This window comes from Schistocerca cancellata, chromosome 5, assembly GCF_023864275.1.
Source record: "Schistocerca cancellata isolate TAMUIC-IGC-003103 chromosome 5, iqSchCanc2.1, whole genome shotgun sequence".
Lineage (NCBI taxonomy): Eukaryota > Metazoa > Arthropoda > Insecta > Orthoptera > Acrididae > Schistocerca > Schistocerca cancellata.
This window is the reverse complement of record NC_064630.1, coordinates 830,358,627-830,430,715: the sequence shown is the minus strand read 5'-3', so window position 1 is coordinate 830,430,715 and position 72,089 is coordinate 830,358,627. Positions and strand designations below refer to the sequence as shown.

General features: G+C 39.7%; 1 long non-coding RNA gene across 4 annotated transcripts; it reads left to right on the top strand.

The window, feature by feature from the left end:
- Positions 1 to 15,417: 15,417 nt before the first annotated feature.
- LOC126187570 (uncharacterized) lies at positions 15,418 to 46,012 on the top strand. Of its 4 annotated transcripts, XR_007537759.1 has the most exons (6): positions 15,601 to 16,198; positions 20,117 to 20,289; positions 34,743 to 36,863; positions 36,939 to 37,049; positions 38,742 to 38,925; positions 45,299 to 46,012. It is a non-coding gene; the product is annotated as an uncharacterized LOC126187570 (long non-coding RNA). The 4 variants fall into 4 exon arrangements; XR_007537761.1 differs by lacking the exon at positions 15,601 to 16,198 and adding an exon at positions 15,418 to 15,538 and having other exon boundaries at positions 34,743 to 37,049; XR_007537760.1 differs by lacking the exon at positions 34,743 to 36,863.
- Positions 46,013 to 72,089: the final 26,077 nt, after the last annotated feature.

Below are 72,089 nucleotides of genomic sequence, written 5' to 3'. Positions count from 1 at the left end.
TCAAAGGCAGCCACTATGCACTTATTCATCCCACAATTCCAAGAGTACCACGGTGTAATGAGAACAAACGTCAAGGAGAGGAGATTCACGACTCTTATAGTACGGACGAAATTTAATCATTGGAAGTTCAACAAACATCTACAAATGATAGAGCACAGCAATCAGTTGTCCCTTTCTTGCAGGTTTTATTCGGAAAATCTAGGTTTCGGATCAATGCACCATTTCGTAGTATGGATGCATGTTTTAGTATGCCAATCTCCTGCTGTTCGGGCTTCTGTCACAGTTCTTTCGAGAAGACAGCCAACACCATCATGGAGCAGCCACAGCTTATTCAGTGCCTTGTTTACAATTTGGGTTCACGGCTTCGTGGACTCTGAGCCACACTCGAGCCCTTCCACCAGCTCTTAGCAAATGAAATTGGGACCCGTCTGATTAGGCCACTGTTTTCCAGTTGTCTAGGATACAAAGGGTATATTCGCAAGCCCAGGAGAGGCATTGCAGTTGATGTGCTGTTAGCAAAGGCAGTCCCGTCGGTCGTTTCCTGCCTTCCCAATTAACCCCAAATTTTGCCACACTGTTCTGACGGATACGTTCCTTGTACGTCCCATATTGATTTCTGCTGTTATTTCACACAGTTTTGCTTGTCTGTTAGCACTGACAACTTTACACAAATGCTGGTGCTCTCGGTCATTAAGTGACGGTCGTCGGCCACTGCATTGTCCGTCGCGAGAGATAATGCCTGAAATTTGGCATTCTCAGCACACTGTTAACGCTGTGGATCTGAGAATACTGAGTTCCCTAACGAATTACCGGAACGGAATGTCCCAAATACCATTCTCCGTTCTGTTAATTCCCGTCGTGCGGCCACAATCACGTCCGAAACCTCTTCACGTGAGTTACAGCTCCGCCAATGCACTGCCATTTAATATCTTGTGTACGCAATACTACCGCCACCTGTGTATACGAATATCGCTATCCCATGACTTCTGTCACCTCAGTGAACTTGTCAAGCGTGTAGGGCCTACACCAAATGAGACTAGTTTTGGATACTGAACACACACACAAAGAAGACCAGTACAGAGAGCACCACGGAAATGCTGGATTACTTCAATTGCCAGACACTTGTAGAATTGCAACGCAAGTACCACTCAAATGTGTAACGAGCTGCTGTTTCACTTTGTCTACTAGGATGGCCGACGGCGTCTAGGACCACAACAGCCTGGCGCCAGAGACAGCTACCATTGCCACTGGCAGTGAAGCGTCCACAGCCTGTCTCTGGCAGCCAGAACCCTCCGAACTGGAAGCGACGCTGTTGTTCACTCGTCGAGCCACAAGGGGCAGCAGGAGCCGGCCTCGGCCGCCAGCCTGGTTGCACTGCTACAGAAAATGTGAGCAACTCCGTCGGACATTTGTTACACTGGATTTTCACTGTAATAAAGGCGCAATGCAATCTGACTTTCAGAAATCCCTACAAAGGAATGGCCCTGACTAACATTAACCTGTACCTTTCTCAAATCACTTACCTCACAAAAATCTTCGTTACTCAAGCTACTGCAATACTGCGAGCGCCACTACTGCCAGCTACATAAAAGATTCAAACTACGGAAGGCACTAACTACTGATAGGCATAGTTAGCAAATGAAAGATTTTAATAGAGAACAAATATATTTACCTTAATAGTGTTGAAAAATCATAATATACATAGCAGTTCATGAGATCCAGTCTTACAAATTTCCAAACTCCGTCATCTCTCTCCCCACATCCACCACTGCTGGCGGCTCACCTCCAACTGCGCAACGCTACGCGCTGTTCACATCCAGCTGCCGCTGCCCAACACTACAATGGCAGACAACAATGCAAACTAGCCACAGACTGCACACAGCACAGCCAGTGATTTTCATATAGAGCGCTACGTAACGTTGCCAATAAGAAAACATAAACAGCCTACTTACATAAAGAAAACATAAACAGCCTACTTACACAGCTACACTTGTGTTTTGTTGTTTCCTAGGTTTTATAGTTGCTGGGGACTTAATTAATTAATTGTGTCAACGGAAGTTTTCCTTCATTCTTTGTTGTTATTCAGCGCAGTCAGATTGCGTACTAATACTAGTCAGGACCAACCGGTTACGAGACTGCGTAACCACACAGACAGCGACTAAAAATAAAATATTTGCGTAATAAAAGATAATTAAGCCCCCATGCAATGTGCCTCCACGTAAAGACAAATAGACCACCTAGAAGACTCCATCTCCTACTTGAAAGTTCTAACGACGATGTTGGCAAGCATAAAGGTTCAGAAATGGGAATAGCAGGGGAAGCAGGATCTGGACAGTACGGAGGAAAGCCCCACCTTCGCACCAGATACGCGTTGCCAGACCCCCTAGATAGCTCCTCCTCACCGAAGCTTCTGTTTGCAGATACCGGCGGTGACACTATACGCATAAAGTGTAAGAAAGCCAAAAAACTCGTGGAACCGATACCACTAAATCTATATGTGGACAACAAGAAGGTACGGCTTGCTGTCTGACCAGTTCGAGGCACCTGCGCCTCACAGTTAACTTGTACTCACGCCGTCTTCTGTTTATAGATTCCGATGCCGTCGTCGTGGTGCGCGATGCCACAGAAAGCACAGAAGATGCGAGACATGGTGATGTCGAAGCTCTGTGTGACTGATTCAGAGGTATGTCTCACTGTCTCACCACGTACAGGGCTCTCGCTGTCTATTAAACAAGTGTTTGATCTATCTCGTCTTCGCAGATACCGTCGGCGTCGCCGCCATGCATAAAGAGGAAGGAAACGCAAAACCCGAGGGAGTCAGCTCCTTCGAAGTCGTATGTGAACGAAATAAAGATATACCACAATTTCTGGACTTCCAGGCCCAAATAATAATATAATAATAAAGTTATTCATTTTTTGCTCATTTTGTATAATGATATGTATAAGTCATTTCGAAAGGGTATGGTTTCACCGCTGGAGATCGCGGTATGGATGCTCGTTCAGTCATCGCAAGAACACTGACATGTCTGAATGAATTTAGATTGCAGAATAAATTTAAAAAAAAGTTCGCGAGCTCCAAAACCAGAGAAAGTTAAAATTGGTAAAGTACTGTAATGACTGAAATCAAGCAAATATTGGGCAAGAATGATAATGCAGCATCTCAACAAAATGGACTCGCGCGAGCTTACATGTAGAAACCTCGTATGTCTAAACTATCTTTCCAACTACAAGCTCGCATATCGCTACAGATATATTTTGGGTCTATCTCGTGTTTCGGGATTCCATCATTACTACCTTCATGCTTAAAAGGCAGGAAACGCAAAGACTATGGTAACAGCTAGCTGCTTTGAAGGTAGAAGGTACGCCATGAAAACCTGAGATTTACAGGCTCAAAAGGGTCTCAGTAAACTTGTGCTCGGCCCTGCTCTTGTTTGCAGAGTACAGTGACGTCTCTGCCGTGCGTTGTACTGAGGGAACTGCACGGCACGGGGAGCGCGACGGCGCCGATTCCGTGCGTGAACGACGCGACGCCCCGTTTGCAAATTCTGATGCAGCACCCACTACGCGTAGTGTGTCAGGAGGCACAACAGCTGAAGATATGCCGTTACAGCCCGTCGCTTGCTAACTAGTCGGCTGCCAGTGCTCTTATCTTAACGTCTCCTCTGCTTACAGATACGCCAGGCCTGCCTCAGAGCCGCCGAGCTTAAGAAGCAGAGGCGGGGCTGCACCGTGTCTGAAATCCACAGCAGGCGTCGCCCGCAACAAACGCAGCGACTGTGGAACTCCAGGCTCACCTATCACGATGCACAAGTGGTGTATAGATATGGGTCCAAATACAGTGACGGCGCTGGTAGCGGCTATAGCATACCCCTAAGTAAGCGGCAACACCTCCACAAGCTGGATTCACACTCCGCTATTATGATAGCCGAGCTGATTGCCATTTTGGAAGCTCTGCTGGTCGCATAGCCTACACAGCAGTCATCGTCTCTGACAGGATGTCAGCTCTGAAACTGATTAGACACCTTCGTAACATTTGTATCAACTCCCACAGTTGCAGCGATTGTGGACGTCGTGTTTCAGGTGCAGCAGAATCGTCTCAACATATTGATGGTACGCATGAAAGGCCACTCTGAGACAGCTGGAAATGAACAAGCAGAAGTACTAGCAAAGCAAGCGTTTCTACACGGAGTTACTAAATATGATAAAACTTCTTCTCAGAGATATGATACCCGTGCTTAGAAGGCGGCTGTCACCGGACCATCAGGAGGAATGATCGAGGAGACTTCAAATCAAAGGCAGCCACTATGCACTTATTCATCCCACAATTCCAAGAGTACCACGGTGTAATGAGAACAAACGTCAAGGAGAGGAGATTCACGACTCTTATAGTACGGACGAAATTTAATCATTGGAAGTTCAACAAACATCTACAAATGATAGAGCACAGCAATCAGTTGTCCCTTTCTTGCAGGTTTTATTCGGAAAATCTAGGTTTCGGATCAATGCACCATTTCGTAGTATGGATGCACGTTTTAGAATGCCAATCTCCTGCTGTTCGGGCTTCTGTCACAGTTCTTTCGAGAAGACAGCCAACACCATTATGGAGCAGCCACAGCTTATTCAGTGCCTTGTTTACAATTTGGGTTCACGGCTTCGTGGACTCTGAGCCACACTCGAGCCCTTCCACCAGCTCTTAGCAAATGAAATTGGGACCCATCTGACTAGGCCACTGTTTTCCAGTTGTCTAGGATCCAAAGGGTATATTCGCAAGCCCAGGAGAGGCACTGCAGTTGATGTGCTGTTAGCAAAGGCAGTCCCGTCGGTCGTTTCCTGCCTTCCCAATTAACCCCAAATTTTGCCACACTGTTCTGACGGATACGGTCCTTGTACGTCTCATATTGATTTCTGCTGTTATTTCACACAGTTTTGCTTGTCTGTTAGCACTGACAACTTTACACAAATGCTGGTGCTCTCGGTCATTAAGTGACGGTCGTCGGCCACTGCATTGTCCGTCGCGAGAGATAATGCCTGAAACTTGGCATTCTCAGCACACTGTTAACGCTGTGGATCTGAGAATACTGAGTTCCCTAACGAATTACAGGAACGGAATGTCCCAAATACCATTCTCCGTTCTGTTAATTCCCGTCGTGCGGCCACAATCACGTCCGAAACCTCTTCACGTGACTCACCTAAGTACGAGTTACAGCTCCGCCAATGCACTGCCATTTAATATCTTGTGTACGCAATACTACCGCCACCTGTGTATACGAATATCGCTATCCCATGACTTCTGTCACCTCAGTGAAATTGTCAAGAGTGTAGGGCCTACACCAAATGAGACTAGTTTTGGATACTGAACATACACACAAAGAAGACCAGTACAGAGAGCACCACAGAAATGCTGGATTACTTCAATTGCCAGACACTTGTAGAATTGCAACGCAAGTACCACTCAAATGTGTAACGAGCTGCTGTTTCACTTTGTCTACTAGGATGGCCGACGGCGTCTAGGACCACAATAGCCTGGCGGCAGAGACAGCTACCATTGCCATTGGCAGTGGAGCGTCCACAGCCTGTCTCTGGCAGCCAGAACCCTCCGAAACAGAAGCGACGCTGTTGTTCACTCGCCGAGCCACAAGGGGCAGGAGGAGCCGGCCTCGGCCGCCAGCCTGTTTGCGCTGCTACAGAAAATGTGAGCAACTCCGTCGGGCACTTGTTACACTAGATTTCCGCTGTAATAAAGGCGCTACGCAATCTGACTTTCAGAAATCCCTACAAAGGAATGGCCCTGACTAACATTAACCTGTACCTTTCACAAATCACTTACCTCACAAAAATCTTCGTTACTCAAACTACTGCAATACTGCGAGCGCCACTACTGCCAGCTAAATAAAAGATTCAAACTACGGAAGGCACTAACTACTGATAGGCATAGTTAGCAAATGAAAGATTTTAATAGAGAACAAACAATGTATTTACCTTAATAGTGTTGAAAAATCATAATATACATGTTCATGACATACAGTCTTACAAATTTCCAAACTCCGTCATCTCTCTCCCCACATCCACCACTGCTAGCGGCTCACCTCCAACTGCGCTGGTGCTCTCGTTCATTAAGTGATGGTCGTCGGCCACTGCATTGTCCGTCGCGAGAGATAATGCCTGAAACTTGGCATTCTCAGCACACTGTTAACGCTGTGGATCTGAGAATACTGAGTTCCCTAACGAATTACAGGAACGGAATGTCCCAAATACCATTCTCCGTTCTGTTAATTCCCGTCGTGCGGCCACAATCACGTCCGAAACCTCTTCACGTGACTCACCTAAGTACGAGTTACAGCTCCGCCAATGCACTGCCATTTAATATCTTGTGTACGCAATACTACCGCCACCTGTGTATACGAATATCGCTATCCCATGACTTCTGTCACCTCAGTGAAATTGTCAAGAGTGTAGGGCCTACACCAAATGAGACTAGTTTTGGATACTGAACATACACACAAAGAAGACCAGTACAGAGAGCACCACAGAAATGCTGGATTACTTCAATTGCCAGACACTTGTAGAATTGCAACGCAAGTACCACTCAAATGTGTAACGAGCTGCTGTTTCACTTTGTCTACTAGGATGGCCGACGGCGTCTAGGACCACAATAGCCTGGCGGCAGAGACAGCTACCATTGCCATTGGCAGTGGAGCGTCCACAGCCTGTCTCTGGCAGCCAGAACCCTCCGAAACAGAAGCGACGCTGTTGTTCACTCGCCGAGCCACAAGGGGCAGGAGGAGCCGGCCTCGGCCGCCAGCCTGTTTGCGCTGCTACAGAAAATGTGAGCAACTCCGTCGGGCACTTGTTACACTAGATTTCCGCTGTAATAAAGGCGCTACGCAATCTGACTTTCAGAAATCCCTACAAAGGAATGGCCCTGACTAACATTAACCTGTACCTTTCACAAATCACTTACCTCACAAAAATCTTCGTTACTCAAACTACTGCAATACTGCGAGCGCCACTACTGCCAGCTAAATAAAAGATTCAAACTACGGAAGGCACTAACTACTGATAGGCATAGTTAGCAAATGAAAGATTTTAATAGAGAACAAACAATGTATTTACCTTAATAGTGTTGAAAAATCATAATATACATGTTCATGACATACAGTCTTACAAATTTCCAAACTCCGTCATCTCTCTCCCCACATCCACCACTGCTAGCGGCTCACCTCCAACTGCGCAACGCTGCGCGCTGTTCACATCCAGCTGCCGCTGCCCAACACTACAATGGCAGACAACAATGCAAACTAGCCACAGACTGCACACAGCACAGCCAGTGATTTTCATATAGAGCGCTACGTAACGTTGCCAATAAGAAAACATAAACAACCTACTTACACAGCTACACTTGTGTTTTGTTGTGTCCTAGGTTTTATAGTTGCTGGGGACTTAATTAATTAATTGTGTTAACGGAACTTTTCCTTCATTCTTTGTTGTTATTCAGTGCAGTCAGATTGCGTACTAATACTAGTCAGGGCCAACCGGTTACGAGACTGCGTAACCGCACAGACAGCGACTAAAAGTAAAATATTTGCATAATAAAAGATAATTAAGCCCCCGTGCAATGTGCCTCCACGTAAAGACAAATAGACCACCTAGAAGACTCCATCTCCTACTTGAAAGTTCTAACGACGACGTTGGCAAGCATAAAGGTTCAGAAATGGGAATAGCTGGGGAAGCAGGATCTGGACAGTACGGAGGAAAGCCCCACCTTCGCACCAGATACGCGTTGCCAGGCCCCCTAGATAGCTCCTCCTCACCGAAGCTTCTGTTTGCAGATACCGGCGGTGACACTATACGCATAAAGTGTAAGAAAGCCAAAAAACTCGTGGAACCGATACCACTAAATCTGTATGTGGACAACAAGAAGGTACGGCTTGCCGTCTGACCAGTTCGAGGCACCTGCGCCTCACAGTTAACTTGTACTCACGCCGTCTTCTGTTTATAGATTCCGATGCCGTCGTCGTGGTGCGCGATGCCACAGAAAGCACAGAAGATGCGAGACATGGTGATATCGAAGCTCTGTGTGACTGATTCAGAGGTATGTCTCACTGTCTCACCACGTACAGGGCTCTCGCTGTCTATTAAACAAGTGTTTGATCTATCTCGTCTTCGCAGATACCGTCGGCGTCGCCGCCATGCATAAAGAGGAAGGAAACGCAAAACCCGAGGGAGTCAGCTCCTTCGAAGTCGTATGTGAACGAAATAAAGATATACCACAATTTCTGGACTCCCAGGCCCAAATAATAATATAATAATAAAGTTATTCATTTTTTGCTCATTTTGTATAATGATATGTATAAGTCATTTCGAAAGGGTATGGTTTCACCGCCGGAGATCGCGGTATGGATGCTCGTTCAGTCATCGCAAGAACACTGACATGTCTGAATGAATTTAGATTGCAGAATAAATTTAAAAAAAAGTTCGCGAGCTCCAAAACCAGAGAAAGTTAAATTTGGTAAAGTACTGTAATGACTGAAATCAAGCAAATATTGGGCAAGAATGATAATGCAGCATCTCAACAAAATGGACTCGCGCGAGCTTACATGTAGAAACCTCGTATGTCTAAACTATCTTTCCAACTACAGGCTCGCATATCGCTACAGATATATTTTGGGTCTATCTCGTGTTTCGGGATTCCATCATTACTACCTTCATGCTTAAAAGGCAGGAAACGCAAAGACTATGGTAACAGCTAGCTGCTTTGAAGGTAGAAGGTACGCCATGAAAACCTGAGATTTACAGGCTCAAAAGGGTCTCAGTACACTTGTGCTCGGCCCTGCTCTTGTTTGCAGAGTACAGTGACGTCTCTGCCGTGCGTTGTACTGAGGGAACTGCACGGCACGGGGAGCACGACGGCGCCGATTCCGTGCGTGAAGGACGCGACGCCCCGTTTGCAAATTCTGATGCAGCACCCACTACGCGTAGTGTGTCAGGAGGCACAACAGCTGAAGATATGCTATTACAGCTCGTCGCTTGCTAACTAGTCGGCTGCCAGTGCTCTTATCTTAACGTCTCCTCTGCTTACAGATACGCCAGGCCTGCCTCAGAGCCGCCGAGCTTAAGCAGCAGAGGCGGGGCGGCACCGTGTCTGAAAGCCACAGCAGGCGTCGCCCGCAACAAACGCAGCGACTGTGGAACTCCAGGCTCACCTATCACGATGCACGAGTGGTGTATAGATATGGGTCCAAATACAGTGACGGCGCTGGTAGCGGCTATAGCAGACCCCTAAGTAAGCGACAACACCTCCACAAGCTGGATTCACACTCCGCTATTATGATAGCCGAGCTGATTGCCATTTTGGAAGCTCTGCTGGTCGCACAGCCTACACAGCCGTCATCGTTTCTGATAGGATGTCAGCTCTGAAACTGATTAGGCACCTTCATAACATTTGTGTCAACTCCCACAGTTGCAGCGATTGTGGACGTTGTGGTTCAGGTGCAGCAGAATCGTCTCAACATATTGATGGTACGGATGAAAGGCCACTCTGAGACAGCTGGAAATGAACAAGCAGAAGTACTAGCAAAGCAAGCGTCTCTACACGGAGTTACTAAATATGATAAAACTTCTTCTCAGAGATATGATACCCGTGCTTAGAAGGCGGCTGTCACCGGACCATCAGGAGGAATGATCGAGGAGACTTCAAATCAAAGGCAGCCACTATGCACTTATTCATCCCACAATTCCAAGAGTACCACGGTGTAATGAGAACAAACGTCAAGGAGAGGAGATTCACGACTCTTATAGTACAGACGAAATTTAATCATTGGAAGTTCAACAAACATCTACAAATGATAGAGCACAGCAATCAGTTGTCCCTTTCTTGCAGGTTTTATTCGGAAAATCTAGGTTTCGGATCAATGCACCATTTCGTAGTATGGATGCACGTTTTAGAATGCCAATCTCCTGCTGTTCGGGCTTCTGTCACAGTTCTTTCGAGAAGACAGCCAACACCATTATGGAGCAGCCACAGCTTATTCAGTGCCTTGTTTACAATTTGGGTTCACGGCTTCGTGGACTCTGAGCCACACTCGAGCCCTTCCACCAGCTCTTAGCAAATGAAATTGGGACCCATCTGACTAGGCCACTGTTTTCCAGTTGTCTAGGATCCAAAGGGTATATTCGCAAGCCCAGGAGAGGCACTGCAGTTGATGTGCTGTTAGCAAAGGCAGTCCCGTCGGTCGTTTCCTGCCTTCCCAATTAACCCTAAATTTTGCCACACTGTTCTGACGGATACGTTCCTTGTACGTCTCATATTGATTTCTGCTGTTATTTCACATAGTTTTGCTTGTCTGTTAGCACTGACAACTTTACACAAATGCTGGTGCTCTCGGTCATTAAGTGACGGTCGTCGGCCACTGCATTGTCCGTCGCGAGAGATAATGCCTGAAACTTGGCATTCTCAGCACACTGTTAACGCTGTGGATCTGAGAATACTGAGTTCCCTAACGAATTACAGGAACGGAATGTCCCAAATACCATTCTCCGTTCTGTTAATTCCCGTCGTGCGGCCACAATCACGTCCGAAACCTCTTCACGTGACTCACCTAAGTACGAGTTACAGCTCCGCCAATGCACTGCCATTTAATATCTTGTGTACGCAATACTACCGCCACCTGTGTATACGAATATCGCTATCCCATGACTTCTGTCACCTCAGTGAAATTGTCAAGAGTGTAGGGCCTACACCAAATGAGACTAGTTTTGGATACTGAACATACACACAAAGAAGACCAGTACAGAGAGCACCACGGAAATGCTGGATTACTTCAATTGCCAGACACTTGTAGAATTGCAACGCAAGTACCACTCAAATGTGTAACGAGCTGCTGTTTCACTTTGTCTACTAGGATGGCCGACGGCGTCTAGGACCACAATAGCCTGGCGGCAGAGACAGCTACCATTGCCATTGGCAGTGGAGCGTCCACAGCCTGTCTCTGGCAGCCAGAACCCTCCGAAACAGAAGCGACGCTGTTGTTCACTCGCCGAGCCACAAGGGGCAGGAGGAGCCGGCCTCGGCCGCCAGCCTGTTTGCGCTGTTACAGAAAATGTGAGCAACTCCGTCGGGCACTTGTTACACTAGATTTCCGCTGTAATAAAGGCGCTACGCAATCTGACTTTCAGAAATCCCTACAAAGGAATGGCCCTGACTAACATTAACCTGTACCTTTCACAAATCACTTACCTCACAAAAATCTTCGTTACTCAAGCTACTGCAATACTGCGAGCGCCACTACTGCCAGCTAAATAAAAGATTCAAACTACGGAAGGCACTAACTACTGATAGGCATAGTTAGCAAATGAAAGATTTTAATAGAGAACAAACAATGTATTTACCTTAATAGTGTTGAAAAATCATAATATACATGTTCATGACATACAGTCTTACAAATTTCCAAACTCCGTCATCTCTCTCCCCACATCCACCACTGCTAGCGGCTCACCTCCAACTGCGCAACGCTGCGCGCTGTTCACATCCAGCTGCCGCTGCCCAACACTACAATGGCAGACAACAATGCAAACTAGCCACAGACTGCACACAGCACAGCCAGTGATTTTCATATAGAGCGCTACGTAACGTTGCCAATAAGAAAACATAAACAACCTACTTACACAGCTACACTTGTGTTTTGTTGTTTCCTAGGTTTTATAGTTGCTGGGGACTTAATTAATTAATTGTGTTAACGGAAGTTTTCCTTCATTCTTTGTTGTTATTCAGTGCAGTCAGATTGCGTACTAATACTAGTCAGGGCCAACCGGTTACGAGACTGCGTAACCGCACAGACAGCGACTAAAAGTAAAATATTTGCATAATAAAAGATAATTAAGCCCCCGTGCAATGTGCCTCCACGTAAAGACAAATAGACCACCTAGAAGACTCCATCTCCTACTTGAAAGTTCTAACGACGACGTTGGCAAGCATAAAGGTTCAGAAATGGGAATAGCTGGGGAAGTAGGATCTGGACAGTACGGAGGAAAGCCCCACCTTCGCACCAGATACGCGTTGCCAGGCCCCCTAGATAGCTCCTCCTCACCGAAGCTTCTGTTTGCAGATACCGGCGGTGACACTATACGCATAAAGTGTAAGAAAGCCAAAAAACTCGTGGAACCGATACCACTAAATCTGTATGTGGACAACAAGAAGGTACGGCTTGCCGTCTGACCAGTTCGAGGCACCTGCGCCTCACAGTTAACTTGTACTCACGCCGTGTTCTGTTTATAGATTCCGGTGCCGTCGTCGTGGTGCGCGATGCCACAGAAAGCACAGAAGATGCGAGACATGGTGATGTCGAAGCTCTGTGTGACTGATTCAGAGGTATGTCTCACTGTCTCACCACGTACAGGGCTCTCGCTGTCTATTAAACAAGTGTTTGATCTGTCTCGTCTTCGCAGATACCGTCGGCGTCACCGCCATGCATAAAGAGGAAGGAAACGCAAAACCCGAGGGAGTCAGCTCCTTCGAAGTCGTATGTGAACGAAATAAAGATATACCACAATTTCTGGACTTCCAGGCCCAAATAATAATATAATAATAAAGTTATTCATTTTTTGCTCATTTTGTATAATGATATGTATAAGTCATTTCGAAAGGGTACGGTTTCACCGCCGGAGATCGCGGTATGGATGCTCGTTCAGTCATCGCAAGAACACTGACATGGCAGATATTGGGGGTAGGCGGCAGCAGCGGAACACAAAATGAACTAAAACTGCTCAACAGTGGTAGGCACCCGGACCGTATGAGGTATCTGCCGTACTGTACAGAAATTATGCAGATGAACTTTTTTCCCTTATAGCAAGTATATTATCGTAGGTCGCTGGAGCAACGAAGAGTACCTAGCGGTCGGAAAAAGAAGCACGAATCATTGCCGTTGTCAACACAGGTAGTTCAACAGGTGCCCATCCCACTGACGTCTGTCGGTTGTAAAATGGTGAAACGTGTTTTTCGCTCAAGCAGTCTATCCTCTAGAAATCAGCTTGGATTCAGAAAACAGATATTCTGCGATGCTCAGCTCGCTCTGTACTTTAATGAGATCCGTAGCGCTGCAGACGATGGCGTTCAGGTTGATGTTCAGGAAGGCGCAGCCATTCAGGGCTCACTGCCTGTGGGATCAGGTTTGCGATTGGATCCAGGGCTTCCTTGCACATGGATCTGAATATATCGTTCTCAACAAACAAAATCCACAGACGGAGGTAATTTGATGAATACGCCATGGCAAATTACCGGCGTTTGGTCCTCGGTCGTATATAAATACAAAGTTTTGGGCATAACTACGCAAAGACATCCTCTAATATTCAATTACAGTATTGACAACAAATTACTAGAAACAGAAACTCCCATAAAAACTTAACCTAAAGAGGAACATCTGCGTACCACAAAGTGTAGATAAAGCAGTCGCCGGATCGTTGTTCATTGGGAGGATCTTATGCAAACTTAGTTAAAGAAGTGACTTGAAAAGCATTTCTTCGACCGATACTTGAGTACTGCTCATGTGTCTGAGGCACATTTTGAGAGAAGTAACTATGACTGATCAGACAAAGCTTTCTGACAGGTGCACCAAACAGCCCTAATTCTGCTTCGGCTCGGTCTACAGCACCTAGCACTTGCGTCAGGAAGTCAAAGACAGCTGTTTTCAATAGGTTTTTTTTTACCTGAAGCTATAAAGGGCATTAACTAGCATTTTTTTAAATCAGGTAATCTTTCGTGCGCGAATCTTTCAGTTATTTTAGAAAAGTTTGATATCAGCGAGATTGATCTATCGTTTCGTATGTTTTGTATATCACCCTGTTTGTGAAGCGGCTTCACTACTACTGTTTTAGGTTTGGTGGGAGTACTCCTGAACACAGTGATACACTGATAATATCAATTAGCTGTGAGTCAAATGTGGTTGAACCTTGTGGGCGGCCGTACCACCCAGGTTGTATGGTTTACCGATGGTACATAAACCTGGGACTCCTCTTCGTCGTATCGTTAGTAATTCGGGCGCTCCTACTTATAATTTAGCTAAATATCTTGCTTCCGTCCTTAGCCCCAAAGTTAGGAAATGTCAGCATCATTCATCCAGCTCGACTGATTTTATTCAACGGCTGAAGTCTTTACGTATTGGAACATATGACCTTTTAGTTTTGATGTGGTTTCTCTCTTCACCCAGGTACCTTTGGAAGAGTCCTTGTTGTTAATTGGTCAACTTCTGGATGATAAAACTACTGAAGTCTGTTGTCATGTGCTGACACCAACACATTTCTAATTTAATGGCGTATTTTTTGAACAAATTGATGGTGTGGCTATTGTGAGTCCTCTTTCCCCTGTTGTCGCCAATCTTTTTTATGGAAGATATCGCACTCAGGACTTCTTTTCTTCGACCTACATGTTTTTAGAGATACGTCGATGATATTTTCATTGTTTGGCTACATAGAATGGAAGCTTTTGATCGTTTTTTTTAGATCACTTTAACAGTCTTCATCCGCGCATCAAATTTTCGATGGAAACTGAAAAAGATGCCAAATTATCTTTTTTGGATGTTCTACTACACAAAAAAGAAAATGGTACCTTGTGACATGGGTATACTATAAACTCATATATACGGACCGCTATCTTCATTCTACGAGCTGTCATCTACCACATCAGCGCGTGGGAGTTCTACGTACAGTGATCAAGAGAGCTTATGCCATTTCTGATTTCAAAAATTTGACACAGGAACTGGCTCATCTTAAGGCTGTCTTCAAGCTCAACGGATATACAGATCACCAAATCAATCGTGCTTCTCAGTTTGGACCATCAAATGAACCAGCGCCGGATACTAGTAAATCAGGTGCTTTTCTACCCTTTGCTGGAAGTATTTCTTAAAAAATTTCTAGAATTCTCGGGAAATATGATATTAAAAATGTTCCTTTGCCTTTGGCCAAGACTAGAGCCCTGTTTGGATCTGTTTAAATGGTTTGGGATTGAGAAAGCCTGGAGTTTATAAAATTCCGTGTCATTCTGGAAAGGCCTATATTCGACGACTATTCGCACTGTTCATGACCATGTGTGGAACATCAGCGTCACATACGTTTGCTCCAGCCTGAAAAATCTGCCGTCGACGAACATTGTCTCAATGAAGGTCAAATTATTGCTCCGCCTTCTCGTTACTGGGATTGTGTGCTCAAAGAATCCATCGAAATACTATTATCTGATGACATTATAAATAGAGATAAAAGTTTTCCTTTAAGCAAGATATGGAACCTTATTTTATCTGATATAAAACAACAACTTTCTGGTTTTCAACACGCTACATCTTAATTTGCGATTTATCACTTTCGCCTTTCTCAAATGAGAGCGGGAGCATTTTATGCTTTCCGTCTGGTCTCCTAAGAAGCGCGCGGTAACGCTGGAGTTTTGCCGAATATTATTTTATTCTCTTTAAAAATTAAATGACATCCGAAACTGCATTCTTTCTTTGCTCGTCTTCTTTTTACGTTTGAACTGCAACTGCTCACATCACTGCAGGTTAGTTACATCGCTGTTTTAAAGCTGTTGTCCCACACATTATCACTCAGTCTACGTGCGTGCGTTACAGCATAAAACGTATCCTTATGATCGTACTTATCTGTACTGGTCAAAGGTTGGCTTCCGCTACACGTGAATCGAAATCCAATGAGATTCAAGCAAAACTCTGAGGTTTATTCTTTCTTATGATGAAAAGAGTGTAGGCGAAAACAATAGGCGTCTATAGAGCTATACGAAAAGGAGTTGCCATGGAGACATTTACAAAATCGCTTCGTACACACGCGAAGCAGTTGGGCTCAAAGAGCAAAAATAAATGTTACAGAGAATTTGTATTTTTCGTACTACGTTACTTAATTTAGTTACTCTGCTTATCCATTGGACATTATACATATTTCTTTGTACCGTACGACTGTGTCATAATCTCAAAGGTGTTTTCACGAAGGCATGGGTTTGAATTATTTTTTCAATATTTGCCTACAAACGCAGTTCAGTTTTTTGTTTTCGTTTCTAATAGAAAATTGGCAAAATGAATAACCAGGCAATACTGGGTTTGTCTTCTATTATTATAATAAAAACTTTGATCATTGGTGAGATATAGTGTTGTTCTGTACTGTGCGTGACATCTGATCCGTCAGGTGACAGATACGCTATTGTTTGCAGGTAGGTGATATAGTAATGTTTAATTTCGTCTTGATTGTACAATTTTCAACGAAGATTCTGTCTGTTACGATGGTGAGATCTTGTGCAGCGATTGATTGCAAAGAAAAATACGTGTACGGCAAGGAAGTAATAATACCTTTCACAGGCTGTGTTGTTTGAAAACGCAATTTTTTTTTCCAAATAAAGTACCATAACTGAACAACTCAAGACGGATTTTAAGTTGTGACAGTATTACCAAATGACTGTAGAATGAATATTAAGTTGTGACAACGCTACTAATCAGATGTGACTAATGTTTTGTATTTTTTTTTTCTTTCTAATAACCCATTTGGAGGGTACGATGAATCAACTTTGGCTACTCTTCATTGTATTAGATTTCTTCAGTTTCCAAATTTCCTTCATCCATTTAGAGTGTTGTTCCCATTCTTCTTGAGTCCACTTTCGTCTAGTTATTTTCTTTCTCTCCTGAAATTCTGCCTTTTGAACTGCCTTTCTGAAATGTGTTCTGTTTTCTATTGTGTCTATTGTAACTCCAGCATTTTCAATGTCCTTTTCAGTCTCTATGAACCATGCTGGTTTGGATTTGTAGCTATTGAGTAATGTGAATATCCGCTTGGTTAGTCTGTTGTTATCCATTCTGAATATATGTCCAAAAAACTGTAGTCTCCTCTTCCTCATTACATCGGTTAGTTTCTCCGTTTTCAGATATAGCTCTCTGTTTGGTCTTAACCTGTATTCAGCATTATCGTTTGTTTTAGCTCCCAGTATTTTCCTTAAAATTTTTCTTTCGACCTTCTCTAGTTTCTCAAGATCTCCATTTCTTGTTAGTTTAAGTGTTTCTGCCGCATAGAGAGCTTCAGGTCTGGCCACTGTTTGGTAGTGTCTTAATTTTGTGTTCCAGGACAAGGATTTTGTATTATAAACGTTTTTGGTCATATGAAACACTCTTTCCATTTTGTGCACTCTAGTTTCTATAGCTATCTTTTCTTTGGCATTGTATGTAATCCACTCTCCTAGGTATTTAAAGGAATCTGTTTTGTGTATTGTGTTGTTGTCAACTGCAATATTTTGAGGAGCATCACAGATGTTTGTCATAAACTTTGTTTTTTCATAGGATATTTGTAGTCCTACTTTGGCTGCTTGTTTTTGTAGTTCTCTTATTTGTTCTTGGGCATTGTCTAGTGAATATGTAATCAATGCCATGTCATCTGCGAAGGCTAAACAGTCGACAGTGATCTTGTTTGGATTTCTCCCTAGTTGAATCCCTTTAGTATTGATGGCCTTCCTCCATTCTCGAACTACCTTCTCCAAGACACAATTGAAAAGCAGAGGTGACAGACCATCTCCCTGTCGAACACCTGACTTTATTTCAAACGATTTTGAGAGCTCTCCCCTAAATTTTACTTTCGATTTTGTATTTGTCAAAGTACCTTTAATTATTGCAGTTGTTTTAGCATCGAGTCCCAATTCTTTTAAGATATCAAGCAGTGTATTTCTGTCAATTGACTCATAGGCTTTTTTAAAATCCACAAAAGTAATTACATATTTTAAGTTCCTGATTTTCCTCATTTCTATTATGTTCTTTAAATTTAGTATTTGTTCTGCACATGACCTTCCCTTCCTAAATCCGGCCCGATACTCTCCTAGCTGTTTGTCAAGTATCTCTTCTGCTCTTTTTAAAAGCGCCTTAGACTAGATCTTATAGGTCACTGGTAAGAGGGAGATTCCCCTATAATTGCTAGGATCTGTTTTCTTCCCTTTTTTATGTAGTGGATGTATTAATGCAGATGTCCAGTCTGGTGGTAATCTGTGTGTTGTCCAGATTTCTTTTAGTATTTCTGATAGACACTGTATCATGTTGTCACTAGAGTACTTCCATAGTTCAGCAACCATATTATCCTCTCCAGGGGCTTTATTATTTTTAAGCTCTTTTACGATTTCTTTTATTTCTTCTGTGGTTGGCGGCTTGGAGTCTGGTGGTGTTGGGTTTACAATATTGAAATTAAATTTTTCTTTCGGTGGATAACAGTTATGTAGTTCTTCAAAATATTCAGCAAGTATTCTACAGTTCTCTATGCTATTGTATGCAGTTTTCTGCGTTTTTGGGTCCGTGAAAAATAGACTAGGAGGAGAGTATTTCTTTAAGTTACTTTTGAAAGTTTTGTAAAAGTCCCTAGCATTGTTCTGTTTGAAGTTGGAGTCTATTGATGCTAGTTGGTCTTTTATGTATTGAACTTGGATCTTTTTAAGGCCTTTTGAAGCTTGCTTCCGGGCTTCTTTTAGGGAGTTCCTATTTTTATCATTTTTGTTGGCATTCCAAATGTTCCAAGCCCGTTGTCTTGTTAGGGTTAGTTTGTCACACTCATCATTCCACAAGGCATGTTTATATTTTTTGGTAAGGAGAATGGTTTCTTCTACTGTCTGTACTATATCTTTTTGAAGTTGTTCTCATGTTTTAGGTTGTTTTCTTTTCCAAAAGTGTCCTGAAATTGTGTTCCTTGGTTAATTTCTGAGTGTCAAACTTTTTAGGTTGATATTCGCTCTTTCTTTTATATATTAGTCTAATTTTGAATTTAACGACAGATAGATAGTGATCTGAATCTAAACTTGCGCTCTTAGCAACTTTTACATTGAGTATCTCTGATGCAGACAGTCTGCTTATAGCAACATGGTCAAGTTGTTTCTCCCCACAGACTGGATTCAGGGATACCCATGTAGTTTGTTTTCTAGGGAGTTTTTTGAAATATGTAGACTTTAGTACTATGTCATGTTCTCTGCATAAACTAATAAGTCTTTCTCCATTTGCATTGGTTCTTTTATGCGCAGGGAATTTGCCTACTATGGATTGGTGATGACGTTCTTTGCCGATTTGAGCATTAAAGTCTCCCAACAATATTATTGTGTTTTTGGATGAAATCTGGTCTAAGGTGTTTGACAGTTCCTGCCAAAAAATTTCTGTTTGTTCTTTTTGTGTTCTGTTTTTCTCATTTGTTGGTGCATGTGAGTTTACAATGGTATACAGTTTGTTTACTGATTTGAAGGTTAATGTTGAAATATTTGTTGACAAATCTTATGAATTTATTGCCATAAGTCCATTTTATGAAAGTCTCATAAAAGTAGGTCTATTTGTGGAAAATTATACAACTTCAGTTAGTCTCATTATTTATTCTAGTCGCAGTACGACTTCTTTTTACATAATCATTAATACTATGAGGGTGTGCTGAAAAGTTATACCTCAGAATTTGTTGTGAAAATTCTTAAAGCCTCCTGAATAAACCAAATGTTGTTGTTATTCTGCATCTTTATTCTTCATGTCTACGGCCTTATTTCACAACATAGACACTATGACAATGAACACATTTCACTCAACAAGAGACCAATTTATTGATATTGTCACTGTTGAATGTTTGACTTTTACCGACAGAGCCACAGTCTCACCTCTGCTTGCTCTGCTCATCACTGTCAAAGTGAAGTCCTTGAAGGCGTCCTTTAAATTTTGGAAACAGATGAAAATTAGTTGGGCCAAGTTGGGACTGTATGGAGGATGATCGATGACAGCGAAACCGTGTAGTCAGATCCTTCAGATGTTTGTGTGATCTCTGCCATTGTCATGCCGAAGGAGAGGGTGCCCCACGTGTGGACAAACCCTACGAATTTGAAACTCAACTACAACCTGCTGTTACTTGCACACCAACGTTATTATGTTAAACTCTGACATGTTACACACTACAATTTGGAGCCTTGTAGCAGCAAAGGGCTGCAAATATGTAGACAAGAAGAATAAGGATGTACAATGTTAATAACATTAGTTTTATTTAAAATCCTTTAAGAGTTTTCACATAAAAATTACTTTTCAGCAAGCTCTTGTAATAACAGTTTTACTACTCAAGAAGTTTGATGGAATTGTTTGACCCACAGATTGAAAATGGAAAGGAAAGAAAAAAAAACCAAGCCAACACACAAAATAAAGCTATGAAGAAAATATTTTTCATCTAGATCTATTGGCACTGAAAATAAAAAACAGAACCATTTGATGTTCCACCGACTTTTCATTCTCTGTCACATGTAAAGGAAAATATCCACAGTTTCAGGTAAACGTGCTACATGCACCTGTAAGTGAAATGTAAGATGCATGTTATATGTAGTACTTTAAGTGATATGAGTGTGAAAAAATTTGTTGTGTGCAGATTTCAATGGCTTAAACATGTAGTTACAGCTCACTGGAAACTAAATGTATTAGCTGAAGTTTGGTGTAGTTTGTATAAAAATCAATGAGAAGCGCCGTTACTAGTGTTACTGAATAGGAACTGATATAATCAGAGCATTGACAGACTACTGAGGGTAAAATTTCAGTTGAAGAATATTGTGTATGTAATTGTATATGCTAGTACTGTAATGATATTATTCTGTGTTGGAATTTACATCAGTTTTCAGATTCAAATTTGATGAAGGGTGAAGTTTTTATGGTGACAGAAATTGAATATGACCAGCATCTGATTAATCACAACAGTTTTCTCAGTGACAATATCTTATAATAATTGTTGCTTCTTGTCTTAATAGCTTTTCCGCATATGTGAGGTACTGGATTTAGTTAGCAATAAAGATGATATAATGCCAATGGCCTTGCGCCGGTTCCCATCAGATCACTGAAGTTAAGTGGTGTCGCGCTGGGCTAACACTTGGATGGGTGACCATCCAGTTTGCCGAGTGCTGTTGGCACTTAGCCCTTGTTAGGCAAACTGAGGAGCTACTTGACTGATAAGTAGCAGCTCCAGTCTCGTAAACTGACACATGGCCAGGAGAGCGGTGTGCTGACCACCATATCCATCTGTATCCAGTGGCGCCTTCGGACAGAGGATGACACGGCGCCCGGTCGGTACCGTTAGGCCTTCATGGTCTGTTCGGGCGGAGTTTAAGTTTTAAAGGTGACATAGTGGATAAAAGTGGATATTATTTCTGATATAAGAATAAAACCATTTTACATATGAGTACTAGCCGGGTCAATCCATATGAAAGTGTCCAGTGATGGTTGCTTGACAATTTTTAAATATTTTAGTTTTTTTTATATGTGATCACCCTAAAATTGAGAAGTTCAAAATAGTTTTCTAAAAATTTTACCTTTCGCCTTTACTGAATGGTGGCCATTTTCGTTTGTAAGCACGCGACGATGTTTCAGTTTAGAGACGTTAGCATAAATGTGAATATCTCTGCATTGGTTTAAGTTACAACATTGCAATTGATGGGATTGTTTTTAGAAAAGTGTCCTCTACAACATTGATTATTACACAAAATACCCTAAATTCAAAAATAACCAGTCAAAATGACCTCCAAAGTTTGGTATCCAAATTTTCAAAAATCCACTGTTTAGGCCCAAAAATATCAAACAAGGAGTGATTTATGAGACACTATTTTTTTCCTATAGTTAGATATCATACTCTGCTAGCCTCATATAGAGTAAGAACACTTTAAAATGTTTCCTTGATATTTTACGAATTTTTGAAATTTGAAAATTTTGATTTTTTGTAAAGTTTGGGGTTAGTTATCTCAGATGGGATTGAATATAAAAATATGATTTTTGCACAGTTTGTACACCGATATGATATCAATGTACTGTAAAAAATTCAACATTTATATCTGACTGTGAACAAAGATATGAATTTTTGAAAATGAGGAAATAATTCACATTACTCTACAACTGATCTTATGGCTGTTGCCTATTTAATTGGTGTATTGTTTCATTGTAATAAAATTTAATTGTGACATATATTTAGTTAACACTATCAACCTATATTCATTTAGTTTATTTATTTTTAAATAATACAGTATTAAACAATAGGAGGTTTTGCTTTTGTTCTATGGCAATAAAAATGCCCATTTATGTTTAGGTTTATTGTCAATAAAGAAGTACATTATTGCTGAGTGTGGCATTGTAGAAGTACTTATTATTGCTGGAAGTGGCATTGTTGTAGTCAGTCTGTTCTGAAACCTCTGTTAGAGTGGATGTACACTCTTCATTGATAGTGTAGAATGTGTTATGTGCTTTGTTCTGTGTGTAATTTGTAATTAATTTTGAGATATTAACTGGAATGCAATAACATGGATGAACAGTGCTCTGTTGGACATATAGCAAGTGCAGTGTGTCACAAAACAGTTTACAGTTCAGTTTCAAAAAACTTGAAAAATGTCAATGACTTTGATGAAGTTAGACAAACTTTGTTTAAATTTCGAGTAAGTTCTTCTGTAACTTCAGTGTGTGAGTATCATGAGAAGAAATATATTCTGAAGTACAACCACATTTTTGGAAGGAAGTGCTGTGATCCATACTCATAAAAAGCCTGATACTAAAGGTTTGAGGGAAATAAAACTTAAACATTTGTCCTTGTAAGATTGAAACAGCTTCCCAAGTGAAACATAATGTGATTCCTGCAAATTCCCTGCGCCCAAATTGTTACTCAAAAATATTTGTTGTGAATCCAGAACCAGAATCATGTAACCTTGTTAATGACGTTTATATTCCTAATGAGGAAGTTGTCAGCATATTTTATTTTGCTTGTTCTAAGCTAGACGTATCTCCTTCCTGAAAATAATAAAATTAAGTAGCAGAAAAAGAAAAGCAGCTATTGAAAATATGGTACAACAAATATCAAACAAAATTAGAAAAGACTTGGAATCATGCTGTAATAATACAGGTACCAATGTTATTTCTAAAGAAGAAGAAAACCACCACCAGCATCATATGACACTGAATATTTGAGCTTAATAGAGAAATTAAAAATTAAATGTTCATTGACATCTAAAGAGAAAAAAGTTAAAATTTTAAGTTTGCTCCCTGACTCATGGTCAAGAGAAAAAATAGTTCATAAATTAAATGTTTCTCATCGTTTGGTTAAACTAACCCAAAAATTAGTGAAAGAGCAACGCATTCTTCCAGTTTTAGGAAAGAAGAAATGAGTAGGTATAAGTGATAAAACAATGAAAAAGATCCAGCAGTTTTTTAAAGGTGATGAAAACAGTAGAATGTGCCCAGGTTGCAAAGATAGCAAAAGAATTGTTATAAATGGAGTTAAAGTAACAAAGCAGAAATGACTAGTGCTGTCAAATTTAAATGAAATTTATGTAGCTTTCAAAAATTCTCATCCTGAATGCAAAATTGCAAGGTCAAAATTTTGTGACCTCCACCCATAGTGTTGTATTTTGGGTGGCTCGTCAGGGACATACTCCATATGTGTTTGTTTATATCATCAAAATGTCAAACTGATGATTGTCGGTGCAAAACTCAGTGATCTTAACAACAGAGTTACTAGATTTAATAGTCTGTGACACTAACAGTTATGACTGCATGATGAGTTTGTGTAGTAAATGCCCTGGTAAGGAAACTGTTATTAAATTGTTTCATGAATATGGTGAGGAAATGCCAGACAGTATTACCTTCAAACAATGGGTCACAACGGACAGAGCAGAAATGATAGCAGTGGTTAAATCTCAGGAAGAGTACTTGGAATCTTTAATTGATAATTTACAAAAACTCAGAAGTCACCACTATGATTCCAAAATCCAAAGTTTTTGAAGAACAAAAAAGTACAACTTCAGGAAACTGAATGCATAGTGCTAGCTGATTTTGTAGAAAATTTTACATTTGTGATTCAGGATGCAATACAAGTGTACCACTGGGTCAATGACCAGGCAATAGTGCATTCATTTATTCTCTACTTTAAAAATGAGGAAGGTGAAGTTTGCAGTTCTTCAATTTGCATTCTAAGCAACTATTGGAGCACAACACTTTGGCTGTATTTGTGTTTCAAAAGTATATAATAAATTACATAAAAGAAAATTTTCCCAAGGTTGAGAAGCTGATATATTTTTCAGATGGATGTGGTAGTCAGTATAAGAACAAAAAGAATTTTTTAAATCTGTGCATTCACAAAGTAGACTTTGGGTTGGAGACTGAATGTCATTTTTTTGCATCTTGCCATGGTAAAAATACATGTGATGGAGTAGGAGGTACAACGAAATGTGGAGTAGGTAGAGCCAGCCTACAAAGACCAACCACAGACCAAATTCTCACAGTACAGGACATGTATGTCTTTTGCAAGGATAATATTGAAGGCATTACCTATTTTCTGATCACAAAAGAAGTGGTTCTGCATATGAAAACAACACTTCAAACCAGATTTGAAAACTGTATGCCAATAAAAGGAACAAGGCATTTCCACATATTCCTTAGAATTTCAGAAAACTTAGGTTGGTGCAATGTAACATCAGAAACCGAAATTTATGATGATCATTGTCTCAGTAAACTTACATCTCTGTCTTTAACGTTGAATGACATAGTGGGATGTGTGTACGATGGACTGTGGTGGCTTGCAGGGATTGAAAGAATAAGTTTGGAAAACAATATGTTTTTGTGCATTTTTACCATCCTGCTGGCCCAAGAACATTGTTCAAGAAATCTACTAGTGACAAAGTTTGGATACCAATGAAAAATGTTTTAATGAAACTTTCAGTGCTTGAACTTACCATAGCAATTGGGAGGTCACAGAAGCTGTGTGAAGAAATAAGCGTTCTTAACTTTCACCACCAGGTTTAGGAACAGTCACATCTTGAAGGATGTTAATTGAAATTATTTAATTTAAGTATGTCAGCATAATATAAATGTTAATTTCAGTGATGTTTTCACTTTTTGGATATAATTCAGTACCTTACTTCAATAATAACTGATTATATCCTGCCAGTATCACACATAAATAGGCAACAGCCATAAGATCAGTTGTAGAGTAATGTGAATTATCTCCTCATTTTCAGAAAGTTATATCTTTGTTCACAGTCAGATATCAATGTTGAAATTTTTAAAGTACATTGATATCATATAGATGTACAAACTGTGCAAAAATCATATATTTATTTTTGAATTTAGGGTATTTTGTGCAATAGACAGTGTTGTAGAGGACACTTTTCTAAAAACAATCATGTCAATTGCAATGTTGTAACTTAACCCAGTGCAGAGATATTCATATTTTTGCTAATATCTCTAAACTGAAACATGGTCGTGTGCTTACAAACAAAAATGGCTGCCATTCAATAAAGGTGAAAGGTAAAATAATATTGTAACCTAGGGAAAAATAGTAAATAATGAGGTTTTAGTTATTACTTGTACACATTATAGTGAAAAGAAAACATGATTACATTTGTAGATAGTTTAATCATATACAGGAAGCGGAGTGTAGAGCACATAGCTGCCAATACTGGAGATAGTAACAGCACTAACTCAGGCAGGCCTCAGGTGGATCTGAACTTCAATGACTTAATTATATGAGTAGGTCATTCCGTGCTGCTTCAGCTCTGTTCCAGAGTTTGTCAGTCATAGATGCAAGCACGTGGTGGCATGGAAGGCTGTCATGACCCACGACTAGACATTTTCAATATGCTAGAGTTCTGAAGAATGTGCTGGCATGGGCAACAGCTAATCAACCTGTGTAACAAGGTAGGTCAGAACAGTTAGGGCAACATGCACTCATTAATTATTGTGTAGAATGATAGTGTCATGTGTACCTTAAAGACAGGGAACAGCCACTGGCCTTGTCACATCAGAAATGTAGCATATGCTTTCCATATTACTGCTATATGAACAAGAGATGATCAGGTTGTGTGTCCAATAGCTCCCCATACCACCACGACAGGTGCTGAACCTCCACAATGATGACAAATGTAATCTGGCAGTGTTCATTCTCCCTAAGAGCCTCCATATGACCATATTATGCTGCACACAGATAATCTGAAAAGATGCTGGGGTGCAGCTCCTGTGAACAATGCTGTCCGATCCTCGGAGACACCACTGCCAGCATGCCTCTCTCTCTGCTGTCAAGTCACGGGAAGCGACGACAGAGGTCACTGTGCCGATAGTTTGTTGCACTCCAGGTGTCGTGGACTGACAGTGTCGATACTTGTCTCTCTGCTGTCAAGTCACGGGAAGCGACGACAGAGTTCACTGTGCCGATAGTTTGTTGCACTCCAGGTGTCGTGGACTGACAGTGTCGATACTTGTCTCTCTGCTGTCAAGTCACGGGAAGCGACGACAGAGGTCACTGTGCCGATAGTTTGTTGCACTCCAGGTGTCGTGGACTGACAGTGTCGATACTTGTCTCACTGAAAAACACATTTCTTGATGAAGTCAGTGGTGTGCCTCTGTGATTCTAAGTGGCTGAGCAAACAATACAGGTGAGCTCCTGGGAATTTGTAGTGTGTGATGGTTGACATGCTATTGAGTACAGACCTACCGAATCCATTAATTCCTTATTTGCATAACAACTGTGGGATCTCAACTGATGTGACCAACGATATTGTGGAACAAGGAGGCATTGAGTCACAGAAGGCACAGCGTAAAAGAACGCTAGAAATAATCAATTTTTGGGCCAGCAGAGTGTCCTTGAGGAGTAATCTGGATACTAAACATTCCCCATCAAACTAACACACCTCCTGGTCATATGTGAATGGTGAACCAACTAATGCAGTGTCGAAAAAAGAGAAATTCACCAAATAAAAGGTGATTTTGACCTTTGGATGACTGTTGAATTAACAGATAAATTCTAAAAGATTGCTTAACCTCTAGTAATAAATATGCAACACCAATAATGGAGGTCATTCAGTTGCAAAAATAAATGCAAGATTTCACTCATAAGCAGGATAAAATATCAATGTCAGCTGTACAAAGGAGAACCCTGACAAATCCTGACAAAAACATTATTGGGACGTGTAACAAATAGTACTAACAAGAGATGTTGAATGTTTATTTATTTATTCTTTGTCCATGGAATGTAGTTGATAATTTTCAGCTGAGAACAGTGGACATGTCATTCAATTTTATGTCCAGACTCAGCTTGCCCTTTTCTCATATGATGTACTGCAAACTATGGATGGAGGGCAACAGGTAGATTCTATATTTCTAGATTTCTGGAAGACACTTGACATGGTGCCCCTTTGCTGAGTGTTAATGAAGGTACAAGCATATGGAATAAGTTCACAGATATGTGGTTGGCTCGAAGACTTCTTAAATAATGGAACCCAGTATGTTGTCCTCGATGGTGAGTGTTCATCAGAGAGAAGGATATTGTAAGGAGTGCCCCAGGGAAGTGTAATAGGACCGCTGTTCTCTATGTACATAAATGATTTGGCAGATGGGGTGGGCAGCAATCTGCAATTGTTTGCTGATGATGCCGTGGTGTACGGTAAGGTGTCGAAGTAGCATGACTGTCGTAAGATACCGAATGACTTAGAAAAATTTCCAGTTGGTGTGATGAATGACAGCTACCGCTAAATGTGGAAAATTGTAAGTTAATGTGGGTGAGTAGGAAGGTCAAACCTGTAATGTTCAGTTGTTGTTGTGGTCTTCAGTCCTGAGACTGGTTTGATGCAGCTCTCCATGCTACTCTATCCTGTGCAAGCTTCTTCATCTCCCAGTACTTACTGCAACCTACATCCTTCTGAATCTGCTTAGTGTATTCATCTCTTGGTCTCCCTCTACAATGTTCGGTTACAGTATTAAAAGTGTCCTGCTTGACACAGTCACGCCATTTAAGTATCTGGGTGTAATTTTGCAAAGTGATATGAGGTGGAACAGGCATGTGAGAACTATAGTAGGGTAAGCCCATGGTCGACTTTGCTTTATTGGGAGAATTTTAGGAAAGAGTGGTTTACTTGTAAAGGAGACTGCCTATAGAACACTGGTGTGACCTATTCTTGAGTATTGCTTGAGTGTTTGGGATCCGTACCAGGTTTTATTGAAGGAATACATCAAAACAATTCAAAGGTGGGTTACTAGATTTGATACCAGTAGGTTCGAAGAACATGTAAGTGTTATGGATATGCTTCAAGAACTCAAATGGAATTCTCTGGAGGGAAGGCAATGTTCTTTTCGAGAAACACTGTCGAGAAAATTTAGAGAACTGACATTTGAAGCTGATTGCCAAACAGTTATATTGCCGCCACCATATGCTGCTTGTAAGGACCATGAAGATACGATGTAAGAAATTAGGGCTCATAGGGAGATAATTGTTTTTCCCTCACTCCATTTGCGAGTAGAAGAGGAAAGGAAGTGACTAGTAGCAGTACCATGTGCTCTCCGCTATGCTCCGAACAGTGGCTTGCGGAGAATCTATGTAGATTTAGATGTAGATTAGGACAGATTTAAGATCTTTGATCTTTCCGCATTTACCTTGTTAAATTAAATCAAGCTTTAGTTACAAATTATATGTGATAAATATTTGTTGTTGTTGTGGTCTTCAGTCCTGAGACTGGTTTGATGCAGCTCTCCATGCTACCCTATCCTGTGCAAGTTTCTTCATCTCCCAGTACCTACTGCAACCTACATCCTCCTGAATCTGCTTAGTGTATTCATCTCTTGGTCTCCCTCTACGATTTTTACCCTCCACACTGCCCTCCAATGCTAAATTTGTGATCCCTTGATGCCTCAGAACATGTCCTACCAACCGGTCCCTTCTTCTCGTCAAGTTGTGCCACAAACTCCTCTTCTCCCCAATTCTATTCAATACCTCCTCATTAATTATGTGATCTACCCATCTAATCGTCAGCATTCTTCTGTAGCACCACATTTCGAAAGATTCTGTTCTCTTCCTGTCCAAACTATTTATTGTCCATGTTTCACTTCCTTCCTGACACTTAAATCTATACTCGATGTTAACAAATTTCTCTTCTTCAGAAACGCTTTCCTTGCCATTGCCAGTATACATTTTATATCTTTTCTACTTCAACCATCATCAGCATTAAAAATTTTATGAACAGCTACAACCTAGACCTAATGGTTAACACTCCAACCAGGATAACAAATCACAGTACCACTTGTCTGGATCAAGTAGCAAGCAATATAAATTGTACTGTATCCTCCGTCAAACTAGGATTTTCAGACCACAATGCATTAATTATGCAGGTCTGGTTGCAAAATAACAGTCACGAACACAATAAAATCACTGTACAGAGGAGAAACTTCAATAAAACCCACATGCATACTTTCCTCTTTGATATACAAAATGAAAACTGGCAAAATGTATACGAGGCTCAAACAGTAGACACCAAATATGAAGCATTCTTGGATATTTTCTGTTATTATTTTGATTGCCACTTTCCCTTACAAACAAAATGTATCACCAAAGATAGAAAACTCTCCAGCTGGATCACCCCAGGAATCATTAGATCATCACAAAGAAAAAGAGAACTTTTTTACATGAGCAAATCCACACTAGGCAGTAGTGAAGCATTTAAGTCATACTTTACTCTATATAAAAAGATATAAAAGATCGTAGTAAATGCAGCCAAAAAGCTACAGAATGATAACTACCTCAAATTGTCATCAAATAAGAGCAAAAGCATGTGGCAACTTATTAATATGAATACTAATAGAGGAAAACAGCTACAAAGTGATATTAGCCTAAAAATAAATGGAAAATTAGTCTCCTGTGGGAAAGAAACAGCAGAGGAATTCAATAACTACTTTACAGAAACAGTAGAAAACCTGGCTAACCATCTTAAAAATAGCTGTCCCTTACAACTAGAACCATACTTATGCTCTGAGACTCTATTTCTAAGGCCTACATCTGAAATTGAAATAGAAAAGACACTTCATAGCAAAATTAAAAAAAAAAACCATCTGCTGGACAAGATCAAATCCCATGCTTCCTCCTTCATAATTGCAGTAACTCTATCAGTAAACCCCTCGCTCACATAATAAACTTCTCATTCCTGAATGGTACATTTCCTGGCATGCTCAAAATTGCAAAAATTATACCCGTCCACAAAAAAGGAAGCAAAGAGGATCCCAGTAATTATCGACCCATTGCACTGCTTTCAACTTTTAGTAAAGTATTTGAATATATAACGGCCACCAGAATCATGTCCTTTCTAGACAAAGAAAATATCCTGTCACCTGCTCAGTTCAGCTTCCAAAGTAAGAAAGCTACAACAGATGCAATACAAGAATTTCTAGATCATGCACTGGAGCTTGTGGACAAAAAACTCCCAGCCATAGGTATATTCCTAGATCTAACAAAGGCATTCGACATGGTTAACCATAGTCCATAGTATACTTCTGCAAAAGATGCATTCCTATGGAATAAGAGGAAATGACTATGACTGGTTTAAAAGCTATCTGGAAGATCGACAGCAGTATGTCGAATTAAATGAAACTAAGCTCTCAGGTACAGCTAGCACAGTACATTCCTCCATACATACCATAAAGCAAGGCGTTCCCCAAGGCTCTGTCCTGGGCCCTTTGCTGTTCTTACTTTACATAAATGACCTTCCTCACAGCCTACCAAACACAAAAACCCTTTTATTTGCTGACGACACCTCTATACTCATATCTGCGCCCGAACAAATTCTCCAATCCAATATAGATAGAACCACAGATCAAATAAGTCGATGGCTTCAAAGTAATAGGCTGCTGATTAATGCAAAAAAGACAATTGGAATAACCTTTCACACTGCCCAAAACAGAAATCCATTACAACCAACTATATCACTGGAAAAAAATAATGTTAAACTTGAAAATGAAATAAAATTTTTGGGGGTCACTATTACTGATACGCTCACATGGAAAAGGCACATTGACGTTACCAGCACAAAACTTAGTAAAGTATGCTTCATGATTAGATCAATAAGGAACGTCACTATCACAAGTACCCTAACCACAATGTACCATGCACTCTTTCACTCCGTACTTAACTACGGAATCATCTTCTGGGGCCAAAATTCTGAATCAATTAAGATATTCAAACTGCAAAAGAAGGTAGTCAGAACAATTATGTTCAAAAAACAAAGAGACACTAGTAAACCATTATTTAAGAAACTAAATATTTTGCCCCTCCCATGCCAATACATACTAGAATTATTATTCTTTACCAAAAAAAGTATCAACAAAATTAGCAAAAATATGGACTACCACGATTATGACACAAGATCAAAAACCTCTCTAAGAATACTTCCCCACTCAACAAAACTGTACAGTGATGGTGTCAAGTGCATGAGAATAAAAATATATAATCATCTTCCAACTTTTATACAAGAAATCCAAGAAATAAATAAATTCAAACAGACAGTGAAATCTCTTTTATTAAAAGAATGCTTTTATACCATCCAGGAATATTTGGAATCAAAATTGTCTTAGTGCAAGATAAAGTATCAAAGCTGAATGTTGGTAAGTCAGTTTTGTCACATCATGTAACAATTCTCTGTAAAGCTGTAACTTTAAGGAACATAATTTTGTAGGTAATGTAAAATAATCTTTCCTCTGTATTCTTGTTTACTATTTTAGACTCCTGTAAACTGTATATTTGTATTGACTTATCCCATATCAGTTGTACAAGCCATTGTACTGATTTGATCCACGGGACAAATAATAAATAAATAAATAAATAAATAAAAGTTATTTTGCTCCCCAAATAGCAAAATTCCTTCTTTGCTTAGAACTGGGTTTCCATCTAAGCTCTTGATATTCACAAAAGTGGTTCTCTTTTCTCCAAAGGTCTCTTTTAATTTCCTGTAGGCAGTATCTATTTTACCCCTCATGAGATAAGCCTCTACATCCTTACATTTGTCCTCTAGCCATCCCTGCTTAGCCATTTTGCACTTCCTGTCGATATCATTTTTGAGACGTTTGTATTCCTTTTTGCCTGCTTCATTTACTGCATTTTTATATTTTCTCCTTTCATCAATTAAATTCAATATTTCTTCTGTTACCCAAGGGTTTCTACTAGCCCTCGTCTTTTTACCTATTTGGTCCTCTGCTGCCTTCACTGTTGCATCCCTCAAAGCTACCCATTCTGCTTCTACTGTATTTCTTTCCCCCATTCCTGTCAATTGTTCCTTTATACTCTCCCTAAAACTTTGTACAACCTGTGGTTCTTTCAGTTTATCCAGGTCCCAGCTCCTTAAATTCCCACCTTTTTGCAGTTTTAATCTACAGTTCATAACCAATAGATTGTGGTCAGAGTCCACATCTGCCCCTGGAAATGTCTTACAATTTAAAACCTGGTTCCTAAATCTCAGTCGTACCATTATATAATCTATCTGATACCTTTTAGTATCTCCAGGGTTCTTCCATGTATACAACCTTCTTTCATTATTCTTGAACCAAGTGTTAGCTGTTATTAAGTTATGCTTTGCGCAAAATTCTACCAGGTGGCTTCCTCTTTCATTTCTTAGCCCAAATCCATATTCAACTACTATGTTTCCTTCTCTCCGTTTTCCAACTCCCGAATTCCAGTCACCCATGACTATTAAATTTTCGTCTCCCTTCACTACCTGAATAATTTCTTTTATCTCATCATACATTTCATCAATTTCTTCGTCATCTGTGGAGGTAGTTGGCATATAAACTTGTACTACAGTAGTAGGTGTGGGCTTCGTATCTATCTTGGCCACAATAATGTGTTCACTATGCTGTTTGTAGTAGCTTACCCACACGCCTATTTTTTTATTCATTATTAAACCTACTCCTGCATTACCTCTATTTGATTTTGTATTTATAGCCCTGTATTCACCTGACCAAAAGTCTTGTTCCTCCTGCCACCGAACTACACTAATTCCCACTATATCTAACTTTAACCTATCCATTTCCCTTTTTAAATTTTCTAACCTACCTGCTCGATTAAGGGATCTGACATTCCACGCTCTGATCCGTAGAACACCAGTTTTCTTTCTCCTGATAACAACGTCCTCTTGAGTAGTCCCCGCCCGGAGATCTGAATGGGGGACTATTTTACCTCCGGAATATTTTATCAAGAGGACGCCATCATCATTTAACCATACAGTAAAGCTGCATGTCCTCAGGAAAAGTTACGGCTGTAGTTTCCCCGTGCTTTCGCCGTTCACAGTACCAGCACAGCAAGGCCGTTTTGGTTATTGTTACAAGGCCAGATCAGTCAATCATCCAGACTGTTGCCCCTGCAACTACTGAAAAGGCTGCTGCCCCTCTTGAGGAACCACACGTTTGTCTGGCCTCTCAACAGATACCTCTCGGTTGTGGTTGGACCTACGGTACGGCCATCTGTATCGTTGAGGCACGCAAGCCTCCCCACCAACGGCAAGGTCCATGGTTCATGGGGGTGGTGGGGGGGGGGGGGGGGCGATAAATATATATGCTATTAAAAACAAAACAACTTTGCACTTTACAGGTATTTAGAAGGTTGCTACATATTTTCTGTTACAATGTAATATTTAGGTTCATTTCAGATACTCAGTCACACAGCTCAAACATTTCTGTGTGATATAGAGTTTTAAACAATTTTTAAAATTTTTGACTCTTTTTTTTTTTTTCCCACAACATGTCGACTGCCGTGAGGCAGCTGACAGTCAGAGCAGAGGTTCCCATATGATGCCGTGCATCCACTGGTGCCCACAAGCTCCACAGTTCAGTATATCTGTCAGTGCTGCATAAAGTTGTGAAAAACAAAGTGAAAATTTTGAATGGGATATTGTACTTGACTTCTTGTACACCAGTGTCAATTCAGTCAAGAAATACAAATTAATACACAAAACTGCATAATGTATTGTTCTAAACATACTAGAGCTTGTGGCCAAAAGATGGCCCAGCGCATGCTATCAGGCATGAACCTCTGCTGTGGCCTCCACTGGCCTTGTGGTGGTCAAAGTGTTAATGGAGTTAGGTATGGTAGTTTGTTAAAAATTAAACTTTCGCCTCTTTCAGTTTGTAAAGATCCTCTCTTAATTTGCAGATATTTGTTGCAGATATTAATTTTAAATAACATTGCTGCCAAGTGTAAACCACTTCATATGCAATATATGTGAACAAAGTTAAAGAAGGAATCATCACACGTATTATCAATTATTTATTTAACTTGCAAATGGTGTCAGTGCCTTGGCAGCGATAACAGTATAGTCTTAATACAAGTCATTAAGTCCTGCATTGTGCAAATGACATGGCTGAAGCGTAATAACTTGCGTCTTGATTTTCATGTTTTCTTTCCAATCAGTATCAGCTACCAAAGAGTCACTAACACACTTGCAATATGAGTGATGCATTTGACACCAAAAAAGTTATTACTGTGTATGTTGTTTCGGCAGCACTCAGAAAGTTCTGTAGATAAAGTTACTGTCTAGGTGACTTCTGTTTTTAAGTTTTATGAACATTTAAATTTAATGGATATACTTTTCATATGTAAACGGAGATTTATGAAAATGACAGGTAATGACAGTATTGTAAAAACAGCATAAATATTTCTAAAGTTATTGACCTTATTTTATGTTGATACCTTAATCAGGTATCAATTGGATATCAATTAAAATGTAAACAGTAACATTTGTCTTAAATAAATTTCAAATGACATTGCGAACTATTCTGTTTTATACCTATTTACTGTCATTTATTTCAAAATTAATTTTCATGGTATTATATTGTAGGGTATAAAACTTCAAAATTTTATTACAATGGCAGTTGTTGAATTATTGTAACATAATTTCTTTTATTGTAATCACTGTTTACTAAAGTTTTTATATATACTAAAATTTTGTGTTTCAGATACTCTGTTGATGGAAGGAACTGAACCTCTATAAAATGGCAACTCCTCAAGAGGGGGCACAATGTATGTCCTGGTTTATTGAGACAGAATCAGATGTACAGACTCAACGGAACTTCAGGACAAAGTATGGAAGAGATCCACCATTGTGACCTTCAGTCTGTGCATGGCACAAAAAAATTATGGAGACAGAGACAGTGTTGGATAAAGGGAGGAGCGGGCAACCAAGAAGATTTGAGGAAAACATCTATTGCATTTCAAACATCTTCACTCATTCACCTACAAAGTTCATCTGCACTGCTGCCAGACAGTTGCAACTACCATGTTCAGCTGTGCATAAGGTCCTTCACAAGAACTTACAGTTGTACACTTACAGCCACTTGAGCCAAAAGACAAGCCAAAACGGACAGAGTTTGTGCTCAACATGCTGGAATGCCTTTCGGAGGATGAAGCATTCCTCAAGCAAGTTTGTTTCAGTGATGAGGCAACTTTTCATATTTCTGGGACATTAAACAGACACAATGTGTGAACCTGGGGATCTGAAAACCCCCATATGACTAGAGAGCTTCACCGGGATAGTCCATTTTTCTTCAACGAGTCAACAATTACTGCAGATGTTTACCTCGACCTTCTGACTGAATATGTGGCACCACAATTGATTGACTTACAACCAACTATCATTTTCCAACAAGATGGTGCACCACCACATTGGGGACTGCATGTTTGTCGGTTCCTCAATGAAACATTTCTAGGCAGATGGATTGGGAGGGATGGGCCATTTCCTTGGCCACCACATTCACCACATATCACTCCCTTGGACTTGTTTTTATGGGAGAATGTAAAAGATATCATGTATCAAACACAGATACAGGACATTGCTGACTTGAAGCAAAGGATTCGTAATGCCATTGCCACCATTGATGATGCTATGCTACAACGAACATGGCAAGAAATAGAGTACTGTCTTGATGTGCTTCATGCAACTAAAGGTGCCCATATAGAAATCTATTAAACACTAAAAAAAAACAACTTTTGCAAACACTGATTACAAGAAAAGAAATGTTGTTAAAATATTTCAACAACTGCCATTGTAATAAAATTTTGAAGTTGTAGAGGGACTTTATGAACACCCTGTATAACAATTATTATATAAATGGAAAAAATGTATTTGGCAAAGTTCCACACAGGTTCTAGAAAACTTAATAAATGTTTGTAATCATGAATTTGCGGGGCGTGAGTTGTACTTGGGTAGCTCAGATGGTAGAGCACTTGCCCACGAAAGGCAAAGGTCCTGAATTCGAGTCTCGGACCAGCACACAGTTTTAATCTGCCAGGAAGGTTCATATCAGCGCACACTCGGCGGCAGAGTGAAAATCTCATTCTATGAATTAAACACTTTACAAATGAAAGTAAGTTCAGACACTGACAACCAGCTGGTATCACAGGTTTCTTTAGTTGAAAGAAATTCCATCAGGTCTTGATTTATTACAATTTGGAGCAATCAGTGCCAGTTAGATATTTTGTTGCCTTGTGTCACAACTTTCCTCAAACTAAAAAGGGTAGAAGAAATGTTCACAGGTTTGTGCAACCCATGGGAGAGCATGACAAGGCTACAGAAAACCTAACCTGCCTAACAGTTACAGATAGATGCAAACTGTCCTGTCAAAGTATAGTTATAAAGTTTCAAGAAACAACTGTAATTGCGGAATCTAGGAATATACTAAAACCTGTAATGTATTGCTCCAATAAGGTCCACAAAAGCAAGGTAATACTAGATACGGAGCACATGCATTCCATGTAAAAGGAAGAAGCCCTAATTTCTGGTACAATAGGAAGTACTCTCATCATGCGCTGCTGGCTTGGAGATGCAGCTGTCACTGTAAATAGCAGTTTTATTCCAACATCACTTGATGTTGATATTTGAGAAGCAAGTGGACCATGCCGGCTCAGTCGAATGTTTGGCTCTTTTATTAGTCTGGTTTACTGGCATCTCAATAGTTGGTGTGAATGTAGCGTAGTATCTCTGGATATACCTCTGCTGTGCTGATGTGAAAAACAAGCCCTGTGTGCTCGCTGAGAGTTAAAGAGAGCTGAGTCCTGGAGTACAACACTGCCCGTTGGTGGTGAGTGCTTTGAAAAACAAGACATGCATGCTGATAGAGACAATTTGTGACTTGGATGAATCATTGCTTTTACAGGTGTCGGGAGTCTTCTGTGATTGTATCAGATTGATGTAGTTGCGGATTTGGCCCTCATTTCATTGGCTGAAATTTTTAGTGTTTGGACTGGACAGCATTTCCTGTGCAATGGTCAGTATTATTCACCTGTCTGCTCACTAAGTCCGTACCTTGCATGGCTTTCTGGGATTTGTTGCAGTTTAACTTCGTGGAATAGTTACCATATGGTTTATTCAGAGTGCATTAGCATATGTTTAGTTTACCTTATGCGATTTTGGGAATAATGAGGTTTTACGGGCCAATTGTGGTGAAAAACTGGAAGATTAATTAGTACTTAGGGGATAGTTTTAAAATTTGTTGTATCTCATTAGTTACTTTACAGATAAATGTGATAGCAGAGACCATTGTGAAAATGTATTTGAATTGTTTTAGATTCTGTTGTGGAAGCTTGAGACTTTAATGTATTTCTTGGTGGCTAAAAAATTATGTTAAACACCATCAGTTATAGAGATAGGGCTTATGCATCCTTTAAGACACTGTTTGCATTAACGGTCCTTTGCTCGATCTGTATTGGTAAGGCCTTTCATTTAAGGTATGTTTTCTGGACTTTAATTTATTCTCTTTGTTTTGTCTGCTTTGAAGTAGCTTTAGTCTCTGAGATACATTAGTGAGTGATGTAATTTTTTTTTTTGCTTTAAGTTCCTTGCTGTGTTAAAATATGTAAAGGAATTTCTAGATGCATAGCTGACTGAATAATTTTCTGGCTACTTAGCATTAGCTTCTAAAGACTCCTTTTGGCGAGTACCCTTAGAAGAGCTGAGAGTTATCTTGGCTTAATTTATTTGTGTATATGCTATGGTATTCTTGTTGACAGCTTTTGTTAATTGTGTTCCTGAAGTTTGAGACCTCGTGTGATTGTAGCGTGCTTGCCACAAGCAGGAGTCTTGTTGCGACAAGCATGAGACCTGTTTGTGTGACATCATGGTGTTTGTGCTGTCAGCTGATATTTGGGCAGTGCCACACTGTGGTGCACTAGTTTATGTTGGGTGTCTAAAGATTAAGTTGATTTTTACCAGGCTTTCTATTTCCCACTGAAAGGTTATTGTTTTAATGCCTGCCTGTATATGTAGACATCATGTTTTCAGGTTGTCGTGATCTTAAATTCAATCAGTTATACTTATTTCACTCTGATTGCTAGTGAGCCCTACTGTATGAGATTCCTAAGGCAGTACCTTGCATAAAAATTTTTTTCTTAATCTGAAGATTATTTTTGAAGTCCTGATTTATAGTAATTAATGATTTAACATAATGTCACCTTGTGGCATATAAATATTTTCCATTGTGTTTGCTTACATTAGTGCCAAGATTGTCTGTTGATAGCTTGGGGAATATGTTTTACAGAAATCTGTCATTAAATATCAGTTGTGAAGTTGCAGCCTTAAGGGCTTAGATTGTCTGATATATTTTTTTAAATTAAAAAAAAAAAAAAAAAAAAAAAAGATTCCATTATGGTGCTATTGACTTTAATTATTGGTTAATTTTAAGTGGTGAATTCCAGAGCACATTTAAATTGCCACACAATGCTCATGCACTTTGTTAAAGAACTATGCTTATTAAAAATAAATATGAATTTGTAAATGAAAAATGATGACAACTGTGGGCCTGTCCTTCCAAGTCTTTTTTCCTATCCTGTCCTGTGTTCACAGATATTGTTGGTAGCTGAGGCTACATATTCAAGGGTTAAGGGGAGGGAAGAAGTGCCTGGCCTCTTTGTTATCATCTGTCATCTATGATTTGCTCTGAAGACGTTTGAAATTGTTTCAGAGAGCCATACATAGACATGGAATCTTGAGGTCATTTGGGACTGTCGTATTTAAGGAGGGAACATCTCAAGTGAGAGTTGAGAATACGGCATATTCCTGTGGAAGGGGCCATTGCTGACCTGTTGGCCAAATTACACACTTTGTTGGACAGGCCTCTTTACATCTTGTTGTACACCATTGGTGAGGTAGGTGCTGCTATTTCCACTTGTTCTGTCGGCTTGGTGAAGTTAATGATAATGTGTAGTTTTTACAGGGTAGTCAGCCCACCTGTAGGCAGTTATGTAGGGTATGAGCACATCTTTTTTGTTTGAATAATCATCTGTGTGATTTAGGCCATCTTTAGCTTAATAAAGAGCAAAAGGAAACTGTTAGTGGCTTGGTTGGGTAAGAGATCTCCATGTCAGCTCTAGTACATTGAATTTGGACAGTGAAGCAAGTAGTGTGGAATGAGAAAACCCAGTTGTTAATCAGTTACAAGATTTAGGGCATAAGGATACTCAGGGTGTTAGTAGCCCAGTTTCAGGTTCATTCAGTAAATTGCCTAACCCAATTATGCATTTGCTTAAGAGGATTGTTGAGTTGTCTGTTGATCATTAAATCAAGTTCAGGAGGTGGTGTGTCTTATAGTAAGTTTTGAACACCATGCAGATGCCTTACAGATTTCATGTGCTGTTATTCTTTGGTTACTTCATCCTTTGTCTAAGGGCTTGCTGAGTTCATTGGTATCTGAAACACTTCAAGAACAGGGTATTCTGATGCAGCTGAGGTCTTGTACAGTGGAAAGCAAATTGTTCCTGCACATTCAGAATGAGCTCAAGTGTACATAATACTGGCAAGTTTAAGCATAGATTGAGACCTTGATTCAATGCATAGAGAAAGTTCATATTGTAGTCTCTGCCTTTGAGAGGAAAGTCAACAAACAAGAGAGTGTTTTGAACATATTCGAGGGCACGTGGCCAGAAGATCGTTCACTTCTCATGTTTGCTCGGAAATCTACCACCTTTTCCAGATGTAGCAAATTGTTCTCATCTGTAGAGGCACTTAGGTTTGCTGATGAGAAACACAGTCAGGGTAGGGAGTCTCAGTCTATCCCTCCTGTGCGAACCAATAATCCGTGTCAGCCATCTACTAATTCCGTGACTACCAGGAGTTGTTTTCGATGTGGCGCCCATCGTAACCTAGTGTGCAACTGTCCGGTTAGGGATGGGCCTAGGCCTGACAGCTGATGCCCTCAGGAGAGGACTAAGACACTTAAGGTAAGCCCCCAGCTCATTGCACATGTATTCCAGCTGTTAATAAACTTTGCCTTCCACATGTGTGTACTTGGCTTAATCAGGGTCATATGTGTGGTTTATTGCTCAGTTAGATTGCTGGATTATAAATGATATTTAGAGTACTGTGATTTGTGTAAGTTTTCTCCTTTATGTCCTTCATCTGAGAGGTATTGTGTTGCCACTCTGGTAAGGGAGGTGCATGGGGGTCTGTCTATTTGCAATTTTTATGGCCTGTTAAACTGATTCTTGTCAAGAACCTTTCTGTTACACTCTTGTTTTGATGTGATTTTATTCTGCGGGTGGGTTATTTCTTGATTTTGCTAGTAATGCCTTTTATTCTAAATTTTGTCCACCTCAGAAACTAGCCCTTTGTTCTTGTCATGTTATAAATAATGTCAACTCACACAGGGTCAGGCAGTCTGAATTTGAGTTTTATTACCTTATTCATGGCGAAGATAACCTGTTAATGAGTGTTTTGGAGCAGTTTATTGAAATTCTCATGGATTGATTGGGAGCAATCAGTTGGCAGTTGGATTCACTATAAGAGTTGTTTGCTTGAGGATATTCCGCTACATTGTGCACCTTATCTCTCCCCTGCCAATGAGAATTCTAAAAGAAAAAATCAATGATATGCCCTGAGATAGGGCTATCTGGCCTTCCACTTCACCTTACACTTCACTGATATTTTTAATCCCTGAAAGGTAGGGTAAGGATTATAGAGCAGTTGTAGATTATAAGAGCTCAATAAAAAGGTTGTATTGGAATTAGTCCTTCCTTCCTGGTTTACGCACCTGATGTATGTGTTTTGTCGATGCTTGTTATTTCACAGTGCTTACTATTGGATGCCATTTTCTGAGAAGTCGAAGCATACCACTGTTTTTTTGCAGAGCTTGAAATTCATATGAATTTAATTGGGTGCCATTTGGGTTAGCCACTGGGGCTGCTGTTCTCTTATGTCTTTTGGATTATGTTTTGGAGGATCTCAAGTTTGGTTGCATGTATAGTTATCTTAAACGATGTGGTCTGGTGTAGTCGCTCCTTTGAGGAACATGTAGTTCACCTTAAACAAGTGTTGTTCAGGTTTTGTCCTGCTGGATTAACTGTTAATCCATCTAAGATACCGTATTTACTCGAATCTAAGCCGCACTTTTTTTCCGGTTTTTGTAATCCAAAAAACCGCCTGCAGCTTAGAATCGAGTGCAAAGTAATCGGAAGTTCTGAAATATGTCGGTAGGTACCGCCACAACTAACTTCTGCCGTCGAATATATGTAGCGCTACACAGGCATGCTTTACAGGCACAAAGATAAATACTGGCGCCAAAACCTCTGCGTCAGTAAATAAATTTAAAAAAAAAGATGGAAGACGAGCTTTTTTCTCCGACCTGAATTTCGACCACTGCATTTTCATACATTATCCAACGAAGTAAATACAAATTCCGTATTGTTCATCTTCGAATGTAGCAGCTTTTCAATGCACTACGAAAATCCGACTGGCAAGACCGTTTGCGATGTTTGTCAGTATGGCCAATTCTACGTTCTGATTTTTTTTCTACCTGTGAGAAGAGATGATTGCTAATGGGAACTTTTGTGAATTCTGAATCACATGCAGTATTATCTTCACCATAAGAATAATACGAATATAAACATTTTGCCATGTATTCTTTCGTGTTTGCTGCTATCTCATTTAACTCCTGTCTGTCTAATAAACTACGAAACTAGAGTGAGACAACACAAACGCGGAAGTATACACATATGTCATGTTCATATTCGCATTATTCTTATGCCTAATAGTGATACAGTCAGAAATGAAGCGCGCGCGGCAATTGACTAGATTTTTAAATCTAAGGTGACTCTAATTTCTGTGCAGAAAATAATGTACTAAAGAGGCGTCTGCAAAGATTTTCAAACGGAGAAAAATTGTCGCTAAACTCTCGTTCAGAACATCTTCTATCATACGCAGTTTATTATTTGGTTCTTGTTGATCATTATCAAAGAAAGCAGCAGTGTAAATAACAACAAATAGCAGTCTCTTGCCATTGTTACGCTACTGAGACAATTACTCTCTTTTTTTTTTAATTGTAAGCGACGGTAGCACACACAAAAGCAAACCATGCCGCGAGCGACGACAGGTCGTGAACATTCATTATCGGAATGCGACAAACAATGCATGACACAGTACAGTAATGCATTTTCAGCTTAGAGTGACGAAAACACCTATAACAAAGAGAACGACAATTATCAGATCAAAGAAAAATAAGCAATCAATTCAAACCAGACGAAGCACGTGAAAAATGAAGGGTACCCATATAAATAAGGACGGAGCGCCTGACGCATAGCAATGGCTACCTGGTAAAGCTTAACTGCTAAGCTTACGACTCGAACCAAACTACTGTAGCTGTATCGTCATTCATTCGACCTAAATTGTGTCTCATATTACAATGGACCAACTTTGTTTCGACTTGGAGGTGCTGCCTAAAACTTTTCTCTCCCCTTGAATTTCGAGTCTCAAATTACAGCTGCGGCTTATATCCGGGAAATTTTTTTTTCCTTTATTTCGAGTCTCATTTTTCTGGTGCGGCTTAGATTCGAGTGCGGTTTAGATTCGAGTAAATACGGTAAGTCTTACTAGGCAGCAGATTTCCTTTTTGTGGCATTTGGTTTCCAGCAATGGTACCAGAACTCATCAAGAACATACCTCTGATCTGAGAATGTTTCCTTCCCTTAATGATAAGAAAGGAGTGGTCAGATTCATCGGTGTGGCCATTTATTTTAGGAAATTTGTTCCTCATTTTACTCAACTTTTGGCTCCCTTTAATAATCTTTGAAAGAAGAGAGAGAAATTTATTTGGAGTGAAAGTCAGCAGTCTGCCTTTGAAGCCATCAGAACCATACTCAGTAACCCTCTGGTATTAGCCATTCCTCATTTTGAAAAGATTCATTGTCCAGATGGATGTGTCCTTATGCAGGAGGATTTAGGGGAAAGGGGTCATCTAGCATATGCCTCCAGAAGATGAACAGGTGTAGAGGCGAGGTATTCGGTTTATGAATGAAAAGCATTACACAGTCGTATTTGCTATATAAAAGTTTAAACATTATCTTTAGCATAGATAATTTGACCCGCAGACTGACAACCGAGCCCTGAGTTGGGGTTTGGTGTGCCAGAGGAAAATTGGCTGATTAATCAGTCCATGTACCCGCCTTTTGTTTCCGAGTACGTAATATTAAAGGCTTTGACAACCAGGTGGCTGATGCCCTGGGTCAAATGTTTTGCGAGGGTACTCACGAAGGTGAATGCCGCTTGTTATCATCTGATGCCCTCATCTGTAGCATTCTCGCTGAGATGACTCGGCTCTTTGGTGACTGTAAGGTCAAACAAGATCAGGACACTGATTTGGACCCAATTAGGAAATGGACAAGGAAGAGATTCTTGTTTATTTCTTGAAGATGGACATCCTTTGTCATGAGATTGATAAATCAGGTCAACTTAGAATTTGTTTGCATAGGGAGTTTGTCCCCTCGGTGTTTCAGTATTTACATGATTCTTTTGTTGGGAGGGCATTTAGGCCTGCATAAGACCTTGGGTAAGGTGCAGTAACACCTTATGTGGTCTTCGTTGTATAAAGATATCTACCGTTTAGTTGGGGAATGTGACTTATGTAAAATCACTTAAACGATATAACAGTTCACGCAAGGGTCTTCTGCATACTGAACATGGGGAATATCCAATGGATACATCATTTAGTGATTATGTGGGTCGACTTCCCTGTACTAAAGTGGGGAATTGCTATGTGCTGGTTGTTGATATCTCCTCCTGGTTTGTTTGGTTGATTCCTAGTAGGGGAGTTACCGCCTGTCTCACGATTCATCATTTAACTAATATATTTTCTCTCTTTGGGCTAGTCTCTAAGACTCTGGTTAGTGACAGTACTCCTACATTTATCTCCAGAGAATTTAAATGTTTTTGCTTTAGCCAGTCTATTAAGCACATTACCACCACCCCATACTGCCCCCAGCCTTCCTTTGTGGAAAGAGTGAGTAGGAATTTAAATACTGCTCTGATTTTCTGTCATGATAAAGCACAGAGTAATTGGGATGCCTCCCTCCCCTGGATTAACCTGTCATTTAATCCCACTCAGCATGAGGCCTCCAAGGCCATTCTGGTCATTCTGATGCTTGCTTGTCCACTTAATTCCCCTCTTTTCAGCTTATGGAATATTAATGATCCATTGCCTGAGCATATTATTCTGGAAGTCATTACACAAAATTGGAGTAGACCTAGGAGGAACATCCAGTTACATCATCATCATCATCAGGAGAGGTGTTATAACTGAGGAAGGCAAACATTTCAGGGCAGTGTGGAGGATAAAGTGTTTGTACACAATTTTAATGTTGGTGAGGGGCAGTCATGTGGAATCACTAAAAAACTTGCACCTCAATTTATAGGGCCTTGTTCCATTGTCCGGGTGATGGGACCAGTCAACTTATTGATGCATGATCTGTCTACAGGCAAAACCTTTAAAGTTGCTGTTAAGCACTTGAAACAGGATAGTTAGCTTCCCTCTCTCTGTGTTCCTATAAGGAGGATGGGGAGTAAGTGTGGGCTTGTTTTCTGCTTGATCGGAGGACGTTGAACCGTGCTGGCTTGAGTCAAATCTTTGGCTCATTTGTCTGATTTACTGGACTCTTGGTAGGTGGTGTGACTGTTGTGTACTGTCTCTGGAGTTATCGTTGCTGTGGTGATGTGAAAAACAAGACCCGCGCACCCACCGAGAGTTCGTAAGAGTGGAGTCCTGGAGTACAATGCTGTCTGAAGTCAGCCATCTTTTTGAAAAACAAGTCTTGCATGTTGAGAGAGCCAGTGTTTGTGACTTGGAGGAGTCATCACTGTTATTGGTGTTAGGAGTCATCTCCGATTGTATTGGATTACTGTAAATGCAGATTTGGCCTCCCATTCATTGATCGAAATCTTAAGAGTCTGGAGTGGACAGCATTTCTTGTGCAATGATCAATATTATTTACCAGTCTGCTCACCAACTCGATACCTTGCATCACTCTCTGAGATTTGTTGCAGTTTAATTTCATTTAGTTTACCTTATATGATTTTGGCAATTATGAGGTTTTATGGGCCAAGTTGTGGCATGGAACTGGAAGATTAATTAGTAATTAGGGTTAGTTTTAAAATTAGTTGCATCTTATTTATTATTTTATAGAGACACATGTTTTTCTTAAAATGAAAATTTGTGATTTTAGAGCCCATTTTTAGTATGTGTTTGAATTGTTTTAGGTGCTATTGTGCAAAGGTGAAGACTTTGATGTATTTCTTGATGGCTAAAAGATTATGCTAAACACCATCAGCTATAGAGGTAAGGCTTATGCACCCTTTAAGACACTGATTGTATTAACAGCTATTTGCTGGATCTGTATTGGTAAGGCCTTACATTTAAAGTATGTTTTCTGGACTTTGATTTGTTCACAATGTTTTGTGTGCTTTGTGTGTTTATACTGAGTGTCTAAAGATCAAGTTGAGTTTTATCAGGCTTTCTCTTTCCCACTGAGACTATTGTTTTAATGCCTGCCTGTATATGTAGACTTCATGTTTTCGGGTTGATGTGAGCTTTAAATTAGATCAGCTATACTTATTTCATTTCTGACTACTAGTGAACCTTATTGTACAAGTTTCCTATGGCAACGTCTTGCATGAAGAATTTTCCCTTGATCTGAAGGTTATTTTTAAAGTCCTGATTTATAGTAATTAATGTTTTAACATAATGCTACCTTGTGTCATGTAAATATTGTTTGATTTTTGAAGAAAATTTGTATTGTTCCACTTCTTCAATTTAGATTGTTTGCTAAGGCTATTTGTGTCTGCCTACCTTAATGCCAACATTTTCTGTTGATGGCTTGGGGAATATGTTTTACAGAAATCTTTTATTTAACTGTCATTAAATATCAACTGTAAAGTTGCACCCTTTTTTAAATAAAAAAAAAGATTCAATTATTGTGCTACTGATTTTAATTATTGGTTAATTTTAAACTGGCACATATTGTTCATCCGCTTTGTTAAAGTGTTATGGTTCAAATGGCTCTGAGCACTATGGGACTTAACATCTGAGGTCATCAGTCCCCTAGAACTTAGAACTACTTAAACTTAACTAACCTAAGGACATCACATACATCCATTCCCAAGGCAAGATTCGAACCTGCGACCGTAGCAGTCCTGCGGTTCCGGACTGAAGCGCCTAGAACCGCACGGCCACCGCAGCCGGCTAAAGTGTTATGTTTATTAAAAATAAATATTAGTTTTAAATGACTAATGATGATAACAACTGTGAGCCTGCCCTCGCAAGTTTTGTTTTCGTGTCCTGTCCTGTGTTCAGGGATATCTCCAAGCAATACAGAGATACGAATAAGTGCAGTATATATTGGAATCCAGGTACCTTTATATTACATTTAAAAAATTGTTTTTTATGTACTTTATCCAATTAGCAAACATGATGTTACAACACAGTTGAGAATTTCTGTTTCATTTGAATGCTTAAGCTTAGGGCTAGTGGAACAATGGGAAATCTCATTCGGTTTTGCTGGTGAGCAATATGGAATATTCAGTGATGAACAGGGGAAACCATTGTCCTCCTGCGCATTAGGAAAGAGTTTGATATTCAGGTAATAAATTCACATTCTGCACTGTCATTTTTCAGTGTAGTATCAGCAAAAAGGAAGCCAGACCATGTTATTGTTATTTACTAGTAGCAAGTGCACCCACACCCATTTGTAATAAAATCTCAGAAGAACCAGTATTGCAATGTTTGGTGCTATTCTCCTTGGAACTAAAAATACCAACTGGTTGTCGGTTTAAAAGCTTCCAAAGTGTTGTAAGTTATGTTTGCTAATTTTTTATGTTGTCATCCGTCATCTGAACTACCAAAATCTGAGTACAGAAAGTATTCCCATGTAAATGAAAGTTACTCATCTTACTGTAAATTATATAGAGCAAATTATGTGCAAACTATACACTCTGTTAAGAACATGAAGTTAAGTAGGTGTCTATTATAGAGTTCCTCATGCTCTAGGGTTATAAATTGTACAATAGAAAGAGGTGGAACACAAATCCCTAGGCCCATTCCAGAACCTCTCCCCGGAGTCTATCTCTCTACTCACCCCAACCACTCCCAGCACATGCTTCCTAAAATCCATAAACCTAACCACCCATGACGTCCCATTGTGGTCAGTTAGTGTGCCCTCACTGAGACAATCTCTGCTCTCATATACCAACACCCACAACCTATTACCTGCAACCTACCCTCCTATGTAAAAGATACATACCATTTCTTCCAACGACTCTCCACTATTCCCTTTACCATACAGTGCCCAGCTCATCACTGTTGATGCCACCATAGTCCCTGCTGTCAAGACATCTTCGCGGGTACCGGGCTTGGTTGGGCCACCCTCTCCCCAAGGGGAGTGGCGGGTTCAATGGTGTTCACATTGCACGAGGCGAAGGGTCAATGTGGAGGCTGGCTGTGTGGCATCGCCTGCTCTGCCTGTGAGTGGACATGTGGCCACTCCTTCAGCAAGGTCCAAGGAGGCACACGGGTGATGGAGCCCCTTAGGGAAATAGCGCAAAAGGTTGAGGTAGAAGGCCAGTGTTCACTCTGTCTGCTAGCCGGGGGTCTCAACCGAGATGTGGAGGAGGCCCTGCTGGCGGCGATAGAGAGCACTGGGTGCACCCGACTGCAAATTGTTCCTCGTGTCAGCACCAATGACTCCTGCTGTCTGAGTTCAAAGGTCATCCTCAGTTCGCACGGGCGGTTGGTGAAGGCGAAAGTAAAGTTCTATGTACTGACTTGACTGACTAAGAAATTTTGGTCTTATGTCAAAGTGGTAGGTGGATCAAAACAAAATGTCCAGACACTCTGTGACCAAAATGCTACTGAAACAGAGGATGAAAGACTAAAGGCCAAAATACTAAATGTATTTTTCCAAAGCTGTTTCACAGAGGAAAACTGCACTGTAGTTCCTTCTCTAGATTGTTGCACAGATGACAAAATTGTAGATATCAAAATAGATGACAGAGGGATAGAAAGCAATTAAAATCCTTCAAAAGAGGAAAGGCCGCTGGACCTGATGGGATACCAGTTCAATTTTACACAGAGTACGTGAAGGAACTTGCCCCCCTTCTTGAAGCGGTGTACCGTAGGTCTCTAGAAGAGCGTAGTGTTCCAAAAGATTGGAAATGGGGAACAGGTCATCCCCATTTTTAAGAACGGACGTCGAACAGATGTGCGGAATATCTCTAATGTCGATCAGGTGTAGAATTTTGGAACACATATTATGTTTGAGTATAATGACTTTTATGGAGACTAGAAATCTACTCTGTAGGAATCAGCATGGGTTTCGAAAAAGACTATCTTGTGAAACCCAGCTCATGCTATTCGTCCACGAGACTTAGAGGGCCATAGACACGGGTTCCCAGGTGATGCCATGTTTTTTGACTTCTGCAAGGTATTTGATACAGTTCCCCAGAGTCGTTTAATGAACAAAGTAAGAGTATATGGACTATCATATAAATTGTGTGATTGGATTGAAGAGTTCCTAGATAACAGAACACAGCATGTCATTCTCATGGAGAGAAGTCTTCCGAAGTAAGAGTGATTTCAGGTGTGCCACAGGGGAGTGTCTTAGGACTGTTGCTATTCACAATATACATAAATGACCTTGTGGATGACATTGGAAGTTCACTGAGGCGTTTTGCAGATGATGCTGTAGTGTATCGAGAGGTTGTAACAATGGAAAATTGTACTGAAATGCAGGAGGATCTGCAACGAATTGACGCATGGTGCAGGGAATGGCAATTGAATCTCAATGTAGACAAGTGTAATGTGGTGCGAATACATGTAAAGAAAGATCCTTTATCATTTAGCTACAATATAGCAGGTCAGCAACTGGATGCAGTTAATTCCATAAATTATCTGGGATGAAACTTCCTGGCAAATTAAAACTGTGTGTTGGACCTAGACTCGGACTCAGTCCAACATACAGTTTTAATCTGCCGGGAAGTTTCATATCAGTGCACACTCCACTGCAGAGTGAAAATCTCATTTTGGAATTGTCTGGGAGTAGGCATTAGGAGTGATTTAAAATGGAATGACCATATAAAATTAATCATCGATAAAGCAGATGCCAGACTGAGATTCATTGGAAGAATCCTAAGGAAATGCAGTCCAAAAACAAAGGAAGTACGTTACAGTACACTTCTTTGCCCAGTGCTTGAATACTGCTCACTGGTGTGGGATCTGTACCAGATAGGGTTGACAGAAGAGAGAGAGAAGATCCAACGGAGAGCAGCGCGCTTCATTACAGGATCATTTAGCAGTCATGAAAGTGTTACGGAGATGATAAATAAACTCCAGTGAAAGGCTCTGCAAGAGAGATGCTCAGTAGCTTGGTACGGGCTTCTGTTGAAGTTTCGAGAACACACCTTCACCGAGGAGTCAAGCAGTATATCTCCTACCTATGTCTCGCGAAGAGACCATGAGGACAAATTCAGAGAGATTAGAGCCCACACAGAGGCATACCAACAGTCTTTCTTTCCACAAACAATACGAAACTGGAATAGAAGGGAGAACCGATAGAGGTACTCAAGGTACCCTCAGCCACACACCGTCAGGTGGCTTGCAGAGTATGAATGTAGATGTAGATGAAGTTAGACTGATGGTGCAGCAATAATGAGAAAAAGTAACATCAATATAATATTTACCTCTGACATTCCACTTCTGGTATACACTTAGTTCCATTAAACTTCCTCTTTTACAAATAAGTTTCCGTTACAATCTTGATATAATCATCTTCATTAAACACATAGATAAAGTGAGACTTTACATTTGAATCATAACATTACCATTGCTTCCTCACTCTAACACAGCTTATATTATCTGCTCCCTCACGCAGACCAAAGATAATAACCTAACTTCTGCAATACAGCTTTACAACGTCACTGCTCACTCACAATCAATTCAGATACCAAAATTATACATGACACCTATCACTGTGTAAAGCAACCTTAACAGTATCATCCCTCAGCCAAACATGAGGTTTTGTACATTTCCCTGTGGTTGAAAACATGTTTGATGCTGCCTGATTTAGCTGTAGAATGATGGAGTAAGATCATGTTCTTTTGTAGACATTTCCAAAACTCTTTATGTTCCTCTTCCTGTGGGAACAACTGAGGCATTTCTGAGAGTTATTCAGCTGGCAGTCTTAAGCTTTCTCTGTAGGCCAGCATGGCTGCAGTGTAGATCACATTTTCCTTCAAAATTTGTAAACCTGAAAGTACCAGGGGTAAAGTCTCAGTCCAGTGCATGCCTTTACATGTAAGTGCAGCCTTCAGGGTCCAATATAGCTGCTCCATCATTCCTTTATTTTCCGGATGGTAGTTGGTGCTTCTAATGTGTGACCGACCTCACAGTAATAATAGTTTAGGGAATAGTAATGATGCAAACAGTATGCTTCATCCTGCAGTAATTGTCTGGTTAACCTTGAATTGGGAAATCCTGCTTTTGGCCAATGCTTGGGCCACCATTATTATTGCAATATCCATAATTGGAGGGGAGCCTCCAGGCATAACATAAAATGGTCTACTACAGATAGCAAATAATATTAATTACCAGAAAAAGGTGGCATGCCCACCAGGTCCATATGCACATATAAGAAATGTGCTGTATGTGTAATTATGGGGCTGAAGGGGTGCTGACACATGCCTGACCATCTTGCATAGTTTGCATCTAGTACAAGCTTGGTTCATTTTTCAGCAGTGTTTCTTCATTCCTGGCTAGACTACCTTCTTTTTTAACAACTTAACCATGGCCCATATTTGAGGTGAGATAAATTATGGAATGCTTAAAAAACTGGCCACCAGAATTGTTGTGATATGAAAACTTGCAGCAGGTTAATTTGTTTCACACCATAATGAAACATTAAGCTGTGGCACACACATTTTTGACAAAACAAGGCTGGTCTGTTACTACTCTAGCACTGAATGTAGTTCTGGGTCCTTAGATTGCTCTCTCATGAGAGTCCTTTCAGGCTAGCACAGTGTCAGGAGAGGAAGTTGGCTGACACATTACTTTTTCCACTGATGTGACATACGTCTGTCATGACTTGCAAAATGTATTCAGTATGCCTGCACTGCTTGGTGATCTATGAGTTTCCTTGGAGAAGGATGTGAGAGGAGCATGATCCATGCAAATGGTGAAGTGTTTACTTTCTGTTTGGTCTTGGAAATGTTTTATCATGGCATATATAGCATGCAGTTCTCTATCAGTGGTGTTACATTTTTGCTGTGCCACTGAGTGACTTAATCTTGTTTTGTGTCCACCATTAGGGTCATAGATGCATTGTGACATGATGAGCAAGAAGCAATGCGTTTGCTCAGAGTTGAATGCCATCAACTGCTCTGGACTCCATTTCACTTTACTGTTCCCTGCTGTATACTTTCCTTTTAATAATTCTATGGATGGTGCCAACAATAATGAAATGCCACAAGTCTCTATAAGTTTTTGATAGTGACAAAAGTCAAATATAGCCTAGCTTTTCTGGCAAAGGAGCGATGCCATTAGAGGACACGAAGCCTAGAAATTTGACACTGTGTTTACCTAATACAAATTCCTCCCTGTTTATGACCACTCCAAATAGGCTGAGACATTTGAATAGTTGCCAAAGGTGTTCCTTGTGTTCTGGTAACTTCATTCATGTAACAGAAAAAAAACTAAAGACCCTAAAAGAACCTAGTGCATAAACCACACCCACATCTGTGCTGCATTTTTTAAACAGTTCGGCACGAAATGGTATTCATAAAGGCCGAATGCAATAGTGATTTCAGTCTTCTTTATGTCTGTGGGCACAAATGGTATTGTAAATATGCTTTGGTGCAATGGATGATGCGGAAAACTTTTTCCACTGGTATTAAATTGTGAAAGTCCATCACGTGAGGTATAGCATACATGTCCATTACCATTCTGGTATTCAGTATGTGGTAATGACCTCAAAGGCACCAAGTGTTGTCACACTGCATGTAAAAATGATGCCCATTGGCTTTCCGAAGGTACCGTTACTCTTTCTTGAATTTGTTTATCGATATCCTCTCTAGTCGCAGTGAACTTTTCCAGCTTTAGGTATCACAGTTCAGCCACCACTGGAGGTCTGGGCAATGTGCAAACGAAGTATATCATATTATGACTGCTCTTGTTGTTTGCTTGTTTCACTGATGCAATATAAAGAAATTCATCAATAATGTTATCAATATTTCTGTTGTACTGTGGTGGCACTAAGACTGCTGTAGGCAGAAGTGTACTGTTGTGTAGGTCAACCACGAGTTGTAAGTGATGCAAAAACTCTGCACCCAAAATGGGTTCACTAAAATTTGCCACAATAAATGTCAACAGAAACTGTCTCTTCAAACTGATGTTTAATGACGTTTCCTTTTTTCCATATTGCCAGCTGTTAATATTTCTGATCTCACTGCACGATTTGTTTTGAAATAATTTTCTGGTAACACACTGAGGTTAGAACCAGTGTTGACCAAAAAAGGAGTTCCTGATACCTCGTCTACTAGAAAAGCCTCTGTGAATTTTCAAATTATTTTGTAAAATTTTGTAGCTGTTGGCACCAAGTGTCTGGGACATCTGAATTTGTCTAGAATTCCAGGTGCATCTCCTCAAAGAGCAGGTCTTCATAAACTGGTATGAAATTTCTGCAGTCGCATCTCATTTTTATCATATTGGCACCCATCATGGACTGGAACTTTGTCAAGTGTCTATGGGCCATATCTTGCACAGAGCAGATAGCTGATGCTCTAGCTTGTGCTGCAGTGAAGTCTGACAACTCATCAGTGTCTGTGAAAGTTGGAGGCAATTGTGACTTGAGCCAATTAGTTGCAGTTGTTCGAAAGGAAGGGAGATTGGGTGACAGCCCAGTCATGGGAATCTTCATTTAGTCTGCTCCTGAATGCACTCTGTGGGCATTGGGGCATTGACAGTTTTGGGCCTTATCCGAAAAACTGAGGCAGTAGATGTGACAGGGGAATAAAAGGATGAGCAACATTTATGAGCAGGAGAACAGCGCACCTTAGTGGCATTTTGTGAGTTTCGAGGAACCACACATTTTTCTGCCTTAACTCAATAACATTGATGATACCAGCACCAATAGGATTTATCCATACTTATCCTGTTTGTTAAACATACAGTGCCATCTGCTTTATATTTTCTTAGTGGAACATTGTGCTTTTTGTAGTGGTGAGCACTCTGACACTCCCTGCCAGCTGATCTGTAGCTGTTGCTGGTGCACTGCTCAGGATGCTTGATCCAGGGCCATTGCTTGGCTCCACCCCTAGCATTCACAATTCTGGGCTGTCTGCTACAGCAATGCCAACATTAAACTGAACACAATCTGCATTGGCTTCTATCTTATCTGCTGATGTGGTGAGAGACAATTCGGTATCTGCAGCCAGAACAATCCACATATTTGTTGGAAGCCTTATTAGCCACGGCATCTGCAACAAATTTTCTGGTAATAGATCAGAACTTGCTAATGATCTAAGCTCTTATAATAGTTGCTTGGGGATCTATTTCCTAAGCAGCCATCTGTTAACCATTGCAGCCTTGTTTCAGGCATTGGCATGAAATGTTTTATAAGGCATGTTTTTAAAGTGGTGTGACTGTGCATGTGCAAGATTCCTCTTCCAGGACTGTCGGAGTTTTGTTCAGATGAGCAATAACACAGTGAAAGTGATCTGTATCATTACTAATGCCTTGTTAGATGAAGATGCTTTTAGCCTGAGCAAACCGCAGCCCAGGTCTCGTAGTACAGAACGCTGGCAATTTAACGTGATTTGCTGTTCTACCATGTATTGGAGATGCTGGTTGTTTATTCTGTTGCTTTCTTTTAGGTTATTCATACTTTATGTTCTTGCTTGGAGTCACCACTGTAGGATTTTTGTTGGTACAGCCACGAAAGAAAAAAGAAGAAACACTAAATGAATTGCATACACACCTAAACAGCATCTTAAAAACAAGAGAGAACACAGCAGATAAGCATAGCAGAAATCCAAAAGGAGTTTTTATCCATGTGGGAACAAATTCACTTCGAAACAACAGTGAGGAAGAAATTGTAAAACACACAAGAAACCTCATCCGACTGGCCAGAAGACTCTACCCGAATTACAGAATAACAATAACTGGCATTGTGCACAGAAGATTGGTGAGTGACAGCTATGTGCAGAAAATAAACGGCAATATTAAAGAACAGTGCAATAAACTAGGAGTCGTTTTCATTGATCCCAACAAATTTCTAAGTGCAAAGTGTCTTGCCAAAGATGGTCTACATCCGAATAGGTTGGGCTCAAAAATATTCAGTAAGATGTTCGTAGATATTTGCCAGATCATAAAAAATAAAGGAAACTCATAAGTAGTTATGGGGGTGAAAAAACTTGTGTAGCATTAAGAAAGACAGAACCAAACCATTATCTGGCAGGAAATGTGCTAAAGCCTGTAAGTGATAGTCAAAGTAGGTATGTTATCCACTGGAATATAAATGGTTTAAACATTGATGCTTCTAACAATAAAAGCTCCAAAATAGATGAATTGGAAATCATTCTGTCAGAATGTGCAAGTATTAAAGTTGTTTGTTTAAATGAGCACTGGTTTACTGAAGACACAATTAAAATTCTAAACAAAATAGAGAACTTCGGATTAGCAAGTAGCTTTGGCAGAAGAAACAAGTCACGTGGAGGCTCATGTATACTTCTACACAGTGGTATAAATTATGAGACCAGAAACTGTTTTAATTATTTAAATGAAGAATGTGTGTTCGAGAGCTGTTGTGTAGAAATAGTGGACTCACTAGCAAATGTTATAATAATCTCAATATACAGAATTCCAGGGACGTCAACAAGACAACTATTCTTATCTAAGCTTCAGATTATGTTAGAAGACCTTTGCAGAGAAAAAAAGAAGAAAGTTGTAATAGCTGCTGATTTTATTATTGATATCACATGTGATAGTAGCCATGTGTCAAGTTTCACTGATTCAGTAAAGAAATATGGTTTCAAATTGAATTTGTTTGAATCTACCAGAGACAATGGGAAATCAGCAACATGCATTGACAATGTTCTAACTAATTATGTGTATGAAGATGTGTATAAATTTTGTCTAGATCTAGGTATTTCAGATCATTGTGCATTGTGCATTGTTCATTGAGCTGCCACAGACAGACAGGAACATTTCACGTATGAGAACCCATATGAGGAGGAACTTTAGCAAAGAAAACTTGCCAACATTTAGTGAGAAGCTAAGAGATAAAACATGGCCTTTTGACTATTGTAACTCAAGTGACAAAAACTTTGAGAAATTCCTAAACAGTTTTCTTGGAGACTTTAATGAAACGTTTCCACCTAGACTCTGCAGCAGTAAAATAACAAATACAGTAAAGTGGATTACCCAGGGCATAAAAATTTCCAGTGTAAGGAAAACGCAACTGCACAGAGAATTAAAATATAATAAAGATATTGATTTCATTAAATATGTTAGACTGTATAAAACCATATTTAAAAGAATTGTCAAGGCAGCACAACAACTGGCAAATAACAGGCTAATTTTAAATTGTAAAAATAAGACAAAGGCTATGTGGTCTGTCATTAAATCTGAGTTAGGTGTTAAATCCTGTAACCAAAAAATTTCAAAAGTTGACATTGAAGGAAATACTATTGTAAATCCAACTCAAATACCAGAGTACTTTAATGAATTATTTATAAATGTATCAAATTCTGATGTTGATATAACAGATTATCACAACAAAGCAAATCCCTTTGGCCAAGGCGAAAACTCTGAAAACTTTGCAAAATTCGCAAAAGTTTCTGTGGAGGATATAGAAAATGCTATTCTAATATTAAGAAACAAAAAAATCTGCAGGTTGGGATGGAATACCCACCAAAGTTATTAAAGTGGTACACAATAGAATTGCAAACCCACTGGATCAGATAATAAATCAATGTTTCGAAAAGGGCTGTTTCCAGAGGTACTGAAATATGCTGAAGTCAAACCAATCTTCAAGAAGGGACCAAGAGAGATCATGGGAAATTATTGTCCTATCTCAATTCTCCCAGTCTTATCTAAAATATTTGAAAAACTTGCTGTTGCACAAATCCAAAACTTCATTCGAAAATTTTCTGTTATTCTAAACAATCAATTTGGTTTTCATCAGGGTAGAAACACCATTGATGCAGTAAACAGTTTCATTGAGAAAATAAGCACATCATTAGACAAGAAAAATAAGGTGGCAGGAATTTTCTGCGACCTCACAAAGGCGTTTGATTCCGTAAACCACGCATTGCCTGTTTACAAACTTGAAAAGTATGGCATTAGCGGCAGTGCTCTGCAATGGCTTAAATCCTACTTATCCAAGAGAAAGCAAAGAGTTAGCATTTCTTCAAATGGCACATATTATTTTTCTGACTGGAAAAAAATATCTCAGTGTGTTCCACATGGCTCCATATTAGGTCCAGTCCTATTTCTCTTTTATGTTAATGACTTACCATTAAAATCAGCTCCCCATCAGTTCTGTTCGCAGATGATACTTCTGTTTTAATTGAAGATCAGGACTCGGAAAAAATTCCCAAATCTGTGATCAGTACCCTCAGTGCCTTAGAAACTTGGTTTCAGCTAAATGGGGTGAACCTAAACATATCTAAGACTCACGTGATGCAGTTCAGAACCAAACAGTCAAAATGTGAGCAGATTAAGATTGTACACAGCAATCAAGGTATAGAAGAAATTGACTCGGTCAAATTCTTAGGTTTAAATATAGATAAAAATTTGAGCTGGCAGGCACACATTGAATATGTGCAAACAAACTGAGCAGCTTTGCATTTGCAATGCAAATATTGTCAACTGCAACTGACATGGATACACGAAAAGTAGCATATACAAGCTACTTCGAATCGATTATTAGGTATGGTATTGTTTTTTGGGGTAACTCTATAAACATAGTGCGGATACTAAAAATACAGAAAAAAATCATACAAAATATGTGCACTGCAAATCACAAAGAACCATGTCGACCATTATTTAGAAAACTTAAAATATTGACTCTGCCACCCTTATACATATGAGATTATTATATTTTTGTACACCAGACATGAATTATTTGAGGGAAACCATTTTGTCCATTCACATGATATCAGGAACAAAGAAAATGTTATGCTCCCCACCCACTGCCTCAGACTGTATGCCCTGGGACCTCAATACGCGGGAATGAAAATTTGTAATAAATTGAAAGGGAACAAGTTGATGCAGATGAATTTAGGTTCACTTAAAAGAAAGCTATATGAGGTACTGACACTGAAGTGTTATTACTTAGTGGATGAATTCATGTGGGCCAAACTGGAAATTTGAGCTGGGTACAATGTATTATCCTTATAATGTTGTTATTTATTATAGTGAATTATTTATTAATGTAAAAATCATTGTAATTTTTTTACGAATTTTTGACATGTCTCCTGTATGCAAACCAAACGGATTGCAAATGTACGTCATGAGATGAATAAAACACAATTCACAAAATAGGTACCCACCATTCAGGATATATGCATTAAATTCACTTTATTTTCACACCACAAAATAGCTAGTAGCACAGAAGGAACATAAACGTCCCAACAGAACAATGATAACAATACAAAAATATTTCACACACATTTAGTCAGTAGCCTGTTAGTGGCATATCGGTCAAGCCTCAGGTTGTTATAAATGTGCACAAGAGCCAGTTGATCTGATCTAGAAAATCCAAGATGATAGTGTAGAAATTAGAAATAGGACTGATTGCTATTCCCCATGTGGTGGAGGCAATGAGGGGTGAGGAAGCTGATACCTTAGGGAAAAGCTTCAGCTTCCTCAGTTTCATTATATAGCTGATTTTTGTCAGCTATTAGTTCTATTTGGTATGGGTCCCACACAGTTGAGCAAAATCAGAGGATGGGTCACACGAGTGATTTGCAGTAATCTTCTTTGTAGACTAATTGTGTTTCCGTAGTATTCTACCAGTAAACCAAAGCCTGCCATCTGCTTTACCTATGACTGAACCTATTTGAGAGTTAATTTCACATCCTTTCGAAGTGTTACCACTCAGGTTGAGTTGACTGATTTCAAGTGTGACTTGCTGATTTTATAGTCATAGGATACAAAGTTTTTACATTTTGTGAAGTGCACAGTTTTACATTTCCGAACATTTAAAGCAATCAGTGCACCACTTTCAATTTTATCAAGATCTGACTGAATATTTGCACAGCTTCTTTCGGACAATACTGCATTATATATAACTGCATCATCTTTGAAAAGTCTGAGGGTACCACTAATATTGTTCACAATGCCATTAATATACAACACGAACAATGAGCAACCCAACGCACTTCTCGATAGACACCTGAAGTTACTTCTATATTTGTTGTTGACTTTCCATCTTATATTACATGTTGTATCCTCTGTTCAGAGAAATCCACATTACAGTTACAAATTTTACTTACTTTCCCATACAATTATACTTTCGATAAAAAGTTTAGGTATGGTACTTTCCAGAAATCGAGAGATACTGCATCTACCTGACTGCCTTGACCTAAGGCTCTCATTGTGTCATGTGGGAAAAATGGGAGTTGAGTTTCACATAGTGAATGTTTTTCGAATACATGCTGGGTAGTATGGAGGAGATAATTCTGCTAGAGATACTTCATCACCTGTGTGGTCCGAATATGTTCCAAGTATTTTGGATGGTTGTTTTTGTTGATCACTTCTTGAAGATGGGTGTGACCTGTGCTTTCTTCCAACCTCTAGGCATAAGTTTTTGTTGAAGAGGCCTTCAGTATATTATTGTTACATAAAGGGCTAACTCAGCTACAAATTTGCTATAGAATTTGATAGGAATTCCATCAGACCCTAGAGCTTTGTTTAATTTAAATGATTTCAGCTGGTCCTCAAAGTCACTGGAACTAGTATCTGTGTCACTTATCTTTGCAGTGAAGAGAATTAAATTGGGGTAATACTTGTGGGTTTTTCGTCATAAAGCAACATTTGGAAACTGAGTTAAGTGTTTCTGCTTTTTCTTTGCTACCCTCAATTTCAGTTCCTCTCATATCTGTGAATGACTGGTCACTAACTTAAGTGCCAGTAACAGGCTTTATATACAAACAGGATATCTTTGGTTTTGTGAAAGATCTCTCAATAATATTTTACTACACTAATCATATGTTGATTTCATTTTAACTTGTATCCAGTTGTACCCCAAGGAATGTTACACGGCGTGCTCGATTCAGTGTATGGCCAATAGTGCCTACTTCTCTTGGTACTAGGTAACTATTGCTTGTTTGGAACTGTGTTAACTAATTCTAAGTACTTAGGGAGTAAAATATGATAGCAAATTGGATTGATATCTTTTCGTGAGAGGGGTAGTTAGCAATTCAGACGTAGTCCTCTTCCATAGATGAGAATCTTGAAGGAATTGCTGAAGAAGCTGAAGCAAAGGGCATATTGTTCCTTGGTAGGGTCTCACCTGGGGTACTTAAGTTCTGTGTGGGAACCGTACCAGTTGTATCTGTTTTCAGACTTGCAGTGGGTAGAATGAAGGGTAGCAAGACTAGTCAAGAGAAATTTTGACCAGTGCAATACCTTCACTGCCACTACAAAATAGCTGTAATGAAACTCACAGGAAAGTGGCTGTTACAGGTTACAGCATGTATAACTTTAATCTGGAGGAGAGGCCAGAGGTTAGACCATTCCCATAAAATGCACATAGTACACTGCAACAAGTCTGTGGACAGAATTTATTTCCTAGGTAATGGAGAAAGGGATTTGCTGCGAGAGGGCTTAGATCTTTGGACTAAGGTGCTGTAGTGTTTTAGGAAAAGGCTAGAACTGGAAGTACTGAGGGATTAAATTAGTTTCAGTGATCATATATATCAGTATAATCTGTGTAACTAAAAATTTATGTAACAATGAAAACTATAGATTATTGACAAAATAACTTAACTGGATCGATAAAAAAATCTTCTCACCAAGTGGAGGGCAGAACACACACATAAGACGATTACAGCTGCCAAGCTTTTGGTGCCAGTGCCTCCTTCTTCAGGCAGAAGGGTTGAAGGGGAAGGAAGAAGGGGGTGAAGGAGAAGGGGTAGATTTTGAGAAAGTCAACCAGAACCGCAGGTCAGGGAAGGCTTACCACACAGAATGAGAAGGAAAGTTAATTACAGTAATAATAATAATAATAATAATAATAATAAATTACAAGCATTGGCCAAACGACTTAGAAGATACAAAAAAAGTGAAAATAGAAGGAAACAAAACCAAACATTCAACACAAACCAAAAGAGATTTTACCAAACAATAGAATATTTCCGGAGGTAAAATAGTCCCCCATTCGGATCTCCGGGCGGGGACTACTCGAGGATGTCGTTATCAGGAGAAAGAAAACTGGCGTTCTACGGATCGGAGCGTGGAATGTCAGATCCCTTAATCAGGCAGGTAGGTTAGAAAATTTGAAAAGGGAAATGGATAGGTTAAAGTTAGATATAGTGGGAATTAGTGAAGTTCGGTGGCAGGAGCAACAAGACTTCTGGTCAGGTGACTACAGGGTTATAAACACAAAGTCAAATAGGGGTAATGCAGGAGTAGGTTTAATAATGAATAGGAAAATAGGAATGTGGGTAAGCTACTACAAACAGCATAGTGAACGCATTATTGTGGCCAAGATAGATACGAAGCCCACACCTACTACAGTAGTACAAGTTTATATGCCAACTAGCTCTGCAGATGATGAAGTAATTGAAGAAATGTATGATGAAATAAAAGAAATTATTCGGATAGTGAAGGGAGATGAAAATTTAATAGTCATGGGTGACTGGAATTCGAGTGTAGGAAAAGGGAGAGAAGAAAACGTAGTAGGTGAACATGGATTGGGGGTAAGAAATGAAAGAGGAAGCCGCCTGGTAGTGTTTTGCACAGAGCACAACTTAATCATAGCTAACACTTGGTTTAAGAATCATGATAGAAGGTTGTATACATGCAAGAACCCAGGAGATACTAAAAGGTATCAGATAGATTATATAATGGTAAGACAGAGATTTAGGAACCAGGTTTTAAATTGTAAGACATTTCCAGGGGCAGATGTGGACTCTGATCACAATCTATTGGTTATGACCTGTAGATTAAAACTGAAGAAACTGCAAAAAGGTGGGAATTTAAGGAGATGGGACCTGGATAAACTGAAAGAACCAGAGGTTGTACAGAGTTTCAGGGAGAGCATAAGGGAACAATTGACAGGAGTGGGGGAAAGAAATACAGTAGAAGAAGAATGGGTAGCTTTGAGGGATGAAGTAGTGAAGGCAGCAAAGAATCAAGTAGGTAAAAAGAAGAGGGCTAGTAGAAATCCTTGGGTAACAGAAGAAATATTGAATTTAATTGATGAAAGGAGAAAATATAAAAATGCAGTAAATGAAGCAGGCAAAAAGGAATACAAACGTCTCAAAAATGAGATCGACAGGAAGTGCAAAATGGCTAAGCAGGGATGGCTAGAGGACAAATGTAAGGATGTAGAGGCTTATCTCACTAGGGGTAAGATAGATACTGCCTACAGGAAAATTAAAGAGACCTTTGGAGAAACGAGAACCACTTGCATGAACATCAAGAGCTCAGATGGAAACCCAGTCCTAAGCAAAGAAGGGAAAGCAGAAAGATGGAAGGAGTATATAGAGGGTCTATACAAGGGCGATGTACTTGAGGACAATATTATGGAAATGGAAGAGGATGTAGAGGAAGATGAAATGGGAGATGCGATACTGCGTGAAGAGTTTGACAGAGCACTGAAAGAGTCGAAACAAGGCCCCCGGAGTAGACAACATTCCATTGGAACTACTGACGGCCTTGGGAGACCCAGTCCTGACAAAACTCTACCATCTGGTGAGCAAGATGTATGAAACAGGCGAAATACCCTCAGACTTCAAGAAGAATATAATAATTCCAATCCCAAAGAAAGCAGGTGTTGACAGATGTGAGAATTACCGAACAATCAGTTTAATAAGCCACAGCTGCAAAATACTAACACGAATTCTTTACAGACGAATGGAAAAGCTAGTGGAAGCCGACCTCGGGGAAGATCAGTTTGGATTCCGTAGAAATACTGGAACACGTGAGGCAATACTGACCTTATGACTTATCTTAGAAGAAAGATGAAGGAAAGGCAAACCTACGTTTCTAGCATTTGTAGACTTAGAGAAAGCTTTTGACAATGTTCACTGGAATACTCTCTTTCAAATTCTAAAGGTAGCAGGGGTAAAATACAGGGAGCGAAAGGCTATTTACAATTTGTATAGAAACCAGATGGCAGTTATAAGCGTCGAGGGACATGAAAGGGAAGCAGTGGTTGGGAAGGGAGTAAGACAGGGTTGTAGCTTCTCCCCGATGTTATTCAATCTGTATATTGAGCAAGCAGTAAAGGAAACAAAAGATAAATTCGGAGTAGGTATTAAAATACATGGAGAAGAAATAAAAACTTTGAGGTTCGCCGATGACATTGTAATTCTGTCAGAGACAGCAAAGGACTTGGAAGAGCAGTTGAACGGAATGGATGGTGTCTTGAAGGGAGGATATAAGATGAACATCAACAAAAGCAAAACGAGGATAATGGAATGTAGTCGAATTAAGTCGGGTGATGCTGAGGGAATTAGATTAGGAAATGAGACACTTAAAGTAGTAAAGGAGTTTTGCTATTTGGGGAGCAAAATAACTGATGATGGTCGAAGTAGAGAGGATATAAAATGTAGACTGGCAGTGGCAAGGAAAGCGTTTCTGAAGAAGAGAAATTTGTTAACATTGAGTATAGATTTAAGTGTCAGGAAGTCATTTCTGAAAGTATTTTTATGGAGTGTAGCTATGTATGGAAGTGAAACATGGACGGTAAATAGTTTAGACAAGAAGAGAATATAAGGTTTTGAAATGTGGTGCTACAGAAGAATGCTGAAGATTAGATGGGTAGATCACATAACTAATGAGGAAGTATTGAATAGGATTGGGGAGAAGAGGAGTTTGTGGCACAACTTGACCAGAAGAAGGGATCGGTTGGTAGGACATATTCTGAGGCATCAAGGGATCACCAATTTAGTATTGGAGGGCAGCGTGGAGGGTAAAAATCGTAGGGGGAGACCAAGAGATGAATACACTAAGCAGATTCAGAAGGATGTAGGTTGCAGTAGGTACTGGGAGATGAAGAAGCTTGCACAGGATAGAATAGCATGGAGAGCTGCATCAAACCAGTCTCAGGACTGAAGACCACAACAACAACAACAGATAACACACACATTAAAATAGACAATCCACCAAACATAACAGACATGGAACACTTCTGGAGCAACATATGGTCAAACCCGGTACAACATAACAGGCATGCACAGTGGATACAAGCAGAAACAGACTCATACAAGATGATGCCACAAATGCCTGAAGTGATAATTTTGCAACATGAAGTCACCCGAGCAATTAATTCTATGCACAATTGGAAAGCCCCAGGAAATGATAAAATAGCAAATGTCTGGCTAAAGAAGTTCACCTCAACACATTCACATCTAACTAAATTATTTAACAGTTACATTGCAGACCCATACACATTCCCTGTTACACTTACACATGGAATAACCTATATGAAACCTAAAGATCAAGCAGACACAGCAAACCCAGCAAAATATCACCCCATAACATGCCTACCAACAATAATCAAAATATTAACTTCAGTCATTACACAGAAATTAATGACACATACAACTCAGAACAAAATTATAAATGAAGAACAAAAAGGCTGCTGCAAAGGAGCACGAGGATGTAAAGAGCAACTGATAATAGATCCAGAGGTAACATATCAAGCTAAAACTAAACAAAGGTCGCTACACTATGCATACATTGATTACCAAAAAGCTTTTGATAGTGTACCCCACTCATGGTTACTACAGGTATTGGAAATATACAAAGTAGATCCTAAATTGATACAGTTCCTAAACATAGTTATGAAAAACTGGAAAACCACACTTAATATCAAAACAAACTCTAATAATATGATACCACAACCAATACAGATTAAGCGTGGAATATACCAAGGAGACTCATTAAGTCCTTTCTGGTTCTGTCTTGCTCTGAACCCACTATCCAACATGCTTAATAATACAAATTACGGATATAATATTACTGGAACATACCCACACAAAATCACACATTTCCTATACATGGATGATCTAAAACTACTGGCAGCAACCAATCAACAACTAAACCAATTACTAAAGATAACAGAAGTATTCAGCAATGATATAAATATGGCTTTTGGAACAGACAAATGTAAGAAAAATAGCATAGTCAAGGGAAAACACACTAAACAAGAAGATTACATATTGAATAACCACAGTGACTCCATAGAAGCGATGGAAAAAACAGATGGCTATAAATATCTAGGATACAGACAAAAAATAGGAATAGATAATACAAATATTAAAGAAGAACTAAAAGAAAAATATAGACAAAGACTAACAAAAATACTGAAAACGGAATTGACAGCAAGAAACAAGACAAAAGCTATAAATACTTATGCTATAGCAATATTGACTTACTCATTTGGAGTAGTGAAATGGAGTAACACAGACCTAGAAGCACTCAATACACTTACACGTTCACAATGCCACAAATATAGAATACATCACATACATTCAGCAACAGAAAGATTCACATTAAGCAGAAAGGAAGGAGGAAGGGGATTTATCGACATAAAAAACCTACATTATGGACAGGTAGACAATTTAAGAAAATTCTTTCTAGAACGAGCAGAAACTAACAAAATACACAAAGCAATCACTCATATAAATACATCGGCTACACCACTGCAATTTCATAACCACTTCTACAACCCTTTAGATCACATATCATCAACAGATATGAAGAAAGTAAATTGGAAAAAGAAAACACTACATGGCAAGCACCCGTATCATCTAACACAGCCACACATCGATCAAGACGCATCCAACACATGGCTAAGAAAAGGCAATATATACAGTGAGACGGAAGGAATCATGATTGCAATACAGGATCAAACAATAAACGCCAGATATTACAGCAAGCATATTATTAAAGATCCCAACACCACAACAGATAAATGCAGACATCATACTCACCAATAAAAAGAAGAAAGTAACACAACTAATCGATATATCCGTACCCAATACAACAAATATACAAAAGAAAACAGGAGAAAAAATTGAAAAATACATCCAACTGGCTGAGGAAGTCAAGGACATGTGGCATCAGGATAAAGTTGACATTATACCAATTATACTATCAACTACAGGAGTCATACCACACAATATCCACCAGTACATCAATGCAATACAGCTACATCCAAACTTATATATACAATTACAGAAATCCGTAATTATTGATACATGTTCAATTACCCGAAAGTTCCTAAATGCAATATAACATATACCATACATTTAAAAGGAAGTGACGCTTGATCAAGGTCCGCGTCACTTTCTATTTTTAACCAGACTTAACATCTGAAAAATAAAGAAATAATAATAATAATAATAATAATAATAATAATAATAATAATAATAAACCCATTGGAGTCCCAGGAAAAGAATAGGCCTCCGGTATGTTCTGCCAGTCGTAAAAGGCTACAAAAAGAACAAACCACTAATAGGGCTAACCCCCCTTTTAGTGTGATTAGTTGGTTCAGGACAGAACTAATGAAGCCTCGGACAAGCATTGTCATGGTCGGGGACGACGCTTGAACCCTATGCCCGTCCACAATGATAACGACACTGCTAGCCACATGGAAAATGATTTAAATACAAATAGAGGTGTTTTGCAGGATATGCTTCCTGCAACCACTCTAGAAGGAAAACAAAGGCAGAGGATGAGATGGTCAGATGAAGTTAACCGACATCTCATGTTCTGTTATTACCAAGCAACAAACTTAGGAACCAACACAACTGGATACAGATCACAAGTATACACAACATTTATTACCAGATATACAGAATTAAAATTTTTAACAGAACAATGACTCGCTGATCAGATCTGTGTAATAATCAAAAATAACAGGATACCCCAGTCTGGATTAGAAAACATCAAACAACAAGTACAACAAATACTGGAACAAAATAATGTGCAATCAGAAGAAGAACAAAATACAGTAATGGACTCAAACATCCCAGAGCAAACAAACCAACAAAGAACAACATGCATCAATTAAACAATCAGAGGAAACCGAAATCTTAAGACAGCCACCAGAACAAGCACAAATAGAACACGAAGTGACACACATGTTAGATATAGAAGAAAAATTTCAGCTGGCATATATAGAATACAAAGACACAAATACAGACATTAGACCATTCTTGCATAGACCCCCCCCCCCCCCACCCAAATAACCCAACAAGTCGAAACGACAATAACAACTATCAACACAATCATACACAACAAAATAAATGAAAATACAACTATGGAAGAGTTACAACTACTGGTTTATATAGGAGCACTCACTACACTAAATATACACACTAGGCAGAGATCAGAACAAACCAACACACAGAAGAAACCCACAAAACCAGCATGGCAACACAGGCTACAGATCAGAATAGAAAAACTGAGGAAAGACATCGGACAGCTAACACAATTTATAAGAAATGAAATATCAGACAAAAAATGAAAAAGGTTAGGTAAAATCTCACAACTAGAAGTGATAGAGCAATTAAATGAAAAGAAGCAGAAATTACAAGCATTGGGCAAACGACTTAGAAGATACAAAAAAAGTGAAAATAGAAGGAAACAAAACCAAACATTCAACACAAACCAAAAGAAATTTTATCAGACAATAGATAACACACACATTAAAATAGACAATCCACCAAACATAACAGACATGGAACACTTCTGCAGCAACATATGGTCAAACCCGGTACAACATAACAGACATGCATGGTGGATACAAGCAGAAACAGACACATACAAGATGATAACACAACTGAAGTGATAATTTTGCAACATGAAGTCACCCAAGAAATTAATTCTACGCACAATTGGAAAGCCCCTGGAAATGATAAAATAGCAAATTTCTGGCTAAAGAAGTTCACCTCAACATATTCACATCTAACTAAATTATTTAACATGAATATAATAGAGGGAAACATTCCACATGGGAAAAATATATCTGAGAATGTCTGCTTGTGTCTGTGTATGTGCGGATGGATATGTGTGTGTGTGCGAGTGTATACCCATCCTTTTTTCCCCCTAAGGTAAGTCTTTCCGCTCCCGGGATTGGAAAGACTCCTTACCCTCTCCCTTAAAACCCACATCCTTTCGTCTTACCCTCTCCTTCCCTCTTTCCTGACGAAGCAGCCATTGGTTGCGAAAGCTAGAATTTTGTGTGTATTTTTGTGTTTGTTTTGTGTGTCTATTGACCTGCCAGCCCTTTTGTTTGGTAAGTCTCATCATCTTAGATATAAATTATGTAACAGTTACATTACAGACCCATACACAGCCCCTGATACACTTACACAAGGAATAACTTATCTGAAACCTAAAGATCAAGCAGATACAGCAAACCCAGCAAAATATACAAAATACACTCCTGGAAATTGAAATAAGAACACCGCGAATTCATTGTCCCAGGAAGGGGAAACTTTATTGACACATTCCTGGGGTCAGATACATCACATGATCACACTGACAGAACCACAGGCACATAGACACAGGCAACAGAGCATGCACAATGTCGGCACTAGTACAGTGTATATCCACCTTTCGCAGCAATGCAGGCTGCTATTCTCCCATGGAGACGATCGTAGAGATGCTGGATGTAGTCCTATGGAACGGCTTGCCATGCCATTTCCACCTGGCGCCTCAGTTGGACCAGCGTTCGTGCTGGACGTGCAGACCGCGTGAGACGACGCTTCATCCAGTCCCAAACATGCTCAATGGGGGACAGATCCGGAGATCTTGCTGGCCAGGCTAGTTGACTTACACCTTCTAGAGCACGTTGGGTGGCACGGGATACATGCGGACGTGCATTGTCCTGTTGGAACAGCAAGTTCCCTTGCCGGTCTAGGAATGGTAGAACGATGGGTTCGATGACGGTTTGGATGTACCGTGCACTATTCAGTGTCCCCTCGACGATCACCAGTGGTGTACGGCCAGTGTAGGAGATCGCTCCCCACACCATGATGCCGGGTGTTGGCCCTGTGTGCCTCGGTCGTATGCAGTCCTGATTGTGGCGCTCACCTGCACGGCGCCAAACACGCATACGACCATCATTGGCACCAAGGCAGAAGCGACTCTCATCGCTGAAGACGACACGTCTCCATTCGTCCCTCCATTCACGCCTGTCGCGACACCACTGGAGGCGGGCTGCACGATGTTGGGGCGTGAGCGGAAGACGGCCTAACGGTGTGCGGGACCGTAGCCCAGCTTCATGGAGATGGTTGCGAATGGTCCTCGCCGATGCCCCAGGAGCAACAGTGTCCCTAATTTGCTGAGAAGTGGCGGTGCGGTCCCCTACTGCACTGCGTAGGATCCTACGGTCTTGGCGTGCATCCGTGCGTCGCTGCGGTCCGGTCCCAGGTCGACGGGCACGTGCACCTTCCGCCGACCACTGGTGACAACATCGATGTACTGTGGAGACCTCACGCCCCACGTGTTGAGCAATTCGGCGGTACGTCCACCCGGCCTCCCGCATGCCCACTATACGCCCTCGCTCAAAGTCCTTCAACTGCACATACGGTTCACGTCCACGCTGTCGCGGCATGCTACCAGTGTTAAAGACTGCGATGGAGCTCCGTATGCCACGGCAAACTGGCTGACACTGACGGCGGCGGTGCACAAATGCTGCGCAGCTAGCGCCATTTGACGGCCAACACCGCGGTTCCTGGTGTGTCCGCTGTGCCGTGTGTGTGATCATTGCTTGTACAGCCCTCTCGCAGTGTCCGGAGCAAGTATGGTGGGTCTGACACACCGGTGTCAATGTGTTCTTTTTTCCATTTCCAGGAGTGTATTAACTTCAGTCATTACACAGAAATTAATGACACATACAACACAGAACAAAATTATAAATGAAGAACAAAAAGGCTGCTGCAAAGGAGCACGAGGATGTAAAGAGCAACTGATACTAGATGCAGAGGTGACATATCAAGCTAAAACTAAACAAAGGTCGCTACACTATGCATACATTGATTACCAAAAAGCTTTTGCTGGGGACCCCACTCATGGTTACTACAGATATTGGAAATATACATAGTAGATCCTAAATTGATACAGTTCCTAAACATAGTTATGAAAAATTGAAAACCCACACTTAATATCCAAACAAATTCAAATAATATCACATCACAGCCAATACAGATTAGGTGTGGAATATACCAAGGAGACTCATTAAGTCCTTTTTGGTTCTGCCTTGCTCTGAACCCACTATCCAACATGCTAAATAATACAAATTATGGATGTAATATTACTGGAACATACCCACACAAAATCACACATTTGCTATACATGGATGACCTATAACTATTGGCAGCAACAAATCAGCAACTCAACCAATTACTAAAGAAAACAGAAGTATTCAACAATGATATAAATATGGCTTTTGGAACAGATAAATGTAAGAAAAATAGCATAGTCAAGGGAAAACACACTAAACAAGAAGATTACTTATTGAATAACCACAGTGACTCCATAGAAGCGATGGAAAAAACAGATGGCTATAAATATCTAGGATACAGACAAAAAATAGGAATAGATAATACAAATATTAAAGAAGAACTAAAAGAAAAATATAGACAAAGACTAACAAAAATACTGAAAACGGAATTGACAGCAAGAAACAAGACAAAAGCTATAAATACTTATGCTATAGCAATATTGACTTACTCATTTGGAGTAGTGAAATGGAATAACACAGACCTAGAAGCACTCAATACACTTACTCGATCACAATGCCACAAATATAGAATACATCACACAAATTCAGCAACAGAAAGATTCACATTAAGCAGAAAGGAAGGAGGAAGGGGATTTATCGACATAAAAAACCTACATTATGGACAGGTAGACAATTTAAGAAAATTCTTTCTAGAACGAGCAGAAACTAGCAAAATACACAAAGCAATCACTCATATAAATATATCAGCTACACCATTGCAATTTCATAACCACTTCTACAACCCTTTAGATCACATAACATCAACAGATATGAAGAAAGTGAATTGGAAAAAGAAAACACTACATGGCAAGCACCCATATCATCTAACACAGCCACACATCGATCAAAACGCATCCAACACATGGCTGAGAAAAGGCAATATATACAGTGAGATGGAAGGATTCATGATTGCAGTACAGGATCAAACAATAAACACCAGATATTACAGCAAGCATATTATTAAAGATCCCAATACCACAACATATAAATGCAGGCTTTGCAAACAACAAATAGAAACAGTAGATCACATCACAAGCAGATGGTCAATACTACCAAATACAGAATACACCAGAAGACATGACAATGTAGCAAAAATAATACATCAAAAACTTGCCATGCAACATAAGCTAATAAAACAACACGTTCCCACATACAAGTATGCACTGCAAAATGTACTGGAGAATGATGAATACAAATTATACTTGAACAGAACCATTATAACAGGTAAAACAACACCACATAACAAACCTGACATCATACTCACCAATAAAAAGTAGAAATTAACACAACTAATCGAAATATCCGTATCCAATACAACAAATATACAGAAGAAAACAGGAGAAGAAACTGAAAAATACATCCAACTGGCTGAGGAAGTCAAGGACATGTGGCATCAGGATAAAGTTGACATTATACCAATTATACTATCAACTACAGGAGTCATACCACACAATATCCACCAGTACATCAATGCAATACAGCTACACCCAAACGTATATATACAACTACAGAAATCTGTAATTATTGATACAGGTTCAATTACCCGAAAGTTCCTAAATGCAATGTGACATATACCGTACAGTTAAAAGGAAGTTACACTTGATCAAGGTCTGCGTCACTTTCCATTTTTAATCAGACATAACGTCTGAGAAAGGAAAGAAATAATAATTAATAATACAACAAATGAAATTCCATTGGGCCATATGTGAATGGAGTGGGACAAAGCCCTAATAACTGGTACAGTGGGAGGTACTCTTTTACCATGTAGCTTATAACTGTTTGCAGAGTATGGATGTAAGTTGTAGAAATAGATATAGACTGTTAAGTATTACAGAGAAATTACAACAAAGATTTCCAAGGACAGAAATAATACCTGAAAATAATTATGCACTCAGTACCATTATGTACAAACTTTGGAACATAAGGATGTTGTGAATGAAACTCACACATCACTAGTGTAACATTCTCTACAATATTTATTATTTGTTGTAAAAACAAGTTTTCAGCTGTTACACCATCATCAGATGGAAAGGTAAGTATGAGATGCAGTGAAATATTTGTTGGATCAAAGATTTTAAACTAATGCATCTATTAGTATCTCCATTCCAGAGATGAAAAATGCTAATGTTACAATTAAGAATCAAACAAGAGGGATTATTTCATTGTAAATGTGATGTAAGATTGTTTAACTGAGATAAAATATGTGACACATTAACTAATGAACTAGAGACAAATTACAACAGTTGTGGATAGAAGAAAAAATTGGACAAAAACTATGGTGGCATATCCTAAAGATGTGGCTGAACAAAATAATCTTGTCTTTAATAAGTCTTAAATTACAAACAAATAAGATGTATTAGTGATATTAAAAATTGAGCGAAGCAGCTGTGATTATACAAAGTAAGTTTTTAACACAATGAGAGAAATTATAGTGACTGAAATAAAGGAAATGGGGCATATGAGTGAGAGAGGTAATTTACAACATGGCCTGGATGGGATTTTCAGGAGTATCTGCAGTTAGAAGTGTCGAGTAA